The sequence below is a fragment of the Triticum urartu genome, chromosome 5A, assembly GCF_056163025.1.
Source record: "Triticum urartu cultivar PI428250 chromosome 5A, HENAU_Tu73, whole genome shotgun sequence".
Taxonomy (NCBI): domain Eukaryota; kingdom Viridiplantae; phylum Streptophyta; class Magnoliopsida; order Poales; family Poaceae; genus Triticum; species Triticum urartu.
The window spans coordinates 111,841,691-111,913,779 of NC_141877.1; positions in this window are offsets into that span (position 1 = coordinate 111,841,691).

Consider the following 72,089-nt stretch of genomic DNA (forward strand, 5'->3'; position numbering starts at 1 on the left):
CTGGTCGGGGGATAACGTGGTGGGTACCCCCTAGTCCAGGACATTGTCAGTTGCCCCCTGAACCGGTCTTCAAGTTGGGGATGCTCCTCGATTCTTCTGAACTGTTCTTCATCATCAGTCGTCGGTCCTAAAAACTGGTTCAACAAATCTTCTCATCTTTAATCTTGAGGACCGCCGAAGTGAATCCGAAGAGTTTAGACGTTGGGTACCCGAGGGGCCCCTTTAAGTCTTCGGCCTTTAACAATGCCTTATTATTTTTACGCCACACCTCGGGTTTGAAGTTGTTCCCATGCGGCGGCGTCCTCTTGCGTCCGATCTCCAACGCCGGACTGCATTCGAGGTATCCTTTGTTGGAGATATGCCCTAGAGACAATCATGTATGATGATATTTCCTATGTGTTTATGAATAAAGATAGTCCTTGGGCATTATCAATGATGTGTATCAGGAAGTACGTGACTTTTTTGTGGGACTATGTATTGTATGATGAATGTCCTAAAAGGTCCCTAGTCGAAAGGGTTGTGTGGACGCGCCGCCAACTAGACTAGCATATGACATGGTCGATGGCTTGGTCTCACTAGCCATGGAGCATTGGATGCTAACTGGATAATATGGGCTTGGAAGGATCTGGTCGGATTCGGCGTAGTCGGATCCGAGTCGAGATAAGGTCCGAGTCGGACAGACCCAACTATGAGACGCAGTGATATGTCATCTGTGAGTCTCGAGTACAACATATGTTCTATGTCCTAAGACCTGAGTTGACGCATGTACTCGGGATGGTGATAGACTTGCTTTGGGCCGACCAAATGCTACTCCATAACTGGGTAGTTATAAAGGTAGGTTTTGGGTTTGTCCAGAACCATGCTGCAAGACATGGTCGAGCAAGATGGGATTTGCCCCTCCGATCAGGAGAGATATAATCCAGGCCCCTCGTGTGATCTGACCAGGATAAGCATGGCCATGCGACAAGGATTATGAGATAATCTGGCTTGTGGTCGGCATCACTGGAACGGGAAAGAGGTCGGGCTAGCACAAGGATGACAGACTCGCCTTGAGCCCGACAACATATATCGTGTGGCAAAAGCAACGGAAGTATGATGTACAGGTTCACCTAACCAGCTTCATAGTCTATTTGGTGTTCGGCATGCGTTGCTAGAGGCCGCTACCAACTATGTAGTTCGGAGGTGATCCGAACTGCGACCAAGCCGGCTTGAACCTAAGGGGTCGCGCGCTTAAGGGAAGGAACCTACGAGGTCGGATCCGAGGACACTGGTCGGATGTGATCCGAGCTGTATTTGGATTTTGGCTGAGTAGACTTATGGGCTTTAGGGTCCGTGCGAGGCCCAAGTGTTGAGCCCGCGACGGAAGCCTATATAAAGTGGAGGTGCTGCACACTCACGCGATTGATTGCTTCAGTGCTGACACTAGGGCTTGCATGTGTTGCAAATAGACACCTCCACTCGCCGCCGGTTGTGCGACCGGACCTAGCAGTCCGTTGCACGACGTTCCTCCTGCACGCGCGGATACCATTACAGGCAGTGCAGTTGCGTCGCTCCGGCGAACCTGTACGTGGGAACCGGCTACCGGCTGTACGAGGGAGATCGGACGAGGAGGAGACGATCCACGCGGACGCGCTGCCCCAACTCTTCTTTCGCTGCACGGCACTGCGCGTCTAGTGGTAATGAACTGTGATCCATCTCCCGCAGCATGTTCTAGGTTGTTCTGCGGGTAGGAAAATTTTAATTTGCAGTCGACGCACCCTACCATAGAACCCAACATCCATTGTAGACGAGCACCAACGTCGGACCGCTTCCAAGCTCCAACGCCGGAATGTATCCGAGATCCAACGTCGGACTGTACCCGAAGAGTATTGCTACAGCCGAGCTCCAACGCCGAACTATATCCGAGCTCCAACACCGGACTATATCCGAGCTCCAACGCCGGACTGTATCCAAGGTCCAATGCCGGACTATATCCGAGGTGTCATAAATCACCTTGGTTCAAAAAAGTTGAAGGAGTTTAGCCAAGCTTAATGCCGGAAATGCCCTCTATGGAGCCAGCCACTAGCATCCGAGCTTTATGTCGGACTGCTTCCAAGGTGGTGCACCACGCCGACTGCGGGCCGATTTTTTGTCAATATTTTTGATTGGTGCATTTTATTCTCTGCCGAGATATATAGCCAGTAGCCCTCAAGGTGTGTATCGGTCTAAAACCCGAGATGCACCTGAAGGATGACATAAGACCGCTGATCCCAGTAGCCCCTGAGACTCAGGTTGATTTTCAAAATTGGCCTGAGGATCAACTCCTAACTCGGCAGAATACTTTGGGACACAAAAAGAGGTGTGCACAGTCCTCGAGACTCAGGTTGGGTGCGGCGACCAACCTGAGGATCATAATCTCCTCGGAAACTATATTGCACTTAAATTTTCTGCATTGGATTGCCAATGCAGTAGCCCCCCGAGAATTGGGTTGGGCAACATGGCCGACCCTAGGATCGTACCTCCTCGGGAACTAGTTCATCTATCATGTATGTTTTGATAATACCGAGGTGGGGTTCGGCAGAAAAGATGCCAAACTGTAGTTTTAGAAAAGAGTTTCTCGCCGAACACCTCAACCAAGAGAATGTCCTGCTTCCTGATAGGAAAACATAAAATAGGTGAAAAGATGTTATGATCTCAAAGGCCAAAAACATGCATAAAAAACTTTACGTCTAGATTGAATCAAGTTGTCTTGGTGCCAATAAGAAATTGGTCTTAAAATTGCACTTTCGTCATGCTTTGACATGACAAATCCGATCCCTAGACTTCAAGTGGGTCAGCCTTCATCTTCAACCTCCCTATCCCGAAACCGGAGTGTTTCTGGAGCTAGTTTAGCGAACTAAATGCGAGCTGCTTTAGAGAGAAACCAGGCTACCCGGCTATTGATCATACACCTGAGTCGATAAAGGAGTGGTAGAAAAAGATTTTGCAACGACTAAGAAGAAAACATCTATTATAAAACTGCTCATATTAATTTAAGAGCCCCCAAGTGACTTGGGTAAAAGAATTTTATGTATAATGATTGCATGTACTGAAGTACTTATATAATATATGTGTTCACCCGAACTTTAAACGTGTATTAACCGACCGTCGGCTTCTCCCTCTTCGGTCAAGGCCAAAAAGTGTTATGTACTCCACCTGTCGAGAGTATCGATGATGTTTCCGATAACCAGGCAATCAGGCCATGCTACCTCCTGAGCACTGCGTTGGATTTCCCCGAAGAGGAGAGGATGATGCAACAAAGTAGCTTAAGGTTTTCCCTCAGTTTTTGAGAACCAAGGTATCAATCCAGTAGGAGGCAACGCGCGAGTCCCTCGTACCTACACAAAAACAATAACTCAACGCAACCAACGCGCTTAGGGGTTGTCAATCCCTTCACGGTCACTTACGAAAGTGAGATCTGATAGAGATGATAAATAATAATTTTGGTATAGAGATGCAAAGTGAAAAGTAAAAGGCAAAGTAAAAAAGCAAAGCAATAATAAAGTGATGGAGATTGATATGATGAGAAAGAGACCCGGGGGGCATAGGTTTCACTAGTGGCTTCTCTCAAGAGCATAAGTATTCTATGGTGGGTGAACAAATTATTGTTGAGCAATTGACAGAATTGAGCATAGTTATGAGCATATCTAGGTGTGATCATGTATATAGGCATCATGCCTGAGACAAGTAGACCGACTCCTGCCTGCATCTACTACTATTACTCCACTCATCGACTGATATCCAGCATGCATCTAGAGTATTAAGTTAAAAATAGAGTAACGCCTTAAGCAAGATGACGTGATGTAGAGGGATAGTTTCATGCAATATGATAAAAAAAACCATCTTGTTATCCTCGATGGCAACAATACAATACGTGCCTTGCTTCCCCTTCTGTCACTGGGAAAGGACACCGCAAGATCGAACCCAAAGCTAAGCACTTCTCGCATGGCAAGAAAAACCAATCTAGTAGGCCAAACCAAACTGATAATTCGAAGAGACTTGCAAAGATAACCAATCATACATAAAAGAATTCATAGAAGATTCAAATATTATTCATAGATAGACTGGATCATAAACCCACAATTCATCGGTCTCAACAAAGACACCGCAAAAAGAAGATTACATTGAATAGATCTCCACGAGAGAGGGGGAGAACATTGTATTGAGATCCAAAAAGAGAGAAGAAGCCATTTAGATACTAACTATGGACCCGTAGGTCTGAAGTAAACTACTCACACTTCATTAGAGGGGCTTGGATGATGATGTAGAAGCCCTCCGTGATCGATGCCCCCTTCGGTGGAGCTCTGGAACAGGCCCTAAGATGGGATCTCGTGGATACAAAAAGTTGCGACGGTGGAATTAGGTTTTTGGCTCCGTATTTGTTGTTTGGGGGTATGTGGATATATATAGGAGGAAGAAGTACGTCGATGGAGCAACAGGGGGCCCACGAGGGTGGAGGGCGCGCCTGGGGGGCAGGCGCGCCCCCTACCTCGTGGCCTCCTGTTAATTGGCTTGACGTAGGGTCCAAGTCTCATGAATTGTATTCGGTGAGAAAATCACGTTCCCGAAGGTTTCATTCCGTTTGGATTCCGTTTGATATTCCTTTTCTTCGAAACCCTAAAACAGGCAAAAAACAGCAATTCTGGGCTGGACCTCCGGTTAATAGGTAGGTCCCAAAAATAATATAAAAGTGGATAATAAAGCCCAATAATGTCCAAAACAGTAGATAATATAGCATGGAGCAATCAAAAATTATACATACGTTGGAGACATATCAGGCCATAAGGCTATAACAGACAAAGCTCGCTCAGGGAACTTATGCTATATTACTGACGTAGTGTAAGAAGCATCTTCGAACAAAATAGTACCTCCACCGATACCTTTTTGTACTCATGAGTTCCGTTGTGTGTCGACCATGATTGAAAACAATAAGAGCACTAGCTTTCGGCTTCACCCAGTCTGAGGTTCGAGCTCGGATGACCCGATCGTGACAATCGCAGAGGTGCTTCCTTTACTCCCTATCCAGACAATCCAGAATGTAGGGGTAAACACAGGAGCAAGGCAACCCAGCTTGTGGAACACTTGAGTCATCATGGTGCATATTGTGGCATAATACAAAAATAAGGAAGGAATCCATACAAGTATAATCACATGCAAGAGGAAAGGCTTCATAAAGGAAGCCCCCAAGTAATCGGGGTATTTGAATTTATTTGTAACAAACAAGGTTTTGACAAAGAAAGTTTTTTGCAAACAACTTTTTGTAAAAAAAGTATAATGCTTGGTTGAACCGAACAAAATTTAAAACTGGAAGTTTTTGAGCATGAAAGTGACTCAGCTAGTTAATGTGCTCGGTGGTGATGACGCGATCCGGGCTTGTGGCGGACGAAGACGCCCATTGATCTCTGACAGATCAGACATAGTTCATAGTCCTTGGTATGGCCGAGGTCCCAGCCCCAAGCCCGAGGTGTTCGAGCAAGGAGCTCGGTACTCCGAAGTAGTGACACGGCTCAGCCGATGTGGTAAGGCGAAGCCCCCAATCGAGCCGAGCTAGTGGAGTAGGTCAGCAAGGTGATTGCGTGACACAGTCGAAGTTGATTACCTGCACACATAAAATTGTGCAACCCCAAAAGTAATAACAAAGAAATATAATGATTAAAAAAATCTTCCACAATTCAAGTGAAGTAAATAATTATAGAAATATGGCTTGAGTGTCAAGGTCGTTCCGGCGGAGTGGCGGCACCGATATGCCGGCATAGGGACGCGCGCCGAAGTGATCTCACAACTTGGTCGACAACGACGTCGGTTCGCCGGAGAGGCGGCACGACGTCTGTGAGGTCGGTTATCTACACACATGAAGTAGCACGAACCGAATAATAATGATAGTAATAAATTAGAAAGTTTCCTTTCATAAATAATTTTGGCAAAGAGAAAATAAAAGAAATATGGCCGGGGCACCGATGATGCGACGGGGCAGGTCGATCTGGTGATACTGAAGCTCAAGAGTTGACTGATGCGACGAGAAGGTTGACATGGCAGTCGGACCAATTAGGTCATGATGCATCCGAATTGGCGCCGGTTGGGGCGATGGCGTCGGATTGCCGAGGTAGCGGCATAGCGCAACCGCCGTAAATTTCCGCGTCGCGCATGAGGTGTCCGTCGGTCGGCGCACAGAAAACCAGACTGATGGGAAGACAGTCAAGTCGAGCAGCGCAAAGGAGATTCCTTAATCATGAGTGGCACCTCAAATCAAGCTGTGTTCAAACCTCACAAGATCGTAAACAATTAGTACCATGCATGCCTTTAAGTACGTACTACCTGGAAAACAAAATACTTATTTAAAGTAGTCTATGCCTTTAAATAAGGAAGAAAGAGAGAAAGAAGACAATGAATCTTCCTTATTATCTTCCAGTGCACATAGCAATTTTGGAGAGAGGGAAGTCATTAAATAATCTGTCCATGTGAAGCAGATTTGATGCCCTTGTTGGCTGCCGAACATAGCAATGTTTCTCTGGAACTCCACGCACGACACCTTTTCTTGAATCAAAGCGGAGCAGCCGGCTGTAACGCGTATGTATGGATTGCGCACTAGAGATCGGGCTGTGCGGCGATGCGAGAAACAAGAATACCCTTGATCCGGACTGATTTGGCGTTTGGGAGTAACGTAGAGAGGACAACGCCTCTGTTTCCTTAAATCATCCTGTAATACGCGTTGGCAAATACTAGGCGTTAGTAGTACGTAGTGCATGATCTATATATTCGATAGAAGCAATGGCCGACCAGCCGCAGATTTAATACTTGTTTTATAGAAAAAGCAGAAGGAAGTAATCGAGGCTTCCCTGATGCGTGATTGGTCGGAGCCGAATTGAGTACGGCTGTAGCCTGCAGGACTTGTGGGCAGCGATAGTCAACACCGCTAGGACATGGCGTCGCAGTGGAGCAGGCCCTGCCTGCTACTCCGATTGAATAGCCAGGGACAATAGCCAGTCGCCGCTTTTGCGAGACAATAGCCAGGGATCGGCCTGCGCCCACACGCAATCTGATAACTTGGCAGCAGCAGGTAGATTGACTTCAACCTACTCGCTCCTGCAAACAGAACAACACGAAAGAGAAGAGGGAACAAACCGAAAAAAATTAATTACGCCGAACAGGTTAAAAACTAAGAGGACAACACCTAGTTCAACGTTGGTTCAAGATCCCATCGCACCGCGAAGACACCCAGCGGGCTCTCAATGAAAGTAACAATATCGGTTCAATATCCGGCACATCTCGTAGTAGGGGTCCTAAGTTAGGCGTCTTGGAGCGATGGTAACATGAACACGGATTTTACCCAGGTTCGGGCCCTCTTGATGGAGGTAAAACCCTACGTCCTGCTTTTGATTGTATTCATATGGGGATAGTACAGAGTACATGTGTCTACCACGAGATGGTAATAATGAATATTAGATGTCCTATTGACTAGCCTGGCCTCGGTTTATATAACACACCGGAGGCCTAGGGTTTAGGAGAGTCCCCGTCTTGTGCACCAAGTCTTGTGGAGTCTTGTATGCGGCAGGGGCTATCCGAACTGGCCCATGAATGAGCCGCCATGGGGGTCCTCGGCCTGATCCAGCTGGTTGGGGGACGACGTGGTGGGTACCCCCTAATCCAAGACACCATCAAAGGGTCTTGCTGAGGGCCCGGCTAGGGTCTCGCTACGGCCCCGCGGTCATCCCCGGCAAGGGTCTTGCCGGGGGTCTGGTGGATATCCCTGGCAAAGATCTCGCTAAGGGTCATCATCTTCTGGTTTCCATCTAAACTCGTGTGTCTATGATCTCTACAAAGATCTGCATGCCACCATGGAGGTGCCTCCCGAGCCTTGGTTCCAATATGGCGTGGGAAACCCTTGGGCTCAAGGGTGGCGCGCTCTGCTGGCTTCAGGTAAGTTGCCCCAGCAAGGATCTTGCCGATGTTGCGGAAGCCACCCCGGCAAGAGTCTTGCCGGGGGAATCCACCTCGCCCTCTTGCTCTCTTTGCATCTCTGGTATTGGTGTTGCTCTCGTCGTCTAGTGCTCCGGCATCCCTCCTCTTCCCTGCTTAGCATGGACGTGGGCGCGGCTCTGACTGCCCGTGCACAAGTAAAGGGGTGTAAAAGGAGAGCCCCTACTTTTGTACACCGACATAAGGAAATATAAATAACAACTTTATTATTGCCTCTAGGGCATGTTTACTTCACCCACGCCCACAACTCCTTTGTGTTCTACTCGTGTATATAACATCTACGCATAGAGCTGGCTCTGATACTACTGTTGGGGAATGCAGTATTTCAAAAAAAATCCTATGATCACGCAAGATCTATCTAGGAGATGCATAGCAACAAGAGAGGAGAGTGTGTCTAGGTACCCTCGTAGACCAAAAGCGGAAGCGTTAAGTAACGCGGTTGATGTAGTCGAACATTTTCGCAATCCAACTGATCAAGTACCGAACGCACGTCACCTCCGCGATCTGCACACGTTCAGCTCGATGACATCCCTCGAACTCTAGATCTAGCTGAGGCCGAGGGAGACTTTCGTCAGCACGATGGCGTCTTGACGGTGATGATGAAGTTACCGACGCAGGGCTTCGTCTAAGCACTACGACAATATGACCGAGGTGGAAATCTGTGGAGGGGGGCACCGCACACGGCTAAGAGATCAACTTGTGTGTTCTAGGGGTTCCCCCTCCCCCGTAAATAAAGGAGTGGAGGAGGTGGCTGGCCGGCCTCCTATGGTGCGCCCTAGGGGGGAATCCTACTCCTACTAGGAGTAGGATCCTCCCTTTCCTAGTCCAACTAGGAGGGGGAGGAAGGGAAGAGGGAGAGAAAGGAAAGGGGGGCCGGCCCCCGTCCCAATTAGGATTGGGCTTGGGGGGGCGTGCCCCACCTCTTGTCCGCTTCCTCCTCTCTTCCACTGAAGCCCATGTAGGCCCATTAAGCCTCCGTGGGTTCCGGTAACCCCCCGATACTCTGGAAAATGCCCGAACTAATCTGAAACATTTCCGGTGTCCAAACATAACCTTCCAATATATCAATCTTCATGTCTCGACCATTTCGAGACTCCTTGTCATGTCCGTGATCACATCCTGGACTCCGAAAAACCTCCGGTACATCAAATCACATAACTCACAATACATATCGTCATCGAACATTAAGCGTGCAGATCCTACGGGTTCGAGAACAATGTATACATGACCGAGACTCATCTCTGGTCAATAACCAATAGCAAAACCTAGATGCTCATATTGGTTCCTACATATTCTACGAAGATCTTTATCGGTCAAACTGCATAACAAAATACGTTGTTCCCTTTGTCATCGGTATGTTACATGCCCGAGATTCGATCATCGGTATCCTCATACCTAGTTCAATCTCGTTACCGGAAAGTCTCTTTACTCATTCTGTAATGCATCATCTTGTAACTAACTCTTTAGTCACATTGCTTGCAAGGCTTATAGTGATGAGCATCACCGAGAGGGCCCAGAGATACCTCTACGACAACCGGAGTGACAAATCCTAATCTCGATCTATGCCAACTCAACAAGCACCATCGGGGACACCTGTGATAACCCACAAGTATAGGGGATCAATTGTAGCCTCTTTCGATAAATAAGACTGTTGAACCCAATGAGGAGCTAAAGGTAGAACAAATATTCCCTCAAGTTCTATCGACCACCGATACAACTCTACGCACGCTTGATGTTCACTTTACCTAGAACAAGTATGAAACTAGAAGTACTTTGTAGGTGTTGTTGGATAGGTTTGCAAGATAATAAAGATTACATAAATAAAAAATAGGGGCTGTTTAGATAAAGACACAACTAAATTAGTTTTAGTAGAGAGCTTGTTGTTACGAGAAAGTTATTTGTCCCTAGGCAATCGATAACTAGACCGGTAATGATTATTGCAATTTTACTTGAGGGAGAGGCATAAGCTAACATACTTTCTCTACTTGGATCATATGCACTTATGATTGGAACTCTAGCAAGCATCCGCAACTACTAAAGATCATTAAGGTAAAACCCAACCATATCATTAAAGCATCAAGTCCTCTTTATCCCATACGCAACAACCCCCTTACTCGGGTTTGTGTTTCAGTCACTCACGCAACCCACTATAAGCGAATCAAGAACGTATTGCAACACGGAGAGCACCATAGGACAGCACCAATAATAAAACATGCAACTCAAACCAATCTTGATCATCAAATAACCCATAGGACAAAACGGATCTACTCAAACATCATACGATAGCCATACATCATTGGGAAATAATATATAGCGTTGAGCACCATGTTTAAGTAGAGATTACAGTGGGTAAGAGAGAGGTTACACCACTGCATAGAGGGGGGAAGAGTTGGTGATGATGGCGGTGAAGTTGTTGGTGAAGATTGCGGTGATGATGATGGCCCACGGTGGCACTCCGGTGCCACCGGAAGCGAGGGGGAGAGGGCCCCCATCTTCTTCTTCTTCCTTGACCTCCTCCCTAGATGTGAGAAGGGTTTCCCCTCTGGTCCTTGGTCTCCATGGCATGGGAGGGGCGAGAGCCCCTCCCAGATTGGATCTGTCTCTCTTTGTTTCTGCGTTCCGTTCTGCTGCCCTTTCACCATTTCGTGTGTGTATATATATATATATGGAGATCCGTAACTCTGATTGGACAGAAACCTTCGCCGTGATTTTTTTACCAAAAATTAGCTTTCTTGCGGCCGAAGAAGGGCATCAACCACCTTACGGGTGGACCACGAGGGTCAGGGGAGCGCCCAGGGGGGTGGGGCGCGCCCCCCTACCTCGTGCCCACCTCGGACACCGTTTCGCGTTGATCTTTCTCCAAGATTTTCCAAATAGTCCAAAAATAAGCTCCATCCGTTTTTATCCCGCTTGGATTCCGTTTGATATAGATATTCTGCGAAACATAAAACATGCAATAGACAGGAACTGGCACTAGGCACTGGATCAATATGTTAGTCCCAAAAATAATATAAAAAGTTGCCAAAAGTATATGAAAGTTGTAGAATATTGGCATGGAACAACAAAAAGTTATAGATATGACGGAGATGTATCAACCTGTAGAGCATCTTTATAATCCCCCCGTTACGTTGTGACGTTTGATAGCACACTAAGTGTTCCTCCGGTATTCGGGAGTTGCATAATCTCATAGTCATAGGAACATGTATAAGTCATGAAGAAAGCAATAGCAACAAACTAAACGATCATAGTGCTAAGCTAACAGATGGGTCTTGTCCATCACAGCATTCTCTAATGATGTGATCCCGTTCATCAAATGACAACACATGTCTATGGCTAGGAAACTTAACCATCTTTGATTAATGAGCTAGTCAAGTAGAGGCATACTAGAGAGACTCTGTTCGTCTATGTATTCACACATGTATCAAGTTTCCGGTTAATACAATTCTAGCATGATTAATAAACATTTATCATGATATAAGGAAATATAAATAACAACTTTATTATTGCCTCTAGGGCATATTTCCTTCAGTAGAGTCGTACAATCAAAAGGGCCTTTAGGGGTGATTTTGGTCTCGGTATAGTGATCCATCATCTCAGACTACCGAGATAGATTGGCATGGCGACACAGATATGGGTGTAGGGTCACTGATGGGACACTAACATAAATAATCTAGGCATGCTAGGATAAGGGATAATGTAACAACATCAGGTTACAAAAGCAGGCTATGCATCAGAATAGGGCCTATCGGAACAACAACAGTAGTAAAACCTAATGAAAGAATAAGAGAGAAAGAATGGGTGATATCTGGATGATCAAGGGGTTTTTGGTTGCCTGGTTGCTTTGCAGACGAAAACGGATCGTCAACGAAGTAGACGATCACCAGATAATCAACGGTCTTGGAGTCTACCGAAAAATAAGTAATGAAGGGAAAATAATAAATAACAGAGCAATCAAATGCATCACAGATGTATGCCATGGTAAATGTGTTGGTGATATGCTTTAATGCATTACTACAAAGTTTGAAAGAAGAGGGAAAATATCCGGTAGCAAATTGTCAATGTTCATTATGTTAGATAGTTTTGTCATGCGTGTGGATGGCATATTCAGATTCGTTATATTTTTCTGATTAACTTTCATATATAAATTATTTTCACACGAGTTATGGATTAATTTATTTGTTTCTTCAAAGTTTATTGCACTTTCTGAAATTCTGATTTAATACTAATTGGAAATATATATGGACTAAATGCTAAGTGTACCCACAAATGTAACTAGTAGTGGGCACAAAGAGGCTGACAGAGGGGCCTATTGACTACTGGGTCGGTAGTCAACAATCAACAATTGACTAGTCAAACTGATCCAGTGTGCCCCACCTGTCATGGACTGGGGATGCCCAGTCAGTAGTTGACTGAATCAACTGGGTCCAGCGGGACCCAGTAGTCAGTGAAAGAGCATATTTAACAGGAATTAATCTTGTCAATTAACTTAGTTAAGTGGTAGGTCAGACTCTCAGTGACTCTGCCAATTAACTAGCTATAGTAGCATGGGCCCACTATTAGTTGCTGTTAGCCAACCAATTAGTGGCTAATGGCAGTGACGCACCAGCGTTTAGCCACCGGCAACCAAAACAACAGTGGAGCACACGGGAGGGTGTCGGAAATTGCGCATAGGGCACAGATCGACGCGTGCATGGGTGCGTTCAAAAGCTGACGACGCCCCGTGTCCAATGGTGGCGATTGCATCGACCGTGGTGGTCCATAGAGGCGACTGAGGGAGTCCTGGATTAGGGGGTCCTCGGGTGTTCGATCTATTCGATATGGGCCGGACTGATGGGCCGTGAAGATAAAGCAGAAGACTTTCCCCCATGTCCGGATAGGACTCCTATATGCGTGGATGGCAAGTTTGGTGTCCCGGTGTATTATTTCCTTCCCTTGTAAATCGACTTGGTACTACCCTAGTCCCCTCCGGTGTATATATAAACCATGGGGTTTAGTCCATAGAGGCTATCAGAATAATCATAGGCTAGACAGCTAGGATTGAGCCATTACGATCTCGAGGTAGATCAACTCTTTTAACCCTTACACACATTGAATATAATCAAGCAGGACGTAGGGTTTTACCACCTTTAAGAGGGCCCGGACCTAGGTAAAATGTTGTGTCCCTTGTTACCATTGATCCTCAGATACACAGCTTGGGACCCCTACCCGAGATCTACCGGTTTTGACACCGATATTGGTGCTTTCATTGAGAGTTTTGTTCTGTTGTTGACAGAAGGATCGATGGCTCGCCTTGTCATCAACAACGATGCTGTCTCCGGGGAGACAATTCTTCCTGGCCAACTCTTTGTGTTTGGTGGCCTCGTGCTACGTGCCAACTCGATCGGAACCTTGAGGAGGTCGACAGGTACGCCCCTAGTCACCAGATCAGGTTTGGATGCTTGAACTACATCGCCGATATCCGAGGAGACCTGATCTTCGAGGGGTTCACGGCCTCGGATGCCGCTCCCCACCTGCACGTAGGAGGCCCTTCGAATCTACTATCAGATCCCGTCCAGGGGTCGACGCTCGTGTTCGCCTCGGCATTAGATCTGGGTCGGACCACTTCATCCAAAAACGGAAGTGTGAACCCTGCCGGACTCGTTCTCATCATGGAGCTTCTTGCCGGAGACCTAGATGCGACTACGCCGTCAACGGACCCAGAATCAAATGGTACTCTCCCCGTCACCAGGAAGCCGCATTCGCCATTGGGCACCAATTCCGAACTCTCGAGGTCTGCGTCCTTCGAGCGCAGTCTAGCGGTTATCGCCAAACCTAGTTTCGCAGATCCTCAGACACCCATCCAACTCTCGCTCTTAGACGAGGCACTGGACTTAATGCAATCCCTCGCCATCACGGAGGCGTCACCTCTGCACTACCCCCAGTTTAAACTGGGGGCTGAGACTAGGGAATTTTACGTCCCACCCACCACCCACTTAATAGCCACCATCGAGGATTTAAATGACATGCTAGACTGCGCTTCTGAAGATATTGATGGCATGGACGACGATGTCGAAGCCGAATCAGTTCAAAACCCACCCATCACCGGGCGTTGGATGGTCACTTCTACCTATGATGTATACATGGTGGACACCCCTGAGAAGAAGGATGACAAAGGCACTCAGGATCCAGATGCGGATAAGCCCGTCGATGAACCACCAAAACACCGGCGTCAGTGCCGCCGCTCACGATCGCATCGAGAAAGGGAGAGCAACATCGGCACCGGCGACAATGACACTCCGGACACTGCCGAAGACCCCGCAAACCCCATGGAGCGTGCGTTCGAGTAGGATGAAAGGGAAGAAGGTCAATTCAGCCTTGAAGAACTCGCCGATCATGAAGATTCGTAAGATAGTAACTACTTACATGTCTCCGAAGAGGATGTCAGCCATGGTGAAGAAGACTTCATCATCCCAGAGGAATCCCCTTGAACAAGAACTCTTCAAACTATAGCTCATCGCTACCACGCGAAGCCTAAAAAAGAAACAACAACGGATTAAAGCCGAACAGGACACGCTCAATGACAGATGGACTAAGGTCCTAGCCGCCAAAGAAAGATATGGCTTTGAGCGCCCAACAAAAAGTTACCCAAAACGCAGGCTGCTACCACAGTTCGACGACGAGGTCCTTGTGCCAATACCGTCAAAATATAATTAGGCTGATCAATAGGACTGACCACCATGTGGACGGGACAAAACAACTAATTATGCCGAACACCGGCCTGCGCCCCCTCACCATAGTGGCAAGGAGACAGCAGCTCCGGGCTACACATACGACCTACATCAGGACCTGACCAATAGAGCCGTCCAGACAAGATCAATCTATGGATCAAGACGATGTGCACCCACGCGAGATGACGGCTATCAAGCTTGGAATGACAGACATAATCAACCCCGGGGTCAGCACCAAAGACTAATGTCGTCTGAGCTTCGTCGCGATGTCGCCCAATACAGAGGCGCTGCACACCCCAGGTGCTTTATTGACGAGGTAATGCAGCACCAATTTCCTAAAGAGTTCAAACCCGTGAACATCGAGCGGTACGATGAACGATGGATCCGGCCCTATGGATTGAGGATTTTCTTCTCCACATTCACATGGCTCGCGGAGATGATCTCCACGCCATTAAATATCTCCCTCTAAAGTTGAAAGGACCAGGACGACACTGGTTGAACAACCTCCCAGAGAACTCCATTCACAACAAAAAAATACACTTCCGTGATGATACGTGTTTGTCACAGTAGGTCGCATTTTTTGTCATGCATGTACATCCATGACGATTTTATGACAAAATCAAGATAGTCATACCTGTGTTGTCGTAGAAGTGTTCCATGACATTACCAAAATTATCATCACAGAAGTGTCCACTTCCATGATGATAAATCGCGCGTCACAGAAGTGCTTTCGTCAAGGGTGACTGACACGTGGCATCCACCGTAATGGAACGCCGTTAAGCTATCGGGTCAGATTTTGGATTCGATAACCCGTTAACAGCCCTGACCAATGGGAAATTTCCATGTGTAAAATTCTGATTGGCCGAAGGAAACACATGTTGCCTCACTGTTGGGACAGATGTCATCCACTCATTTGACAGGAGGCGCCTATGATAGGTCGACACGTGGCACGGCCCAACAGTGGCCCATTCCGGTGAAAAAGGCCGGCCCAGTAAAAATTAGCAGGCCAGCCCATATAAGGCCTACTTGTGTCAGGTCCATTTAAGCCCACGGCCCACATGAGATGTGCCAATTCGGCCCGTCAACGGCCCGTTAAAGATTTGACACCATTGTAGCCCATCGTCAGTTGGAGCCCGTTAATAGCATGCTATATATTTGGGCTCAATATCGGCTCAATGAGATTTCGGCCTGTTAACGGCCCATTTAATGGATGGGCCAATTTTCAGGATGTACATCTTTCGGCCTTTTAGCGACCCATTTAAATGTTGGGCTAATTTCTGGCCCGGTGTGTCTTTCAGCCTGTTGACGGCCCATAAATCTGATGGGCCATTTGTAGTCGGACCTGAGTTTCGGCCTTTTAGCGGCCCATTTAAGTGTTGGGCCAATTTCTGGCCTGGTGTCACTTTCAGCCTGTTGACGGCCCATAAATCAGTTGGGCCATTTGTAGTCGGACCTGAGTTTTGGCCTTTTAGCGACCCATTTAAGTGTTGGGCCACTTCCCGGCCCTGTGTGCCTTTCGGCCTGTTAACGGACCATAAATGAGTTGGGCCATTTGTAGTCGGACCTTAGGTTTGGCCTTTTAACGGCCCATGCCCTTCATGGTCCAATACCAGGCCGGTTTCTCTTTCAGCCTGCTAAAGGCCCACAACACAGTTGGGCCGTTTACAATATGACCTGACTTTCGGCCTCTTAGCGGCCCATGCTCTTCATGGTCCAATACAAGCCCGCTGTCTCTTTCGGCCTGCTAAAGGCCTACAGTATAGTTGGGCCATATGTAGCCCAAACTTAGTAACGGCCTGTTAACGACCCGGGAGGTAAGAGGGCCGACCATTAACTTTCGGCCTAGTAATGGCCCATTTACTTAATTGGCCCACTAAAGTTCGTTCATGTCTTTAGGCCAAATTAGATAATTGGAGCCCATTATGACGAGCAATTATGCACAGGACCAGAACCGATCAAGCAAAGGTACGACATACAGGGAATAACGTTGCACATCCAGCATATATTACAGGAAATTACATCCACTGGGCAATCAAAGATTGTTGGCAGTGCAAATAAATGAGCAGAACCTAACCATCTACAACGTCACAATCTGCAACCTCAGCACAGATGACGCCCATAAGCATGTGGGCAAGTTCTTGCTGCTTTGCTACACTGTCTCTGAAAACATTGATTAGTTCTTATGTCGCACGACTCTGCACCTCTGATTCATCCACCATTTCCATCATTGCTTCAGCCATTAATTGGTTCACAAACATACATTTATTCCGTTGCATTCGAGACAGAGGATATTGAACAGATTTAGATGGCGATTTTGGCAGGCTTGTATTATTGATAGTGGAGAGTGTCTCGACCACTGCATCATAACATAAATTAGTACGGGAACCAAACAGATTAATCATGAGTTATTGCCATATTACCTAGCCTAGATTTACTGGAAAGAAACAATGGGGTTGCCTTGCTATTTTCAGAGTTTGCCTTCTTATCTTCAGCAGCCTGCACAAAATTAACACACTAGCATTGCTATCATTGGCCAAGTCAAACAATAGGAAAGCAATATTGACACAACGAACGTTTGGGCAACTAGCCTACGCGAAATTAACACAATATGGCACATCTATCACCAGCCAGGTAAGGTAATACGAAAGCAACATTGACACAATGAATGAATGGGCAACCAGAGAAGTACTACAATTCAGTAATGTGCGTGATATGAGAGAGTACATTCATGCAGCTCAGTATGCAAAACTACCAGGTAGTTTTCCTTACAAAAACAACATTGGCGCCTTTAACATTTTGCTACAACTAATTTTAGATCGGATAAAGGTTAGATTCACGCCGATTAACAAAATACATGCTGATGTAAAAATATAGTGATATACAATAGGTACTTACATCAGCATTGGAGCACAGAGAATTCCTGTAAGATATTTTCCTCGAATACGATCCCAATGGAGGAAGTCTTGTATCGTTTAACCTTATTTTCTAAAACAGAGATGGGTAAGAAACATGTAGAAAATATGATCAGAATGCTATAAAATTTCATGATGCGAGGATACGCACATGCTTCTTAGAATGGAGTTGACATTCTTTTGCTGGACTGGAGCGGACTAGTTCTTTGGCCACTGGAATCTGCTTATTATCAGTGGGAGTTGGGTTTCTTTGTGCTAGAGCAGTATCTATGAAAAATGGAGGTCATTTATTATCTCCTGGCATTTGGATCTTTTGCAAAGACCTGGTTTGTAACCCTTCAGTTTCTAACATAGCCGTCTTCCCCTTGCATGCCTTATATAGAAGAATGGTGATTCAGTTATAAAACATGCTACATCAGAGATGGAATAGGTACCGAAGAATAGAAAGGCATGAAATATTGACATGTATTCCCTCCATCCGGAAATAAATGGATGGGTCTAGGTGTATTTCGGTGCTAGATACATCCAGTTTTATCCATTTCTGCGACATTTAATCTGGACGGAGGGAGTATGATGTAAGAGCAAGGGATACGACAGGACAACACAGTAACAAAAACACTGAAAACCCCACTACAGAACCAAAGTATTCAAACCCACTGATATGAGATTGTACACTCATGCAACTCAGGATGCAAAACTACCAGGAAGTTTTCCTTGCAAAAATCAACATTGTGGCCTTTAATCATACATTTTGCTACAACTAAATTTAGATCAGATAAAGGTTGGATTCACGCCGATTAACAAAATACATGATGATGTAAAAATATAGTGATATACAATAGGTACTTACATCTACATTGGAGCACAGAGAATTCCTGCAAGAATCTTTCCTCATAAATGATACCATTGCAGAAATTCTTCTATCTGTTAAGCTTATTTTCTAAAAGAGAGATGGGTAAGAAACATGTAGAAACTATGATCAGCATGCTATAAAATTTCATGACGCAAGGATATGCACACGCTTCTTAGAATTGAGTTGACATATTTTTGCTGGATTGGAGCGGACTAGTTCTTTGGCCACTGGAATCTGCTTATTATCAGTAGGAGTTGGGTTTCTCTGTGCTGGAGCAGTATCTATAAAAACTGGAGTTGGTTTATTATCTCCTGGCGTTTGGATCTTTTGCAAAGGCGTTGTTTGTAACCCTTCAGATTCTAATATAGTCGTCTTCCCCTTGCATGCCTTGTATAGAAGAATGGTGCTTTAATTATAAAACATGCGACAGCAGATAGATGGAATAGGTACTGAAGAATAGAAAGGCATGACATATTGACATGTATTCCCTCCATCCGGAAAAAATGGATGGGTCTAGGCGTATTTCAGTTCTAGATACATCCTTTTTTATCCATTTCGGCAACATGTAATCCGGACGGAGGGAGTATGGTGTAAGAGCTAGGGATACGACAGGACAACACAGCAAAAAAACACTAGTTGAATGTAAAACTGTATGCTAGTGGAATACGTAGAGAAATAACTAAGGCAACATACACGTGTATGATTGGGAAAATAAGATGGCATTGCAACAGAGCACTAGAACGACACTTCAATGTAAAAAAACATGGTATGGTAGACAGATGAAGTACATACTGATGAATAACAACGCATAAGATATTCAGAAGCATGATGTCCAAATTAAGAAGATGGCATTGCGATAGAGTAGAATGACAGTACTTGAATTTGAAAACATGTTATCATGAATGGAATAGGTACTGAAAACAGGAAGGCATGACATATTTACATGCATGATCAGCATCTGAGCACATGGCATTGCAAGTACATTATATGCATGTTGTACCCATATCACAAGCCAAGTTGGAGCAAGGACCTTGTGGGGTTAAGAGGATTCATCATCTTTCTGCAAGTCTTCTAAAGAACTGCCTTTACATGTTCCATCACATTGGGTATCATTGACATCAAGTTTATTGGCCTTTACATTGCTCCGTGAGGTTCTTGTGGATATATCAGTGTGTGCAATTATATCTGACATGCATGGAAGACAACTAGTAGTTAGATTTATGTAATGAGTGCCTGTAGGAGATGACATAAATAGTAGGACTGGGGTTAACTAGCAGCAACAGGTCTCATAAACTAAAGGGAGGACACAGATGAAAGCTACAGAATTTGTATAATTTGTACTCAAGATTAACTAGATGGCACACAAAAGTATTAAATAACAACATAGGTAATACTATAAGTGGTATAATACTATAATCACCAGCCTGTGGGATAGCATTGGCTGATGGATAATAACTATGAAACAACGTTACCTAAAGAACAAGTATCTTAGCTGAACAATGGAACATCGTTAACTCCTGAAGAAGACCCGTAAGAGATCAGCATGAATATAAAGTGAAATGTGATGATCTATTTTCCATGCTTAGATGAATAACAAAGTCATAAATGTTGCACACAAGTAAGATGAGGGTACAACCTATCTGGCTACCATCCATAGGAGTGAGCATCATGTGCTGACTTGTCGAGGGCCGTGCAGTTGTTGTGGTTGTCCATGTCGGGCATGCACATTCGATGCAGGGAACTGTTGAGTGGGGACTATAGCTCCCTTCTGGTGTATGATTCCCTTGTTGGAGCAGCTGCGGTCAGTCGGAAGACGGTTTATCTGAAGATGCAGATAACGCATAATGTTAAGAACGACATATCTCTCTGATCTGAAGAAATACACTAAGAGATCAACAGCAAGGTACGAGAGTGGTCACACGTCTGTTGACTGAAGACTAAATTGCGGTCACACAATTTTATTTTATTTTGGTACTGTCCGATCTACGCCGGATGGCTGGCCGTCTTGTGCCTCCCGGCTGACACTATTCGGAATCTTCCCCGAAGAGCCAGCGACCAACGGCAGAGCAGCCTGCCTCCGTCGTCCGTGGCCCTGGCCAAAACCTTGCTCCCCGCCCCACCGCACTGCCATGGTTGCGCCGCCCCCGGGCCAATCCACAAAGACTCCCCGTCATCCAGATCCGGCGGCGGCAGTACCTTCAACCCACGCAACTCTAAAAGACAGCCATCTAAGCGCTGCTTCCACGGCAAACTTGCGGCCCCGCACCCTTACGTTAGACACCAGCCAACCGGCATCCTAGGAGCTCCGCCGCCTCGAGGGGTGCTTCTTCCCATTTGGAATCGATTGGCCCAGAATAAAAATTCAGACAACTGAGGCCTAAATAAAGTGATTTGAGATGAGGGTGCGACCTATCTGGCGTCATTGTGAAGTAGGCAGGTCCAGCTGCCGAGTCGGTGAGGCCGGCGCAGCTGCGGTGGCGACCGGCGGTAGGGAAAGAGCGATGTCGCGACGGTCGACGGCTACACGAAAGCAGCGCCATGACTCTAGACAGATCTAAAGTTGGAGCTGCTCCAGCGCCGTGAACAACGGCAGGGGTGAATCAGCTCCGGTACGGTTCACGCGACCGTCGTCGAGGCAGCACCAGCAGCACGGAGTAAGAGGCACACGGCCCAGTGCACGACGGCAAATGGACATCGTTTCCGGCATTAGGGAGGAGGGCGACTGTGAAATTGGTGCGGTGGGGGCGCCATGGAGGTGGGGCTGAGGTTTCGCGGCTCGGGAGAAGGGAGCTTCCCGGGGAGAAGGTGATTTGGCGCCCACGAGGTATGAATGGGGGCGGGCGGGCGGGAATTGGGAGGGGAGTGGAACCATGTCTTACGGACGCATTTGTCTGAAATGTGAGGGGGAGTTACAGTTCTACCCTTGCCTATAGGCTTCTCGGCTTGGGTCTGTGTACTGAGGGCCGGGGATAGTAGAGTAACTTTGCTTCTCCACAAGTAGTGGGCGGGAGCGATTTTGGGCGAGGAGGGCATGTTTTGAACTATAGTTGGCGCGAGCGATTTCGGGCGAGGAGAGCGTGTTTTGAAATAGTGGGTGCGAGCTATTTCGGGCGAGGAGAGCATGTTTTGCCGACCATGGTTTATGAATTATTCTGCACATGTCATTTCGGCCGAGGAGAAGGCGCGCTTGGATGAAGTTATGAACCTACCCTCGATGTACAAAGGGCCAATTGATACGTGTCCCACATAGGACGGTAATTTCGCGTCTCCCATTTATTTGCTCGGGCGAATTCCACCGAGCAGAGAGGATGTTTAACGGTTCGTTCAAATTTTGGGAGAACGAGCATCCATGTCTACCTTACCAAGTCGATTCGGATCAAATTTTGAAATATTAGCTTGCCACTTCTTTTTTAGATGGAGAGATGATGCTCGGGAGTAATGTGTTTTTACATGCTCGTTGCTAGCGATTTACTATATTACAAATAGTTGACCCACTCAAAAACGCGAATCAAACCCAAAATGAAATATCTCGATTCAATGAAATAGCTCGTTCAGTAGGTCAAAATAGTGAACTAAATCCAAAATTGAACACCTCAATCGAGTAGCATGTTGTACCGTATTATAGTACTCCATGAACATGTTGAAAGTCAAATTAATGAACTTGTTTGATATATGCATATATCCGTTCATGTGTGGATTGCAGACAACATGTTCTCCAATTTAAATATTTGAATGCAAGTTTATATCGAAACATGGTTTATATCAGTCTTTGATGCATAAAACGCGACCTCCCCCTCTCCCGGATTCCTGTTCTCTGTCTCTCTCTCTCTCTGGCCGACAATCTTCAATTCTGTCGCACGCATCCGACACAAAAACCTTGTTGGTCCCTCTCCCTTTCTCTCCATTTCTCCCTCTCTTTGTGTGTGTGTGTGGGGGGGGGGGTCTTTCTAGTTCGCATGCATATATACACCATCTATAGGTCTCTCTCGCACACTATGAATGATACTCTAGCTAGTCCAAGCTAGATATCTTGGGTGCACTCATCGTACGCACACAAATTCCTTGGCTCTTTGCCCGTAACTCTCTCACGCACCACTATGTCGTCTCGGAGCTCTCCCCCCTCTCTCAAACTCTCCATCCACCTGGGTCACACATACAAATGCATATCTCACTCGCACTCGATAGGCCCATCTAAAACTCTATCTCTCCCCCTCGTTCTCTCTGCATATCACACGCGCACACACACAATCTCATGCCCATCTAGCCAAGTATGATGGTCTCTCACTCAATTGTAGGCACACGCAGTCCCCCTATATGTATATGACTAGCTAATCTTAGTCTCCATCACAAACATGTGCATGGTCTATCTCGATTTCTCTCGGGGCATCTTTCTATCGCACACACACTCCCTCGATCTTCCACCCATATAGTCCCCTCACGATCTCGACGGGGTCTCTCTATCACAAACACACCCTCTCTCCCTCCCCATGCGTCCATGCCATCCATGTGTCCCTCTCGACCTTTGTTCCTTGTTGGTTGGAGCTCTATTGGACATGTGCTACAGGGGTGTCTCTCTCCGTTGCAAACAATCACACACTAGCTATCTTCATGTATCTCCTCGCCTCGTTTTTCCATCTCGGAGATGCATGCGTGATATGTTCGCATAAGAAACGAAAAAACACACACTCTCTCTAATTTATCGTTTGTTGTCACTTTCTGTTTCACACACATACTCTTTTTGCACACTTACTCATTCTCCTTCACACGCACTTGATCTGTCTCGACTGAGGCACTCTCCTCGGTCCATAGCATATAGATTTAGTAATAAGTCAAACATCACAAAGTTTTACCATGTACGTGGAGAAACAGAATTACATCTAGTACAGCAAACATATACCATTAGATTCACCATGAGATGTAGTTTTGTATGATGTATCTTTGGTATTGTAGATATAAATAACATTCGCGTAAACCTGATCAAAGTTTCCAAAGTTTGACTTCTAAAAAAATTACATGCACTGCATTATCGAGCGGATGGAATATCTCTTTCCCCCTCTCAGCTATCTGACGCACCACTCAGCCTTATCGGGGCTCCTCAATCTCTCTCAAACTTTACTGGTCAGTTTGGTTCATGACCTGACCCTCATGCCTTGATGGCCGGTACTGCCTGGTGTGGACGTGAGATGTAAAATATTTCTGCCTGGCCAGGCTTGTGTGGTGCTGAAGCGTTTGGTTCATGCCTGGGCCAGGCAAAGCATCAACGTCCCATCAATCAATCCATGCATCAATTATTTGATGCTAATATCCATCCACGTTGTTGTTAGCCTCGTGTCCACATGACCAGGCATGGCCAGGTGTTCGAAATCGGTCGCCTGGGCCAGGCTACTTGCAGTGTCTCGAGTTCAGCCAGGCTAATTAAAGTGCAAGGGAACCCAGGCCAGGCGGGCTTTCTTTTTCACAGGGTAGCAACCAAACAAGCGTGCATGAAATCCAGCCACAACCCCAGGCTAGGCAAAATATGCTCAGGACGCAAGCCAAACTGGCCATATATCTCCCTGGTTCACACATACACATGTCTCTCTCGCGCTATACATATACACCCATCCAACACTCTCCGCCCTTGTTCTCTCTCCATGTGACACGCACCCCCTAAGTACCATAATCCCTCACTCCATCATAGGCGCAAGCACTCCCCCCCTCCTAAGTATGATTATCTCTTACTAGCCATCAGGAACACATGTATTGTCTCCTTCAATCCATATGTCTATCTCGATATCTCTCGGGGTATCTTCTATCGCGCACACACCTTGTCACTCGATCTCCCACCCATGTAGTCCCATCATGATCTCCAGGGGATCTCTCTATGACAAACATACACTCTCTCCTCCCCATGTCTGCATTTTCTCTGTATGTCTCTCTCGACCTCTCTCCCTTGTTTGTCAGACCCCTCTTGGCCACATGCTAGGGATCTTGCTCTCTCGGTTCCAAACAACCACACACTATCTCCTCACCTTCCCTCCGTTGTTGAAGATGCATGTGTGATATGTTTGCATAAGACACGCACGCTTTTTCTCTACTTTTATCGTGTGTTGTCCATGTCTCTTCCACACACGCACGCACACTTTTTTCACTCTCTCTCTCTCTAGTTAGGGACTCTGTCACGTCCATAAGCATATGGATGTTTTGAAAAGTCAAACCTCAGAAAAGTTTGACCAGGTATATGTGGAGAAAAACATTTACATATGGAACGATCATTAGATTCATCAACATGTACTTACTTCATACTATCATTTATCTTTGGTATTGTAGATATAAGTAATTTCTTTATAAACTTGGTCAAAGTTGCAAAAGTTTGACTTAATAAAAATGTTGGAACTACATTATCGAACGGAGGGAGTAGCTCTTTCTCTCTATCTCTCTGCTATCTCTCACGGGCCTCCCCTCTCACTCGAACTCTCTATACTGACGGATTATACGCTCACTGTGTCAGCGTATAGCTTCGTATATTGTTTAGTTGACCGGTCAACCAATCCACATGCTGCCTTGTCAGCTTGTGCTCTGTATCTTCATGTGCTGGCCCATGTGGCAGTGGGTGAAAATAAGTAAACTAGAGGCCCATCTGACACGCGGTGAAGTAAACAAAGTTGAAACCACTCGGGGTAGCACCCCGCATGCTAGTAAATTGAGGGCACATTGAGGACAAACTTCTTACGCGCGAAGGACGCACTCACGCACAATTCACCACTGTGCAGCGGCATGCACAGAAGGACGCACTCGCGCACACCCAGCACACAACACACACCAGCACACATGTTCACCGGCGTCGCTGCCGGTTGAGATGGACGGCGAGGCAGCCAACAAGCGGAGGCGGCTCGAGCAAAAACCGCATCCGGCGAGCCTGGACTTCATCAGCAGCCTCCCCGACGACATGATGCTCGTCATCATCGGCCTCCTCCCCACAAAATCTGCCGTGCGGACCACCCTGCTCTCCCGATGGTGGCGCCACCTCTGGCACAACGTCCCCCTCAACCTCACCGTCGATAGCTTCCTCTGCGACGGGGATTGCAAACGCATGGCCGCAGTCTCCAAGATCCTTTCATCGCACCCTGGGCCAGCCAAATGCCTTGACATCCGCATGTTCAGTACCAACTGCAAGGTCCAACCCAAGTTCGACGAGTGGTTCTTATCCCCCGCCCTAGATCATCTCGAGGAGCTCAGCTTTGAAGCTGGACGGTGTCGCTCTCTGTCGCCTTCCGCGCTCCGCCTCACGCCTACGCTGCGCCGCGCCAGCTTCAGCTCCGGCTATCTTCCCCAGATTAATGCCGCGCCCGCCCTTCTTCTCCCTCAACTCAAGCAGCTCAACCTATTCAATGTTGTCATCTCGAAGAAGGCTATGGAGCACCTGCTCCGCAGCTATACTGCGCTCGAGTACCTTCGTCTTGAGCAGATCCACGGGTTCATTAGCCTCCACATCGCCTCGATGAATCTCCGATGGATTTATGTGTCTTGCTGGCCCCGCAACAAGACATCAATTGGGAAGAGATCACTCTAGCTGTTCCATGTTATGGTCATTGAGAATGCGCCTTTACTTGAGAGATTGCTTGTATCGGATCTAGAAGGTCCAACAAAAATCAGGGTCATTGACGCGCCGAAATTGACAGCGTTGGTGTATTCATCTGCCAAATTCTCCGACCTCTTTATTGGATCCGTAATTGTTCAGGTACACCACTCATCTTCTTCTCCGTCTTCTTGAAATTCACATTTTTTTAATTTTTCTTGATGTATTTACGACCGTCTTCCAAAAAATGATTCCCACAAGCTTGACCCAGTCCATGTGCACAGTGAAGATCTTAGCACTAAAATCTATCGGCCCCAATCTGGATCAAGTTGTTGGATTCCTTACATGCTTTCTGTGCACGGAGAAGCTACTCATCGAGGTGAAACTTCTTTCCTATAAGTAAATGGTAATCACAACGTAGCTCAATTTTTTCATAATTTTCCAAAATTACGACGACAAGTGTAGTGTTCAAAACTGCATCGACGCACTACACCGAAAGAAATGTTTTTTAGTATTTTTTCTCACGTGATCACCTGCATCGTTTTTATGCTGTACTACTATAGTAGCCTAGGCCAGTCATAGGGGAAATTAACTTAGACTACTCCAGTAACTCTATGGTTACCCTAAGAGCAAGTACTACCTCCGTCCTGGTTTACTCTTCCAATTTTGTAGTGAAAAATATCACTAGCCAGCCAACCCTATCATATGAGCGAATAATATTGGTACCTCTTGATGACACGACAATCTTATGCAGCCAGCTGCTCTAATATGTTCTCTTCTTTTGCAGATAAAAAAGACCCGAAAGTGAAAATGTGCTGCACTATAAAAATCTCATCGAATGCCTTCATCTCCATCTTACAAAAATCAATTTGATCGACTACCGAGGCAGCACATCTGAGATTAAATTGGCCAAGTTCTTTGTTCTGGAGGCAAGTGTGCTCAAGGTAATGAGGTTTGGCGTTCTCTGGCGCAACAATGAATGGCGTGCTGATCACCGCAAGCATCTAAGCCTAAATGACAAAGTCTCCGCAGAAGCTGAATTTTTTTTGAAACATCAAGTGGCCAGAGACTCAAAAACTTCTTTGCCCATTAGTGACTTGTCAGGGCGGTGGATTTTAGTTTGTACGATAATACTGCATCCACCTAAAGTAACGAAAGTTCTTACATAAACTTCCTAGTAATTCCCTCTTTGTAGGTGCAGCATTACTCCTAACATTTGTAATATCAGTTTGAAACTTGTAATATTGCCGTGTCCTATTCCTGCATTTTCAAAATCCTGCGAATCAAACAGGTCCTGAGTTTGTGATGATGTTGTGCCTCCCATCTTTCACCAATAGCCATCGGATCTAGATCTGACGCATACAAACCAAGCTTCTCCATTTTTGCAAAAAGATGCCCGCACTTGTTCCCTATTTACAAACAACTCCTTGTGTCTCACAATCAACCTTATCTCCTCCCGACCACATCTAGAAGGCCGTGGAAAAATCTGGCGCGATGGCCGTTGCCGGAGCCGTCCACCCCCAATCTTGGTGTTCCGTGCAATGCACGGGCATCTACGCACGGGAAATTATGTCAAACAGGGCTAGTTGTAAGCAGGCTAGCTCTACAGCCATGATGATAGTGACTGCAGACGGTAAGGCTGACTATGGTATGACAAACACGGCGCCTATACTCAGGTGTCATCTCCAGCGCAGGGTCTTGTCACTTCATTGTGAGGAGTAGCATGTCATAATTTGACCAACGGGTAGTACAGTGCTAGTACTCCTACTACTACATTGGTAGTACTACTACTAGTACTAGTAGCACCACCGTCTAGATTTAGGAGTACTACCACGTCCATCTGGATTTTAGTATTTGACTAGCAATATCTAGTAATGCATGTCACAAAAAATGTACTACTCCCTCTGTAAATAAATACATGGTGTTTTATTCCTATCGGCGAGAGAACTTAATGTTTTTTTGCTAACTAGAGTACTAATAGGATTACATGCAATGAACTAAACACTGCATGTCATGTTCGGTAGTCTCAAGTCATTAAAAGCATGCACGGCCCACATCTCTCATTGGTTGATATGTCACGAAATAAGAAACAAGGAGGGAGTTAATGCACCGTGCCTAAGTATTTTGGGATTATTTGGTTTTCGTAAGGTGACTTACACAGCACTTTTGTTTACATGCATTAACATTTTATTAGTTAAATAAAAGGTCAAAACTTGGCGCAAAATGCAAAGGGGACCAACAAACCAGTAAACATCAAACTTCTCTCATTTGGCCCCAACTAGAGGTCTGGTGAGATGACTATACTGCACCGGCACGGAGGGGGACGCAGCTTCATTGACTTACAACAACTGCCTTTGGGTGAATGACACGTGGGCCCAGGGGGTGGCTGGCCCACCTATCATACAACCAAAGGCAGGTGCAGTAGAGGGCCGAGGAGTAGTACGAAATCCTACACACCTACGCACGCTAACCAAGGGCAAGAGTGATCACTCGAATCGCAAGATCAGTTGACTAGAAGCTAAGCTAGACCCATGGAGGCGATGAGCGCGAGCATCAGCCGGCTGTGCCAGATGGTCCACGACGCCGGCCTGCGGCCCGACACCGAGGAACGTCTCCAGGTAGTATTGCTTGAGGCCGCCAGGGCGTGGGGCCGCTTGGACGACATCTTCGTCTCCTTGTTTGATGAGGTCCTCGTCGGTTACCTCGACAAGTTCACCATCGTCAAGAAGCTTGCGGACGACTTTGACGTAAGCCTCTAGCCGACGCACCCAGGCTCTGTGATGCCCGCCACCCTCAATGTCCACTATGGTGACAACCTCTTCGACGCACTGGTGGCCCTGCGACTGCCCGCTGCCGCACCGGAGAATGTCCACCTCGAGGTCGCGCTCGCCGCGCAGCGCCTGGCGCAACAAGACACCATCGACATAATCACCCACGTCTATGCACAAATCGTCCACAAGGACTACTACATGCAAGAGGAGGATGATAGGATGCTGGCCTTCTTGGACCGCAGGGCAACCTTGGACGACACTGTTCAGAAGCACGTTGAGCTCGCCGCCAATGCCGCTGCTCCTCACACGTCAGTTGGTGACCCGGTGCACTAGGGCGTGAGGATGTCGTTGATGGATCCGTATGTATTTTTATCTTTTCGTCAAATCCATGTAGTAGTATATGATACTACAGTAATTATCTTACCTTTCGCATCAACTTCATAATTTTCGTATGTACTTCATGCATGAACGGCGCCAGAACCAAACTTCTCATTAGTCAAGGCAAAATCGTTATTTTCTATCTATCGGTCGCGCCATAGAGCAGAACCAAATTTTATAAGTTACGAGTTCAAAAGGAAAAGCCTGCCGTGTTCGCGTCGCACCCCCACACGGTTGGTCCGGCACGCCGCTCAAGCGGGAATGCGTGTGGTGTTGCATCATGCACAAACCAACTATCGGCAAACCCCCACCCCGCCCACCGCGCGATGGCTGAGAAAACAGGAGGGAGAAGAGATGGCTGTAGCACGGACTCCAAGAAAATTGGTGTCAGATGGGACTGATGTGGGTGGCATGTGCCGTACTGCTAGACGTGAATGCTGCCCATGCCACCCCACTATATCGAGCCTATATCGAGGTACGTAGAACAAATTTCCTGCAGTCCGTGCTCAGCCCTCCTTTATCTCTCTTCTCAGCCAGCCAGCGGACGCGCGGAGCCCATCGTCTGTTTCCTCACATGCGGCCCCACATGTCAGTGAAAACGCAAGAGGACCCACTGAACCTGCACATCTTTCACCTCGACGTGTTGGTGATGAAAAACAAATCCAATAAAGATCTTCGGTGGCCGCTTTTGGAGTTACTCAAGAGTAGTAAGATTCTATTTACAGTTTAACCCAAGATGCACATCTCGTGGCTTCAACTACCACTCTATTTTCTTTCATGACACGACCTGGATGCTGGATGTCCCACGTGTCGGCAAAAGAAGGAAGAACCCGACCAAATCTTCGGTTGTGCTCTCGGATTAGACTAGTTGTGCTAAGTTAAAAAATTTATTGTGTACTCCCTTCGTTCCAAAGTACTTGACTTCCATTTGTCCAAAAATGGATGTACCTATATACTAAAACATGTCTAGATACATATATATTTTGACAAATAGAAGGCATGTATTGTGCAATGAAGGGAGTAGAATGGATGCAAGTTTTTGTATTGGGAAGAAGAGTACATCCATATATTGATAGAGCGCAATTTAGTAGATGTGCTATCACTTTTAGCTAGCACAGAGGCTAGAGATGAGATTAGTGCACTTGTTGATACTCCTACTAGAATAGAGGCTAGACATGAGACTAGATGCGAGGAAGCAACGTCTACTTCTTTACACTCGAAGAAGAAAGAAGCACGCAAGATCGAGCCTCCGTAGATCAATAATGAATGCATCGAGAAGGCACTAATCCAACTTACAGGAGTAGTAAAATGTATTCTTGTGGTTCTTGTTTTCTTTGGTCTTGCTTTTCTAGTCAAAATTATCGTTGGAGTTTGTGCAAAACGGAGGTTCGTTTGGGGTCGTGCGTTGGAGTTGGCCTTACAAGTGGGACTGCAGTTAAGGAAACCGACTATCGGCAAACCCCCACCTCGCCCGCCGCGCGATGGCTGAAGTTAGAGAAACGACAAGGTTGAAGAGATTGCTCTAGCACGGACTCCAAGAAATAATATGGTGTTAGATGGATGTCGTGGTGGTGGCGTGTGCCGTACTCCTAGACGTGAATGCTTGTTCTGGCCTATGCCACCCTACTACTCCTACTACTTACTCCTACTATATGATACTAGTATCGACGATTCGAGGTGCTGGTTGCTACCTCTTGAGCATTGCGTTGGATTCCCCCGAAGAGGAAGGGATGATGCAGCAAAGTAGCGTAAGTATTTCCCTCAGTTTTTGAGAACCAAGGTATCAATCTAGTAGGAGGCTACGTTCGAGTCTGTCGTACCTACACAAAAGCAATAGCTCAACACAACCAACGCGTTTAGGGGTTGTCAATCCCTTCACGGTCACTTACGAAAATGAGATCTGATAGAGATGATAAATAATTTTTTTTGGTATTTTTGGTAAAGAGACGCAAAGTAAATAAAGTAAAAGCAAAGTAAAAGAAAAGCAATATTAAAGTGATGGAGATTGATATGATGAGAAAGAGACCCGGGGGACATATGTTTCACTAGTGGCTTCTCTCAAGAGCGTAAGTATTTTACGGCAGGTGAACAAATTACTATTGAGCAATTGACAGAATTGAGCATAGTTATGAGAATATCTAGGTATGATCATGTATATAGGCATCACGTCCGATACAAGTAGACCGAAACGATTCTGCATCTACTACTATTACTCCTCTCATCGACCGCTATCCAGCATGCATGTAGAGTATTAAGTTAAAAACAGAGTAACGCCTTAAGCAAGATGACATGATGTAGAGGGATAGTTTCATGCAATATGATAAAAACCCCATCTTGTTATCCTCAATGGCAACAATACAATTCGTGCCTTGCTGCCCCTTCTGTCACTAGGAGAGGACACCGCAAGATTGAACCCAAAGCTAAGCACTTCTCCCATGGCAAGAACAACCAATCTAGTAGGCCAAACCAAACTGATAATTCGAAGAGACTTGCAAAGATAACCAATCATACATAAAAGAATTCAGAGAAGATTCAAATATTATTCATAGATAGACTTGATCATAAACCCACAATTCATCGATCTCAATAAACACACCGCAAAAAGAAGATTACATCGAATAGATATCCACGAGAGAGGGGGAGAACATTGTATTGAGATCCAAAAAGAGAGAAGAAGCCATCTATGGACCCGTAGGTCTGAAGTAAACTACTCACACTTAATCGGAGGGGCTTGGATGATGATGTAGAAGCCCTCCGTGATCAATGCCTCCTCCGGAGGAGATCCGGAACAGGCCCTAAGATGGGATCTCATGGATACAGAAAGTTGCGGCAGTGGAATTAGGTTTTTGGCTCCGTCCCCGATCGTTTGGGGGTACGTGGATATATATAGGAGGAAGAAGTACATCGGTGGAGCTTCGAGGGGCCCATGAGGCAGGGGGCGCGCCCTAGGGGAGGCGCGCCCCCTACCCTCGTGATCACCTCGTGGCTTTCTTGACGGAGGGTCCAAGTCTCCTGGATCTTATCTGATGAGAAAATCACGTTTCCGAAGGTTTCATTCCGTTTGGACTCCGTTTGATATTCCTTTTCTTCGAAACCCTAAAACATGCAAAAAACATCAATTCTGGGCTGGGCCTCCGGTTGATAGGTTAGTCTCAAAAATAATATAAAAGTGGAAGATAAAGCCCAAAAATGTCTAAAACAGTTGATAATATAGCATGGAGTAATCAAAAATTATAGATACGTTGGAGACGTATCAAGCATCCCCAAGCTTAATTCCTGCTCGTCCTCGAGTAGGTAAATGATAAAAACAGAATTTTTGATGCGGAGTGCTACTTGGCATGATTTCAATGTAAATCTTCTTAATTGTGGTATGAATATTCAGATTCAAAAGATTCAAGACAAAAGTTCATATTGACATAAAAATAATAATACTTCAAGCATACTAACAAAGCAATTATGTCTTCTCAAAATATCATGGCCAAAGAAAGCTATCCCTACAAAATCATATAGTCTGGTTATGCTCTATCTTCACCACAGAAAATATTTAAATCATGCACAACCCCGATGACAAGCCAAGCAATTGTTTCATACTTTTGACATTTTCAAAACTTTTTCGATCTTCACGCAATACATGAGCGTGAGCCATGGATATAACACTATAGGTGGAATAGAATGGTGGTTGTGAAGAAGACAAAAAGGGAGAAGATAGTCTCACATCAACTAGGCGTATCAACGGGCTATGGAGATGCCCATCAATAGATATCAATGTGAGTGAGTAGGGATTGCCATGCAACAGATGCACTAGAGCTATAAGTATATGAATGCTCAAAAGAAACTAAGTGGGTGTGCATCCAACTTGCTTGCTCACGAAGACCTAGGGCATTTTGAGGAAGCCCATCATTGGAATATACAAGCCAAGTTCTATAATGAAAAATTCCCACTAGTATATGAAAGTGACATAATGAGAGACTCTCTATCATGAATATCATGGTGCTACTTTGATGCACAAGTGTGGTAAAAAGGATAGTAACATTGTCCCTTCTCTCTTTTTCTCTTATTTTTTATGTGGGGCTTTCTCCTTTTTTATGGCCTCTTTTTTTCGTCCGGAGTCTCATCCCGACTTGTGGGGGAATCATAGTCTCCATCATCCTTCCCTCACTGGGACAATGCTCTAATAATGATGATCATCACACTTTTATTTACTTACAACTCATGAATTACAACTCGATTCTAAGAACAAATTATGACTATATGAATGCCTCCGGCGGTGTACCAGGATGTGCAATCAATCAAGAGTGACATGTATGAAAGAATTATGAATGGTGGCTTTGCCACAAATATGATGTCAACTACATGATCATGCTAGCAATATGACAATGATGGAGCGTGTCATAATGAACGGAATGGTGGAAAGTTATGGTGGCTATTTTGAGGAAGGTATTTGGTGGGTGTATGATACCGGCGAAAAGTGTGCGGTATTAGAGAGGCTAGCAATGGTGGAAGGAAGGAAAGTGCGTATAATCCATGGACTCAACATTAGTCATAAAGAACTCATATACTTATTTCAAAAATCTAGAAGTTATCAAAGCAAAGTATTACATGCATGCTCCTAGGGGGATAGATTGGTAGGAAAAGACCATCGCTCGTCCCCGACCGCCACTCATAAGGAAGACAATCAATAAATAAATCATGCTCCGACTTCATCACATAACGGTTCACCATATGTGCATGCTACGAGAATCACAAACTTTAACACAAGCATTTCTCAAATTCACAACTACTCAACTAGCATGACTCTAATATCACCATCCTCATATCTCAAAACAATTATCAAGCATCAATTTCTTCTTAGTATTCAACACACTCATACGAAAGTTTTATTACTAATCTAGCATACCAAGCATATTAGGATTTTAAGAAAATTACCATGCTATTAAGACTCTCAAAATAATCTAAGTGATGCAGGAGAGATCAATAGTTTCTATAAAACAAATCCACCACCGCGCTCTAAAAGATATAAGTGAAGCACTAGAGCAAAAACTATAAAGCTCAAAAGATATAAGTGAAGTACATAGAGTATTCTATCAAATTCCAAATCATGTATGGCTCTCTCAAAATGTGTGAACAGAAAGGATGATTGTGGTAAACTAATAAGCAAATACTCAAATCATAAAAGATGCTCCAAGCAAAACACATATCATGTGGTGAATAAAAATATAGCTCCAAGTAAAGTTACCGATAGAAGTAGACGAAAGAGCGGATGCCTTCCGGGGCATCCCCAAGCTTTGGATTTTAGGTGTCCTTAGATTATCTTGGGTGTGCCATGGTCATCCCCAAGCTTAGGCCCTTGCCACTCCTTGTTCCATAATCCATCAAATCTTTACCCAAAACTTGAAAACTTCACAACACAAAACTTAAGGTAGAAAACTCGTGAGCTCCGTTAGCGAAAGAAAACAAAAGACCAATTCATGGTACTGTAATGAACTCATTCTTTATTTATATGGGTGTTAAACCTATTGTATTCCAACTTCTCTATGGATTATAAACTATTTTACTAGCCATAGATTCATCAAAATAAGCAAACAACACACGAAAAACAGAATCTGTCAAAAACAGAACAGTCTGTAGTAATCTGTAGCTAGCGAAATATCTGGAACCCCAAAACTTCTAAAATAAATATCTGTACGTGAGGAATTTATCTATTAATCATCTGCAAAAAGAATTAACTAAATATCACTTTCCAAATAAAAATGACAGCAGTTCTCGTGAGCGCTAAAGTTTCTGTTTTTTTACAGCAAGTTCAACAAGACTTTCCCCAAGTCTTCCCAACGGTTCTACTTGGCACAAACACTAATTAAACACAAAAAACACAACAAAAACATAGGCTAGATAATTTATGTATTAATAAACATGAGAAAAAAATCAAGGAATAAAAATAAAATTGGGTTGCCTCCCAACAAGCGCTATCGTTTAAAGCCCCTAGCTAGGCATAACAACCAAGAATAGATCTAGGTATTGCCATCTTTGGTAGGCAATCTATAAGTGGCTCTCATGATAGATTCATATGGTAATTTTATTTTATTTCTAGGTAAGTGTTCCTTGCCCTTTTTTAATGGAAATTGAAATCTAATATCCCCTTCCTTCATATCAATAATTGCACCAACCGTTCTAAGGAAAGGTCTACCAAGAATAATAGGGCAAGAAGGATTGCAATCTATATCAAGAACGATAAAATCTATGGGCAAATAATTCCTATTAGAAACAATAAGAACATCATTAATTCTGCCCATAGGTTTCTTAATGGTGGAATCCGCAATATGCAAGTTTAGAGAGCAATCATCAAAATCACGGAAATCTAGTAAATCACACAAAGTTTTGGGAATAGTAGAGACACTAGCACCCAAATCACACAAAGCATAAAACTCATAATTTTTAATTTTAATTTTAATAGTTGGTTCCCACTCATCATAAAGTTTTATAGGGATAGAAACTTCCAATTCAAGTTTGTCTTCATAAGATTGCATCAAGGCATCAACGATATGTTTAGTAAACGCTTTATTTTGACTATAAGCATGAGGGGATTTTAGCACGGATTGCAACAAGGAAATACAATCAATCAAAGAGCAATTTTCATAGTTAAATTCCTTGAAATCCATAATAGTGGGTTTAGCAACAAGGAAATACAATCAATCAAAGAGCAATTTTCATAGTTAAATTCCTTGATATCCATAATAGTTAAATTCCTTGAAATCCATAATAGTAGTTTTAATTTCTTCAATCCCACTTTTATCAAATTTAGCATCAACATCAACAAATTCCGAATTCATACAACGCTGTCTAGGTAAAGGTGGATCATATTAAGTCCCATCATTATCAAGATTCATATTTCAAAACAAAGATTTAATAGGGGACACATCAATAACTTTTAGATCTTCATCATTATTTTCATATGAACTAGAAGAACACGCTTTTATAAAGGTATCTTTCTTAGCACGCATCCTAGCGGTTCTTTCTTTGCACTCGTCAATGGAAATTCTCATGGCTTTGAGAGACTCATTGATATCATGCTTAGGTGGAATAGATCTAAGTTTCAAAGAATCAACATCAAGAGCAATTCTATCAACGTTCCTAGCCAAATCATCAATCTTAAGTAATTTTTCTTCAATCATAGCATTAACATTCTTTTGCGAAGAAATAAATTCTTTAATATTAGATTCAAAATCAGAGGGCGTCTTATTATAATTTCCATAAGAATTGTTGTAGGAATTACCATAATTATTAGAGGGATTATTAGGGTAAGGCCTAGGATTGAAATTTCCTCTATACGCGTTGTTACCAAAATTGTTCCTACCATCAAAATTCACATCCATAGATTCATTATTATTCTCAATCAAAGTATACAAGGGCACATCATTAGGATGAGAAGAAACACTCTTATTAGCAAATAATTTCATAAGTTCATCCATCCTTCCACTCAAAACATTAATTTCCTCTATCGCATGCACCTTTTTAGTAGATCATTTAGTATGCCATTGAGAATAATTAAACATAATATTATCTAGGAGTTTAGTAGCTTCCCCTAAAGTGATTTCCATAAAAGTGCCTCCTGCGGCCGAATCTAAAAGATTTCTAGAAGAAAAATTCAATCAGGCATAAAAAAATTGTATAATCATCCACAAATTCAAACCATGAGTAGGGCAATTACGTATCATTAATTTCATTCTCTCCCAAGCTTGTGCAACATGTTCATGATCAAGTTGTTTAAAATTCATACTATCGTTTCTAAGAGAGATGATCTTAGCGGGAGGAAAATACTTAGAGATAAAAGCATCTTTGCACTTGTTCCAAGAATCAATACTAGGTTTAGGCAAAGATGAAAACCAAGCTTTAACACGATCTCTAAGCGAAAAAGGAAATAGCTTCAGTTTAAGAATATCATTATCGACATCTTTTTTCTTTTGCATGTCACACAAATCAACGAAGCTATTAAGATGTGTAGCGGCATCTTCACTAGGAAGGCCGGAGAACGGATCTTTCATGACAAGATTCATCAAAGCAGTATTAATTTCACAAGATTCAGCATCGGTAAGAGGAGCAATCAGAGTGCTAAGGAAATCATTATTATTGGTATTGGTGAAGTCACACAATTTAGTATTATCTTGAGCCATCGCGACAAACAAGCAATCCAACACATGAGCAAAAAAGAGCAAACGGGCAAAAGAGGCAAATAGAGAGGGGGGATAGAGAGAGAGGGCGAATAAAATGGCAAGGGTGAAGTGGGGGAGAGGAAAACGAGAGGCAAATGGCAAATAATGTAATGCAGGAGATAGGGATTGTGATGGGTACTTGGTATGTTGACTTTTGCGCGGACTCCCCGGCAACGGCGCCAGAAATCCTTCTTGCTACCTCTTGAGCGCTGCGTTGGATTTCCCCGAAGAGGAAGGGATGATGCAGCAAAGTAGCGTAAGTATTTCCCTCAGTTTTTGAGAACCAAGGTATCAATCCAGTAGGAGGCTACGCTCGAGTCCCTCGTACCTACACAAAAACAATAGCTCAACGCAACCAACGCGCTTAGGGGTTGTCAATCCCTTCACGGTCACTTACGAAAGTGAGATCTGATAGAGATGATAAATAATGTTTTTTTGGTATTTTTGGTATAGAGATGCAAAGTAAATAAAGTAAAAGCAAAGTAAAAGCAAAGCAATATTAAAGTGATGGAGATTGATATGATGAGAAAGAGACCCGGGGGCCATAGGTTTCACTAGTGGCTTCTCTCAAGAGCGTAAGTATTCTACGGTGGGTGAACAAATTACTGTTGAGCAATTGACAGAATTGAGCATAGTTATGAGAATATCTAGGTATGATCATGTATATAGGCATCACATCAGAGACAAGTAGACCAAAACGATTCTGCATCTACTACTATTACTCCACTCATCGACCGCTATCCAGCATGCATCTAGAGTATTAAGTTAAAAACAGAGTAATGCCTTAAGCAAGATGACATGATGTAGAGGGATAGTTTCATGCAATATGATAAAAACCCCATCTTGTTATCCTCGATGGCAACAATACAATACATGCCTTGCTGCCCCTTCTGTCACTGGGAAAGGACACTGCAAGATTGAATCCAAAGCTAAGCACTTCTCCCATGGCAAGAACAACCAATCTAGTAGGCCAAATCAAACTGATAATTCGAAGAGACTTGCAAAGATAACCAATCTTACATAAAAGAATTCAGAGAAGATTCAAATATTATTCATAGATAGACTTGATCATAAACCCACAATTCATCGGTCTCAACAAACACACCGCAAAAAGAAGATTACATCGAATAGATCTCCACGAGAGAGGGGGAGAACATTGTATTGAGATCCAAAAAGAGATAAGAAGCCATCTAGCTACTAGCTATGGACCCGTAGGTCTGAAGTAAACTACTCACACTTCATCGGAGGGGCTTGGATGATGTAGAAGCCCTCCGTGATCGATGCCTCCTCCGGCGGAGCTCCGGAACAGGCCCAAAGATGGGATCTCATGGATACAGAAAGTTGCGGCGGTGGAATTAGGTTTTTGGCTCCGTCCCCGATCGTTTGGGGGTACATGGATATATATAGGAGGGAGAAGTACGTCGGTGGAGCTTCGAGGGGCCCACGAGGCAGGGGGGCACGCCCTAGGGGGGGGCGCCCCTACCCTCGTGAGCACCTCGTGGCTTTCTTGACAGAGGGTCCAAGTCTCGTGGATCTTATCTGATGAGAAAATCACGTTTGCAAAGGTTTCATTCCATTTGGACTCCGTTTGATATTCCTTTTCTTCGAAACCCTAAAACAGGCAAAAAACCGAAATTCTGGGCTGGGCCTCTGGTTGATAGGTTAGTCCCAAAAATAATATAAAAGTGGAAAATAAAGCCCAATAATTTCTAAAACAGTAGATAATATAGCATGGAGCAATCAAAAATTATAGATACGTTGGAGACGTATCACTGGTTACGTACAGCGAACAAATTAACATATGGCTACAGTAAAAACACCCGCCCGACGCGCAAAGCATGTGAAAGCTAGTAGAAATAGTGTACTACTATTGTTGATTGGCCTCATCCGATAACCTGTTGCAATGCACGTACAATTATGTATTCGGAAAATATTTTTTTGCCTCATCGCACCACTCACTCAGAGAAGCGACTCGAAAGCCATTCATAAATTTAGTAAGTTTATCACAGGCATATCATTTTATTACATACAACAGGTCATCAACCCACATCGACAATGAGGGGACATTATAAATACTAAAGTTTTCACCACACAACAAATAACAAGCAATGAAATGAACTTCAACTCAACCATTCCTCGGCGTTGGAAACGCTTGCTTTGAACCACAAGTAATTCTCTGGGACGGGCCATCGGTTGTCGATCTGGAAACCAACGCGGGACTGATCATCCAGGCTGAAGCGGCCTTCTATATCAGTACCAGGGTAGGGAACCACCCAAATGTCCAAGGTATAGACACAGTTGCTTCTCATAAATGGTACTGTTAACGTTGTGTCAACAGAAGTTTGATCGCCTTTCACCATCATCTAATAGTTTTGTCCAAGGAAGAGCGAGTTTTCTCCTAGACTATCAATTCTGTACCAGGGATAAGGAGTTGGCGCTAGCACACTAGTATCCATCACAAATACCATGCAACGGGTGTTGGAATAGGTCCAGAGAGTGCGACCATGGGAGACTACACCTGCTTCCTTAGTAGTAACATCATCAGTGGGCTGTATACACACAAGAAGAGGTGATCCATCGGAATTAGTTGCCAGGCGCCACAGAGTATATGGGCGATGCTCGTCCTCATGCTCGTGATCATCACCATCGTCATCTCCCCATTGGTTATAAAAATTTTCAAGTATAGGTGGTGGGATGTTCATAGGACCTTGGAAACACAAGAAGAAGGTTAATTAGTAAAGGGAAACTTGCTAACCCGCATGCATGTGGATGAAACAATTATAATTACGGTGGAAGACAAACGTATCGAAACTACGAGGATCCCATGCAAAAACAGTGCCACGAGTGGTGGCAGCAAACACAAGGCCCTCGTATCGAATTGCATCACGGTACTCATCCGTGTACAGAAACTGATTTTTGAGCAATATCCATCGAGTCGAACCACGAAGGACGGCAACAAGCTTGTCGAAGATAGCAACAACTTGATAGTTGTTGTAATTCCAAGAGTGGTTGGGAACTCGACAAATTGCTATCTTCCGTAGAAGACAGTCACCATGATCATATTTGAACGTGCATACAATACCGGTGTGCTCAACCTCTGGGCAGTCTGCTGAGACTTTTGGAAGAGGAACCCGGTCACGAGTGTACACATTCACAAGTTCCCACTCACAGTTGGACCCAATGTAAACAACCCAATCTCCATTTGCGCCCGCCCAAGCCTTGCCCTCAAGCGATGGCATCTTAACATCATACGTATCATTATCAAACGGCATCAACTGGCACAGGGCGAGGCCTCCGTCGTGCCGGCACCAGTCACCAGGGTCACGGCGAAGAAGATAGGGGAGATCAAACCACTCCTTGACTCTTGGTGAGGGAGTCCTGGATTAGGGGGTGTCCGGATGGCAGGACTATACCTTCGGCCGGACTCCTGGACTATGAAGATACAAGAGTGAAGACTTCGTCCCGTGTCCGGAAGGGACTTTCCTTGGCGTGGAAGGCAAGCTTGGCGATACGGATATGTAGATCTCCTACCATTGTAACAGACTCTGTGTAACCCTATCCCTCTCCGGTGTCTATATAAACCGGAGAGTTTTAGTCCGTAGGACGAACAACAATCATACATAGGCTAGCTTCTAGGGTTTAGCCTCTCTGATCTCGTGGTAGATCTACTCTTGTATTACCCATATCATCAATATTAATCAAGCAGGAGGTAGGGTTTTACATCCATCAAGAGGGCCTGAACCTGGGTAAAACATCGTGTCCCCTGCCTCCTGTTACCATCTGGCCTAGACGCACAGTTCGGGACCCCCTACCCGAGATCCGCCGGTTTTGACACCGACACTTGGTTCTTTGTAATGATGTTATTAGTTGAGTCAAGAATGGGCTTGAACGAACCTGCCATGCTAGCCAAGGTGATGACGTCGCATCGATCAATGAGTTCCTCCACCACGTCATCTTTCAGATCGGGGCAAGAATAACGGGGTCGTTTCCGGCTTGTTCCCTCCATGGAGAAGACGATCGAACAATGGCAGAAGAAAGGGTGAAGGGCTGAAGGAAAATGGAGGAGGGAGAGGAAGAGCGTGCGACAACAGTTCCAAATCGAGAGGGAAAGGCGAAGAGTCGGTGGACGGTTGCGAGTTTGCCACGGTTCTTGAAGAGGCGCCCCGGCCTACATGCCCGTTCGGAAATACTCCTACTACGCGCCGTCGTCTCACTGATATGTTGGAAAGGGACCACATGTCAATGAAACATGGTGTGTAATTTCTCGTGCAAAATGCGATCTGGCCGCGTTGGCCCGAGGTGCCGCCTTAGTTATCGACCTTTATTTTTCTTAATGGCGTGCCGATCAGTTTTGAAGCACGACTAACTGGTACTGTACGCAGAGAAAATATAAACTACTCTACCACTACTCCACCTCTAGTACTAGTAGTATAAAAAAGATATATAGGCTGGAGTTTGAGCGCTTTCTTGCTAAGGGCTGCCCACTTGCTTCTCACACTACCACCCTCTCTCCAGATCTAAAAAGACGGCCCCTCTCTCCCTCCTCACCGGTGGTCACAGATCCGTCGGGGAAGAAAAGGACGTGCAGCATTGACACACTCGTCATCGGCTAGCGAGGTCACGCACTGACGACAAGGCCGTCCTCTCAGAGCTAGCACCCGCGCGGGATGGCCTTCGTCCCCAAGCTCGCTGCCATAGTGTGTGCAGAGGATGACGACCACGAGAGAAGCCACTTCCCGCCGACCCTCGGGTATGCTACCTCTTTTCGAACCATAACCTTGTTCTATTTCCCCATCTGCCACGTCGTTGCATGTGGATCTTTTTCCACTCCACCATCTTCCCAATTTGCTATCCTCTGCTCTGCTGTCCACGCAGACAAAAACCATAATTTGCACTATTAAAGGAAACCCTACTTCATGCAGACTAATCCATGTCTGGGTTGAATAAGGAATGGAAGGGAGACTGTACTGTCCAAGAGAGTAGGCATCGAACCCGCATCTAGGTTGAAAAGGGGAAAATCAGTAGCTAAGGAATGAGTCTCGTGTCTCTTGGTTGAAGAAGGGTAGAAAGGCATGACAACGCAATAGAGAATGACTAGGTCGATCAGTTTGTTGTCCTCGCATAGGAAAAAGGTGGCTAAAGAGAACAAAAATGGGATGTAATCCACATATGCTGCCTATATATTTTTTGCTCTAGGCAACCATACCTCCCTCACCACTCTGTGTCCGTGGAGGTACATCGTACTGGTGCGCCCACTGTCCGAATGGGCCTCCCATGCTCTTATTGCCACTTTTTTTTTTCTATTAGTATAACGCCAGCAGTCAAGTCAAGCAATGCTACTGCTAAAGTGATGCCACATTTAACTAATGCCGCTCTCAGTCTAATGCCACCGATAAATTTAAACAATGCCATTTAATTTCACTGGATTATTTCAGGGTTAGCTGTTGATTGTGGACGTATGAAATATTTTTCAGCTAAGGCATTCTAATGCTGTTGCACAACTAGTATACCAATGATGAAACTTGTTACTACCTTGAGATTTTTGCACTGTTAATGCTTATAGATTACATACCTCACTTTCATGAGATAAGTTAATTTTTTGTACAGTGTCACCAAAATGCCAAGGCGTTGATGTCATTTTATTTTGGTTAAACTGCACAGACAATTATGAAGACAAGAGGAAAGGTCAAGAGTGAGCACCTCCTCCTCCGATTGTTCTCTTGATTCGTTCGTTCAAGTTTTTATGTTTGATCGATTATCAAGATTGGTATAGAAATTTTTAATGTCCCCCCGAGTTCGAAATGATATTTACCATGGAGGTACATGGTTTGCAAATTTTTTATACTTTCATTAGTTAATAATGCTAGTTACCTTCAGACTTTTGTATTTGGTTTAATGCTCATGCACAGCTAGTATACCAATGTTGAAACTTGTTACCTTTACATTTTTTATTGTTAATTCTTATAGAAACCTTCCAGTGCTAGAGTTTATTGAAATCTTTTCAGTAAAACCATTGTACTGTACCCTGTAATAAACTAACTACTCTATTGTTGCACTAGCCACTGGATTAGTTTGTATTTGTAGTATTCGAATGGTGTTGCATTAGCGTATGGACATAAATAAAGTGTGGCAAGCTTTCCCAGATATGTGCTCAAGAAAACTACTACCTATTTTTCTAAATACTAGATGTTTTGGTACTTTAAATTGAACCGCGAAAACGTCTTATATTAAGGAACAAAGGGTGTAGAGTTCACTCAAATTATCCTGGTAAAGCTAGTCACACCTTTGTTAAAATTAATGTTCATTATGTTATCGGAGGAGGTCCGTATGTTTGTCTCTAATGCCTGTCGACTACATACCTGACATCATGATGTAATGTTAAGTCATTTCCTTTTGTACAGTGTCGCTGAATTGTCAAGGCGGTGAAGGCATTTTATTTTAGTAGAACTGCACAAAATTTGCTTAAAAGAAGAGGAAAGGTCAGGAATGGCTTAGTTTTTCAGAAAAAACTATGTATGCCTTCCTGACATCAGCCACTGTTGCTTTATTTATTCCTTCAAATAGGTGGTTAGAAACAGTCTTGCTACCTTTTCCCATTAAGAAATTGGAATTCTTATATTTGTGAGTCTATGCTTCAACTAGTGCCACTTTTAGAGTAATCACACTTTCAATATCTATGCATACAGGGATGCTCGATTTTAGTGGAACTGCACAAAAAGTCCAACTAGTTCAACATCAGGAGCATGTTTTTTTCCAAACCTTTATATCCAATTGGTGGCACTATGAGCTGTTCATTACAAAGGTACATGGTTTTCTACTATCTTGCTACTCTTTTTGAACTGTCATTAGATAGTAATACTAGTGATTTGCATGTGAATTTATTGGCAGGGTGGACCTACATTGGAGGTGCAGGACATGATTCAATAATTGGATGCTCAATTTCGGTTGTATCGATTTCACCTCTTCCATCACTGCGAACATGGATATCCTTGGTCTGATGAAGAATAGGCACTATATTTCTGCTCTGAACCAGCAAATCAATTCAGTATGAAATTGTCCAGGGCAAAACATAACTGTATCAGATTGTCTAGTGCAGAACATGACAGATGCTAAGCGAAAGAGACATGTTTAAACTGAAAATAAAAGGTTTGGTATATGTTTACTAGCTGCTTGATATTTGTGCAGATAGAGATGTCTGCCCATTGCTATTTGGCAAACAAACGAAGTGTCCGCAATTTTGGTTGAACTGCACAAGAGAATAGTATAGTCACTGCATGCAGTGCCATTTGAAAATAGACACAGAAAGATTGGATAGTCACTTCATGGACTGCAGAAAAGTAGTACTATACTATTTATTGGCCAACACTAGGTGCTTCATTGCTTTGGTCTGATTATACAATGGGCATCATTTTGCCTAAGTTAAAGTTTGTATTCCGAAAATAGTCTCGCGGTGTGATCGAGAGAAGACGAAATGATATTGCAGTGTATGTTCCTCCATCATGTGTGGTTCATTCTCATGGTTCTAGTTGTTGGTGAAACCACTTACGTTTGCAAGAGGAATTGTAGACTTCACAAACAAATTTTTCTTTCAGTCTGTACTGAATGTTGGCCAAGAGAAGCATCCATGTTAGTAGGAAGAACAGATGTTTTTTCTAGATCTTTGCTTTTGGAGCTACATATTTGTATATGATCTGTGAATCATTGAGATGCATTAACATGTTGATCTTATGTATGGGAATCGTACTAGTTAGTTTTAGTTGCGACGCAAGATCCGAAGTGGCTGATCTTTGCTTTTGGAGCTACATATTTGTATATGGTCTGTGAATCATTGGGATGCATTAGTAGTTACTTATTTCTATTCGCTCAGTGTTTACAAGTTACTGATCGATCACTAGCTAGCCTACAAATGCGCTCCTGGCAGTTTTATTTGCGACGCAAGATGCGAACTGGCAGTTTTTTGAATAAAAATGCCTACCTCTGAAGAAACTGACAAGCTACACTATCGATCCTACACGGATAAAAATGCCTACCTCTGAAGAAGTTTAAGCCTAATTAATTCCGTGAGCAAAGCAACAAGACCAAGGCATGACAATAATTAACAGCATGCAGAAGTTTAAGCCTAATTAATTCCAGTGATTTAAGTGGCTGCATGCGTGCCCTCGGCTGCGACTCGTTGCATGCTGCTTCACGTACTGCCTGCGAGCGATTCTGAGTGCCTGCCTGCAGCCGGTCGTAATTAAGGCAGCTAACTGATGCGAAAAAAGATACGCTTTAATTGTTGTGGGCTTTTTAAATCCATGGAATAATTATTGACAAGGAGGGAGATGATTCAAGTGCACTCGTTTGACCGCCATGCCGGCGTGCGACCCAGACGGGACGGGACGGCACAGTCGAAATTTCAGTTTCTCTAGTTTTCCATGGCAAGCTGGCGCGCTAAGCTATTATGCATTAAATTCCGATGACCGTCGCGCTACCTTCCGCCTATAAGTACTACTTCCCGGCCTTCTCCGGTGCCACCGTGACCCAACTCGTCATATCCTCATAAGCCCCCACCAGCCCGACGTCGCTCGCCACGTCCGCCATGCCCCCGCCCGTCCGCGGTAGGCGACACCGGAGGCGGTCACCGCCGGAACTAGTGTTCGGGTTTTCACTGGAAGGCAGACGGAGGAAGGAGGCATTCTATCTGTCTTTAGATGGCAATACGGAGATCGAGGAGTTGTTGGAGCGCGACCACCTAGCAGAGGAGCAGCGTATCACCGATTTGCGCCGCCAGTGGGACATGGAGCAGAAGGCGCACCGATGCTCTGAGTCGCGAGATGAGCGCCCGCAACTGGGCCGACTACATGGAGGCCGGCGCCCGTGAAAGTGCTAGTGATCGACTAGAGGGGGGTGAATAGGCGATTTTTATGAAAGTCTTCAAAACATGGAAGTTTCAAAGACAAACGATAGAAATAAACCTATTACCACGCAGCGGAAGGTAGACTACACTAGGCAAACCATAGTCAAGTATTCAATGAAGTGAAAGCATAATGACTAATAGCAGCTAGGTAGTAAGATCAGGCAGGAAGATATTGTGAAGCCAATCAGAACAAGTAGTCACTCAGTGAAGACAAAAGATAATGCATCATACAATGACTTCACAAGGACCAACAGTAAGCAAAGGGAAGGGAAGGATGAAACCAATGACTCGTTGAAGACAATGATTTGTTGGACCAGTTCCAGTTGCTGTGACAACTGTACGTCTGGTTGGGGAGGCTGAGATTCAACTCAGAAGACCTCGTCTTCACCTTATTCCCCTTGAGCTAAGGACACCCAGTCCTCGCCCAATCACTCTGGTAAGTCTTCAAGGTAGACTTCCAAACCTTCACAGACTTCGTTCAACGGTGATCCACAATGACTCTTGGATGCTCAGAACGCGACGCCTAACCGGCTGGAGGATTCACAGTCCTCAAGTGTAATAAGTCTTCAGATCACACAGACATGAAGACTCAAGTGATGCCTAACACTCATTGGCTCTGGGTGTTTAGGGCTTTATCCTCGCAAGGAATTCTCTCTCAAAGGCTTCGAGGTGGGTTGCTCTCAAACGACAAAAGTTGTACTCTAACTCTGAGAAGCCAACCGTTTATGGTTGTAGGGGGTGGGCTATTTATAGCCACTAGGCAACCCGACCAGATTTGTCCGAAATGACCCTGGGTCACTAAGGAACTGACACATGTTCCAACGGTCAGATTTCAAACACACACGACAACTTTACTTGGGCTACAAGCAAAGCTGACTTATCCAACTCTGGACAATATTTGCTCTCATAGTCTTCACTCGAAGACATAGGATTTTCTTTAGGCATCACTTCAGTCATTCTGACTGGTTCTCTTGGACCCCACTTAACAGTACGGTGGTTCCTATGACTCAACAAAGAAGAAAAAGAACGACGAAAGAACTAAGTCTTCGCACTTCATAGTCTTCACGCGATGTCTTCTCATGTCATAGTCTTCAATGTGAATATCTTCACATACCACCTTTGACTTCAATGTCTTCATACATTTTTAGGGTCATCTCTGGTAGGAAAACCGAATCAATGAGGGACTTCTACCTGTGTTATCCTGCAACTCTCACAAACACATTAGTCCCTCAACTAGGTTTGTCGTCAATACTCCAAAACTAACTAGGGGTGGCACTAGATGCACTTACAATCTCCCCCTTTTTGGTGATTGATGACAAACTAGTTGAAGTTTTCAACGGGGAATAAAATATGTGAAATTGTAAAGGATAGGTTATAGTCTTCATAAGTGGAGAAGGCTCCCCCTAAAGATGTGCATATAAGTAATTTGCTTTAGGTAAGCAAATGCACATGGCAGGTTGTACTTGTGGAGATCCTCTTCAACTTATGATGACAATTCATCATGCATGAAAAGTATGTGAAGATAATGACATGCATAATGAAAAATGGACGTCTACAAAATGATCTAAGTGCGGAATTTATCGTCGCACATGCGGAATTTATCATCGCATCACAGTAAAGCAAATAAATTGCAGACGACCATCAAGTTTGAGTGTTACAACTCAAAGAACCAAATGTATCAAAACGCAAGAGTTGTAAACACTAGGCAAAATATAAAACCACCGCCCATATGGACCCGCTTGAAGACTATCAAACTCATATGCTTCTCCCCCTTTTGTCAGTAAGGACCAAAAAGGTTTGAAGACATAGAGCATCTACTCGTTCCCATGAGGAGTAGGTGAAGCAGTAGGGTCATCAGTGTTGATAGGCGGTGCAGACGAACTTGGGGCAGTGTCGATGTGTGCAGAAGTAGGGGCGGTGAAGTAGTATCGTATTCATCATCGATCACTCTGGCATTCACAGTTGCCGCGGAGGAAGAGAACTCCGAGTCTTCAATAGACGGAGTTCGTCGCAGCACAGTCCTTCTTGGAGGTGTGGAGTCAAACTTGAAGCGTTCAGATAAGCCATCCTCTTGAAGATCATCCTCAGAGCACATAAGCGTCAGCCCTTTCCATGTATGCCGATAGGTTTCATGGGCAACAAAGGCATTCTTGGTGGCAAGATTGCGAATCCTGTTTACGTCCACCAAGAGGCTTTGCATTTGGCACTTCAGCCAGTCATGATGCTTATCATGTTTCTGATGAAGGGCAACCAGAAGCTCTTGGTCATTGAGAACACGAGATCGCTTCTTGGGCCATTGGGCAATGGTGCTTTCAGTGGCTTAAGTGAGGGCACGATGAGGTGCACGTGTAGTACCAGCCAGAGGATAAACACAAGTGACTGCTTGAACTCCTTCAAGTTTTTGAGAGAAGCTTTGATTCTCAGCATTTTGAGGACTAAGGGGCTCCTTGGCAGGCTCTGGATAGATGGCTTCAACTGACATATCGACGTCAGGCAGAAAGATCCGATGATTACAAGCAGAGGGCTGATAGGTGAAAGCTGAGTGTAGTTTGATCAGCCGCATTATCCATGGAGCGTAAAACTTCAAGCCAAAAATGTCAGATCCTGATGCAACAAGCTGGCGAATAAAGAAGTCTTGTGCATTGAAGCTTTTGCCATGAAGAATATGAAAGACCAACGTCTTCATTGCGCCTTCTAGCTTGGCATGTGGAGAATGTCCTTTGATGGGCCAGAGAGTTCGCCTTATGATGTGATAGATAGTACATGGTAGATATTCAAGGTCTTCAACAAAGAACTCCTTAGGATATTTAGCATCTGGAGGCAAAGGCTTCATCATGCTGAGCATCTGACTCATATTGGGCTCAGGCTTGTGGAAGATGCTTTCCATAGCAGCACTGTGAAGCTGACAACCAGGTTCATACAGATCTCCTGGAGTGGGAAGGCCAGTAAGCTCAATGATATCAAAGGCTTTGGCTTCATGATGAACATTGCCTGTCATCCACTCAAGGACCCAAGTCTTCGGATCCCTGTTGTAGCCACGGATATGAAGAGTGGCATAGAATTGGAGCAGCAGTTCTTCATTCGAGTGCTCCTTATCAGTGACGAACTACAGCAAGCCAGACTCTCTGAAGCAATCCAGAGCTTCTTCCAAATAGGGCAGACCAGTTATGGCTTCAGTGTCAAGACGCATATGTGGGAAAATGCGACCTTGATTGTACAGAATGCATGAGTAATAACTTCACTGCTGATAGCTCCAGAACCGATCAGAAGATATTCTGGCCTTTGAGTAGGGGTTCTTGGCGCTATTGAAGAAGGTGTTGTGTGCCTTGAAGCCATTGATATTGAACGATCCGGGTGCAGATGCAGTGCCTGGAAACCTGGGCAACCTTGGTATTGGCTTCTGAACCTGAGGCCTGTGCTCAACGTGATAGTCAAACTGAGGACCAACAGCAGGCGGAGGAGTCAGAAAAGGCCATTTGACAGTGAAAAGTTGGTCATAGTTGAATGCTTGCTCGATAGTGTGTGGCCGAGGTGGCGGAAAAGGAGCAGTGGCATTAACACAGGCGTTAGGCTGCACAACAGAGGCTTCAGGAGCAGTTCCATCATTGGATTCATTGACTTCTGGCACATTGGTTGGTGCAGGCTCCACATTTGCTTCAGCCATGACTACGTCATTAGCTTCATTTGTGTTGGTGGTGGCAGCCTCAAGATTCTCAACCTCCACTTGATGAGCTGTAGGGTCGGGCATAGACACATTCTCCTCGAGAACATCTTCTTCACTAATGGGGGAGTAGGGACACGTTCTTCTTCTTGTTTGTCGTCGGCTGATGCAGCCGGAATGTCTTCAGCAGCTTTAGCCTCAAACTCGGAGACATTCACAGTAGGAGTGGCATCTGGAAACACTTGACGTGCAACAGATTGGTGGGGCACTTCTCCTTCTGGAACGCTCGAAAGAGGGACTTGACGCCTTGGTCCTTTGCGAAGCCTGCGTAGCGCTGGCGACGCCTGTGGAGATGGAGTTGGCTGGGCCTCAAAGTCATCTTCTTCTTGCACTGATGGGGTTGCTTGCGGTTGGGGAGAGCTTGGAGTGTCTTGTCTCTATGGGTGATCAGCCCACGATGCATCTTGAGCAGTTGGCGTCAGAGGACGACCAATGCTGATGAGTTCGCTGTGCGTAAGCACAGGTGATGATACCAGTTGGTTCTTGATCTGAGGAAGGACTTCATCATCTTCAACATTGTCATGGTGACCAATGTCTTCAACAGCGGTGGGGTCAACTGCTGGAATGTCTTCAGCATCAGGAGCCTCTATGGAAGCAGGCTCATGAACAATCAGTTGGCGCTCGTGGTGTTCAGATGCAGGGCGAACCATTGAGATAGGTTCAACAACTAAGGGCTCTGTGGGAGCAGCCCGATCCTTCTTGGTTTTGAGCTTCTTCTTAGAGGGGGCGACGTCAGAAGCTTCAGGATTTTTCCTTTTTCTAGCTTCAGGCTCGGTAGTCCTCGTCTTCTTCAGTTCTGAAGCGGTTGACCTGACCTTTGGCTTCGAGCCAGTCATGCTGCTTGGGAAGACTATGCAAGGGTCTTCCTGCCTCGAAGGTGCAGATTGGTCAGTTGAGGGCTTCATCTTCTTTGCAGCCATTCTTGGGTCGATGCCAGGACGACCAAGAGCCTTGCGCTTCTCAGCCTCATTGTAGGCTTGCACACACTTGTCAACCAGGCTCTTCATGCGCTCACGAGAACCTTGAGCTTCTTCATGCTTCTTGAGAAAGGCTTCTTTGAGCTCGTGCAGCATGATCTTGAAGTTTTTGACATCTTGCACGCTGAGCTTGGCCATGTGCTTCTTGAACTGAGCTTTCTCATAGTCGATCTTTTGCTTCAGTTCAACGATGCGCTTAGCTAGAGCTAGCTCAGAAGCAATGGCGCCAGTGAAGGCGACACTGAGGCCAATTGGAAGTTGCAAGTCTCCAAAGCTGAGGTTGGGCGTGTCAAACCACTCATTGATGAAGTTATGGATGATTTCCACATCAAAGAGAGGCAAATCATTGAAGATCTCTGCTTCTTCCTTGCTCTTGATCAGTTGCTCAAGAGCGTCATCTGCAAGATCTTCATCGCTAGACAGATCAATGGCGTCATTGCGCAGAATAGTAGCAGCAGTCAGTGCCTGATCAGTATTCTTTCTCATCTCAGTCTTCTTGGAGATACGTGATAGATCTTCAGACTGCACACTGTCTTCAAGAGGTGCAGTAGCCAGTGGCTTCGCATGTAAGACCTTTGGTGCAGGAGCAGGCTTTGAAGCTTTAGGCTTCTTCAGTTTCTTTGGCTTCGGCGGTGCAGGCGCTTCATCAGATTCAACGTCATCTGCAGGCTCATCCACGGCTGTCCCTTGAACCATGATATGAGTGATGAGACCTTCCAGGTTGTAGAAGGGCCCAACAAGATTGGGTTCAGCTTCGCGGGTGCCATCGGCACGGGGAGCAGAAGGACCAGGGTTGAAGTCTAGTCCCAATGTCTTCTTGTTATGCTTAGCCGAGTTCTTGGAAAACTGGAAGTTGCGCTTGAACAGATTGTCTTCACGACACCATAGCAATGACGATGGGTCAGCATCTGCAGGTTGTGGTCCATGGACCATGCAGGGATAGAAGCCTTGTTCAATGGCTTCATCTCTGGACCTGGGTTGAAGATTTTTGTATAGGATGTCTCCCCATGGTCGCTTGATGGCATTCTTCTCTGCATATTCCTGGGTCACAAACCTGTACTTGAACCATTGCTCAGCCCAGTACCTTTGAATCCATTGGATTCGTGTCTTATGCTGATTCTAATCCTCTTCTGGGTCTGTCTTGTACAACTCTGAAAGGTCATCAGGCAGATCTCTTGATGTTCCCCCTCGACGCTGTCGGCCACCCTTCCTTGCTGATTTCTCTGTAGCCATGAGCTTCAAACTGAATGGTTTCAACACGTTCAAAGGTTTCAAAGGCTTCTGCTTGCTGGTCAAACAGGAACTGGCTTCGGAAGAATTTATATGACGTTGTAAGAATTCTGCAAATGAATGCAGACTATGAGAACCAAGGGATTCTACCACGGACATGTACCTGTGACAGCATTAAGGTGCGAAGGAAGGGGAAGAGGTCATATGCATTCTCAGAAGATTTTGAAGATAAATCAGTTTAGAAGACATTGACCTCATAGTGCGAAGACATTCACTCATGGATAGAGAGTTGGTTCCAGATTTGTACGAATCCACGAATAAGTACAAGTGAAGAATCTAACTACTTTGTGAAGCATAAGTGAACATACTAGGCATATTATGAGATGCAGTATGAAATTGATCCAACTTCTGTGAACAGAAACAGCTTGTGGTAGAAAGTGATGGATCTATAGAATCAAAGGGGCCGTAAAAAGGAAGTTTTATTTACCACACGAAGAACTGCTAGACGGAGTGGGAGAGGAGGCCGAGAAGATCGATCGTCCGTGCCCTAACTTGGCGACAGAGGACACCTACGGCGACGGCGGAGAAGACGATGTCCGCGGCCGGCGTGAAGACGGCGTCGGTGAGGTCGCGGCCACTAAGCGCTTCGTCGCTGGTGTCGTCGAGGGAGAGCGGTGGTGCTAGGGTTTGTGCGAGAGTGTAAGAAAGGATAATGATTGTGGTGAGGCGTGTATTTATAGACAGGGACGGCACAGTGTTATTACACAGGTGCCCCTAGCGATTCACATCTGAAGGACACGTGGCCATCATCCAACATATCGGAGGTTGTTCCATGTTCCCACGCACGCCTGGATTGTTGGGTGGTCGTTCCCACTTCTCCGGGTTTCAGGTGAAGGAATTAGCATTGAAAACAGACTTAATGTTTGTCTCTGGATCTTCTGCTGACAAGGACGCAGAGAAAATATTCGACAGTTTCAATAGAATGCATATGATTTGGAGAGATAGAGTTTGAGATAGAAAGCATAGAGAGGTTAGGGTCCGATCACATTCACTTAGTTCAAAAGATTCAACAAGAAGACATAGCTATAAGTGAATTCTGTAGAGGACAAAACACCGGTATATATTTATATATATAGATGAGAAAGACAATCAAATCAACATAGTGAAGATAATCATGAAGGCAAGTTGAGATTGAAGCCAAACCAAATGTGAAGACATACAAAATGTAACGCCATGTGTGAAACACTTCAAATAGAAAAATTTGGTGGTGGCGTTACCCACCATATAGGAAGTATTAGACTCAGACACGACGCACAATTATCGTGGCGCTCCGAAGTCAAATTCCACATTAATGTATTCACACTTAGAATGTAAGTCTTCATTGATTGAAGATATACTTTACTTCGTGTGTTGCACATCCAAGTCATCAATATGCATAAGTGTTAGGATGTGTTCCTGATCACAGGACATTTGAGGATTCCAAGATATTTAGCTCACGCCGTAGCTTGCAAAACCTCTTCTCATCCAAGGGCTTGGTGAAGATATCTGCCAATTGCTCTTCAGTGTTGACGTGTATGATATCAATATCTTCCTTCACAACATGATCTGTGAGAAAGTGATGACGAATTTCAATGTGCTTTGTCTTCGAGTGCTGAACTGGGTTGTTGGCAATCTTGATGGCGCTTTCGTTGTCGTAGTAGAGTGGCACTTGCTTCAGATGAATGCCATAATCTTTGAGTGCTTGCTTCATCCACAGAAGCTGAGCGCAGCAAGATCCAGCAGCAATGTATTCAGATTCAGTAGTGGAGAGAGATACACAGTTCTGCTTCTTTGAAGACCAACATACAAGTGATCGTCCTAGAAAATGACATGTGCCTGATGTAGACTTGCGATCCACCTTGTCACCAGCATAATCAGCATCCGAGAGTCCAACCAGATCAAATTCTGAGCCCTTTGGATACCATAATCCTAGTGTTGGGGTGTGAGCCAAATATCTGAGAATTCGCTTCACAGCTAAGTGATGCGATTCCTTTGGTGCCGCTTGGAATCAAGCACACATGCAAACACTAAGCATGATATCTGGCCTAGATGCACATAAATAAAGCAAGGAACCAATCATGGAGCGATATACCTTTTGATCGAACTCTTTACCATTGTTGTCGGGACCCAGATGATGTTTGGCTGGCATTGGCATCGTGAAGCCTTTGCAGTCTGGCATCCCAAATTTCTTCAGGCAATCTTTGAGGTACTTCTCTTGAGATATGAAGATGCCGTTGCGTTGCTGACTTATTTGAAGACCAAGGAAGAACTTCAGCTCACCCATCATGGACATTTGATATTGCTCTTGCATCATATATCCAAACTCGTCTGTGTATTTCTGATTGGTGCAGCCGAAGATAATGTCATCCACATATATTTGGCACACAAACAGTTCACCATCATATGTCTTCGTGAAGAGAGTGGGGTCGAGGGAACCAGGTTTGAAGCCTTTGCTCTTCAGGAAGTATTTGAGTGTGTCATACCAAGCCCGAGGGGCTTGTTTGAGACCATACAGTGCCTTGTTGAGCTTGTACACCATGTCAGGATGTTTTGGATCTTCAAAGCCAGGCGGTTGTGCAACATACACTTCTTCGTCAATCTTGCCATTGAGAAAAGCGCTCTTCACATCCATTTGATACAGAAGAATGTTATGACTATTTGCATAGGCCAGCAGTATGCGTATGGCTTCAAGTCTAGCCACAGGAGCAAATGTTTCATCGAAGTCAACCCCTTCAACTTGAGTGTACCCTTGAGCAATGAGATGAGCTTTGCTTCTGACAACTTGACCATGCTCATCTTGCTTGTTGCGATATATCCATTTGGTGCCTATTATATTGTGGTTGCGAGGATCAGGACGCTTAACCAGTTCCCATACATTATTCAGCTCAAACTGTTGAAGCTCTTCTTGCATAGCATGAATCCATTCAGGTTCCATGAAGGCTTCTTCATCTTTCTTGGGTTCAGATATTGAGACGAATGCGAAGTGCCCACAGAAATTTGCTAGCTGTGTTGCCCTTGAACAAGTGAGTGGACCTGGTGCATTGATGCTATCAATTATTTTCTCAATCTGTACTTCATTTGCAACACGAGGATGTACAAGACGTAGATTTTGCTCTTGTTGATCATTGTCATCGTTAGAAGGATTGTCTTCAGGCTGAGCATTGTCTTCAGTGTGATCATTGTCTTCAGGTCGATCAGGTGCGGAGATGGTAAGTTCCTCTTCAGGTTGAGCTTCAGAAGGTATGATTTCTCCAGTTCCCATAAGTTTGATTGATTCACTGGATGGAACTTCATCTAGCACATTTGGCAGGTGCTCTCTTTGTGAGCCGTTAGTCTCATCGAACCGCACATCCACTGTTTCAACCACTTTATAATGAAAGAGGTTGAAGACTCTGTAGGAGTGCGAACCATATCCAAGCATAAAACCTTCATGTGCTTTTGGTGCAAATTTTGAAGTGTGATGTGGATCCTCGATCCAGCACCTAGCACCAAATACTCTGAAGTAACTGACATTTGGCTTCTTGCCAGTAAGGAGCTCATAGGATGTCTTGTTGAGAAGCTTGTGAAGATAAACATGGTTGATGATATGGCATGCAGTATCAATGGCCTCACGCCAGAACTTTCTTGGAGTCTTGTATTCATCAAGCATCATCCGGGCCATCTCAATAAGTGTTCTGTTCTTGCGTTCCACGACGCCATTCTCCTGTGGTGTGTACGGAGCTGAGAATTCATGTGTAATGCCCAAAGTATCAAGATAAGTGTCTAGACCAGTGTTCTTGAATTCAATGCCATTGTCACTTCTGATGTGCTTGATCTTGACGCCAGAGTTGTTCATGGCTCGATTGGCGAAGCGTATGAAGACATCCTACACTTCAGTCTTGTAGAGGATTATATGCACCCAAGTATATCTTGAATAATCATCAACAATGACAAAGCCATAGAGACAAGCAGTAGTAGTAAGAGTTGAGTAATGAGTGGGACCGAAAAGATCCATCTGGAGCAGTTTGAAGGGTTGAGTCGTTGTCATGATTGTCTTCGAGGGATGCTTGGCCCTCGTCATCTTTCCTGCTTCACAGGCACCGCATAAGTGATCCTTCTTGAACTTGACGACCTCGATGCCTATGACATGCTTCTTCCTTGCAAGGGTGTGGAGGTTCCTCATGCCAGCATGCCCTAGCCTCCGATGCCAGAGCCAACATTCAGAAGCTTTTGCTAGAAGACATACGGCAAGTTGTGGTCCTGCTGAGAAATCTACCATGTACAAATCATCTTTCCGATACCCTTCAAACACTAGAGACTTGTCGGACTTGTCGGAAACGTGATTTTCTCATCAGATAAGATCCAGGAGACTTGGACCCTCCGTCAAGAAAGCCACGAGGTGCTCACGAGGGTAGGGGGCGCCCCCCTAGGGCGCGCCCCCTGCCTCGTGGGCCCCTTGAAGCTCCATCGACGTACTTCTTCCTCCTATATATATCCACGTACCCCGAAACGATCGGGGACGGAGACAAAAACCTAATTCCACCGCCGCAACTTTCTGTATCCACGAGATCCCATCTTGGGGCCTGTTCCGGAGCTCCGCCAAAGGAGGCATCGATCACGGAGGGCTTCTACATCATCATCCAAGCACCTCTGATGAAGTGTGAGTAGTTTACTTCAGACCTACGGGTCCATAGCTAGTAGCTAGATGGCTTCTTATCTCTTTTTGGATCTCAATACAATGTTCTCCCCCTCTCTCGTGGAGATCTATTCGATGTAATCTTCTTTTTGCAGTGTGTTTGTTGAGACCGATGAATTGTGGGTTTATGATCAAGTCTATCTATGAATAATATCTGAATCTTCTCTGAATTCTTTTATGTATGATTGGTTATCTTTGCAAGTCTCTTCAAATTATCAGTTTGGTTTGGCCTACTAGATTGGTTGTTCTTGCCATGGGAGAAGTGCTTAGCTTTGGGTTCAATCTTGCGGTGTCCTTTCCCAGTGACAGAAGGGTCAGCAAGGCAAGTATTGTATTATTGCCATCGAGGATAACAAGATGGGTTTTTTATCATATTGCATGAAACTATCCATCTACATCATGTCATCTTGCTTAAGGTGTTACTCTGTTTTTAACTTAATACTCTAGATGCATGCTGGATAACGGTCGATGAGTGGAGTAATAGTAGTAGATGCAGAATCGTTTCTGTCTACTTGTCTCGGACGTGATGCCTACATACATGATCATACCTAGATATTCTCATAACTATGCTCAATTCTGTCAATTGCTCAATAGTAATTTGTTCACCCACCATAGAATACTTATGCTCTTGAGAGAAGTCACTAGTGAAACCTATGGCCCCCGGGTCTCTTTTTCATCATATCAATCTCCATCACTTTACTATTGCTTTGATATTACTTTTCTTTTACTTTATTTACTTTGCATCTCTATACCAAAAATACCAAAAAATATTATTTATCATCTCTATCAGATCTCACTTTCGTAAGTGACCGTGAAGGGATTGACAACCCCTAAGCGTGTTGGTTGCGTTGAGCTATTGTTTTTGTGTAGGTACGAGGGACTCGAGCGTAGCCTCCTACTGGATTGATACCTTGGTTCTCAAAAACTGAAGGAAATACTTACGCTACTTTGCTGCATCATCCCTTCCTCTTCGGGGAAATCCAACGCAATGCTTAAGAGGTAGCAGACGGCAGCGCAGCCGAACCAGTGAACCCTCGTACTCCTCTCCGCGTGGGCATCCACTGCCAAGTCTTCCCCGGCTCCGCGTCGTCCCCTTCCTAGGCCTCACCGTCATCCACCGCCGTGGTGCTCTCGGTGCGGCGTGGTCAATGTGGTCAACGACCGAATTCCATCGGAAGAATACTGTACGTGGAGAGGCTGACAGCTGGGTCCATGGCAGCCTCAAGGAAGTGCCTCCTTATTACGCGAAAAATAATTATTCCTCCACCTGACAGCAGGGACCCACCGGACTCCCACCAGTATTTCGCAAAAAAAAACGTTTGCCCCTGACTGCTGGGACCCACCCGAGGGCCACCGTATTTCGCGAAAAAAACATTCCCCCTGCTGTCAGCTCGGACCCACTGGAAGTGCCTCCTTATTACGCATAAAAAAATGAATATCCCATGCTAGCTGGGACCCACCTTGGTGGGAGGCTGACTTGTGGGCCTACTAAGTTGACGGGGATGGAGGGCTTTGTCAACTTAGTCAATATAAACTATTCTAGCTCTAGTGACCATACGATGTCCATCCAACGGCCGTAGTGCTTCTTCAACCTCTGGTCTTCTTGCTCCAGCCGCCCAAAGCAGCGCCGGTCGAGCCGCATGCTCCTGCCTCCCATGGCCGGCTGTGCTGCCGTGGAGGCCTCACCCCCCTACTATTCCCACCGTTGGCCAGGCCCTGCGGCGGGGCAGCCTCACACCGCAGCCGAACCAGTGAACCCTCGTACTCCTCTCCGCACGAGCTTCCACTGTCGTGCCTTCCCCGGCTCCCCGTCGTCCCCTTCCTAGGCATCGTCGTCATCCACTGCCCTGGTGCTCTCGGCATGGCATGGTCAACATGGTCAAGGAACGACTTCCATCGGGCGTGGACTGTACGCGGAGAGGCTGACAGCTGGGTCCATGGCCGCAGCAAGGAAGTGACTCCTTATTACGTGGAAAATAATGATTCCTCCACCTGACAGCTGGGACCCAATGGACGGGCAACTGTATTTCACGAAAAAAACGTTTCCCCCTGACTGCTGGGACCCACTAGCTACATCTTCGCACTCAAGGAAGTGCGTCCGGGCAAAAAAAATGATTCGCCCCCCTGACTGCTGGGACCCACCAGCTACATCTTCGCAGGCAAGGAAGTGCCTGACAGTCGGGACCCACCTTGTCGAAGCGTACGTAGCATTGCCATTCTGGTCGCGAACATGTACGTACATATATACTGGTGGATGTAGAGGCGCGCACGTGTCATAGTAGAGGCGCGTACGTGTCGTAGTAGAGGCGCGCACGTAGCATGCACACGTACGTACAGCGCCATGGTGCAAGAAAGAAAATACGGCCACGTATGTGTACATATGGGCGGGGTCTCGAATGCCTACTCGCGCATACGTATGGCCAGGGCTCGTGTACATGGCTGGGTTGGAATGGAGAAACAGCGTCGTCGACGTGTTCATGGGGAGGCAATGGAATGTGTCGTGTTCATGGGGAGGCAACGGAATGCGTCATGTTCATCGGGAGGCAACAGAACGCGTGGGAGCCAACCGGCTGGGTCGAAACGGAATGTGTGGTCGTGTTCGTCAGGAGGGCTTGGACGGAACAGGCGATGGAAACGAGGCCTGGCGTACCGCACAACGGAGGAAACGGACGTCCTACGTTCGGAACGGGGTCCTGTTGATCGGGAGGGGTCTGGCGTACCGCAAAATGGAGGAAACGGACCTTCTATGGTCGAAACGGGAGTCTTGTTGATCAGGAGGGGTGTGGCGTACCGCAAAATGGATGAAACGGACCTCCTACGGTCGAAATGGGGGTCATGTTCATCAGGAGTGGTGTGGCGTACCGCAAAACGGGACTCCACGGGATACTGTTCATCTCCACCGTTGACCTCCTCCAGCCTCCACGGATTACCGTCGACCTCCTCTAGCCTCCACGGGCTCCTGTTCATCCAGCCCCCACCGCGCGCTACTCCACCGGCTACTGTTCAACCACCCCTCCACCGTCTACTGTTCATCCAGCCCTCCACACCAAGGGGTCCTGTTCAACCACCCCTCCACCGTCTACTGTTCATCCAGCCCTCCACACCAAGGGGTCCTGTTCAACCACCCCTCCACCGTCTACTGTTCATCCAGCCCTCCACCACAACACGGGGTCCTGTTCATCCAGAGGCAACACCACCGCTCACTGTTCATCCAACCCCCCCCCCCCCCCCGCAACGCTCACTGTTCATCCCAGAGGCAGCATCGATCGGCTTCAGTTAGTAGCAGTAGAGAAGGAATCGCTCAATCGGGTTTAGTTAACATCCATCGATCGATCGCTTGAGTTCAATAACGCGTAGCCTATAGTGCAATCGCTCAGGTTTAGTTAGAGCCGAACGCCTCGCTCGGGTTCAGTTAGAGCCAACGCCTCGCACACACGCGCGTACGTGTACGAGAGAAACGCGCATCGCTCGGCCCCCGACATCCCACCGTAACCGGGAACTCCCCGAAATTTTCCTCCCCCTCGCTTCTACCACGGTTTTTTCCGTCATGAACGGCCCAAAGAATGTCATGCAGCTGCGTCTCCGGCCCGCCCAGGACGAAAAGCCCATTTTCTGTCATGATTTTTTGTCATAGAAGTAGGAGCCCACCACATCTATGATGATACCGGGTTTTGTCACAATTATCGTCATAGAAGTGTCATATTATGACAGAAAAAAAATTCGTTTGGCCCAAAATGTCACGGATGTGTCTTTTTTGTAGTGATTGGAAGTTGGGAAGACTTAGAGGATTATTTTCGGGCCAACTTTCAGGGCACTTATGTCCGACCACCGGAAGTTGACGACCTGAGTCACATAATTCAGCAACCCGGAGAATCAGCTCGAAAACTGTGGAATTGATTCTTAATTAGAAAGAACCAAATCATGAACTATCCGGACGTCGAAGCCCTAGCGGCATTTAAGCATGGCGTCCGTGACGAATGGCTCGTCCAACACCTCGGTCAGGAAAAGCCGAAGACTATGGCGGCTCTTACCGCACTTATGACCCGCTTCTGTGCGGGCGAAGATAGCTGGTTGGCTCATAGAAGCAACAGTACCAGCGACCCTGGCACTTGTGAGGCCAGGGACAACAACGGCAGGCCACGACTCAACAAAAACAAGCATCAGAACAATAACAAAGAAACAGAGGACACGGCAGTAAACGCCGGATTCAGTGGCTCCAAACCTGGTCAGCGGAAGAAGTCGTTCAAAGGCAATAGGGACGGTCCATCCAACTTCGACAAAATACTCGAGAGACCTTGCCAGATTCATGGCACACCTGACAAGCCTGCCAACCACACCAACAAAAATTGTTGGGTCTTCAAGCAGGCAGGTAAGTTAAATGCCGAGCATAAGGGGAAAGGACCTCAAAGCGAGGACGATGACGAACCTTGCCCACCTAACACCGGGAGACAGAAACAACCCCCCCCCCGAAGTGAAAACAGTGAACATGATTTATGCCACTCACATCCCCAAGAGGGAGCACAAACACGCATTACGGGACGTCTACCCCATAGTGCCCGTCGCCCAAAATTTAATCCATGGCCAGCTTGTCCGATCACCTTTGATCGCATGGTCCACCCAACCAGTATTCGTCATGGAGGTTCGGCGGCCCTGGTACTCGATCCTATCATTGATGGGTACCATCTTACTAGAGTCCTTATGGATGGCAACGACAACCTCAACTTGATCTACCAGGACACTGTCTGTAAGATGGGTATTGACCCATCAAGAATCAATCCTAGAAACACTACCTTTAAAGGAGTGCCACCCGGCGTGGAGGCCCGTCGCACGGGCTCCTTAACACTAGAAGTAGTATTCGGCTCTCCAAACAACTGCCAAAGCGAAGAATTGATCTTTGACATCGTCCCTTTTCGCAATGGTTATCATGCACTGCTCGGACAAACTGCTTTCACCCGCTTTAATGGAGCCCCGCACTATGCTTATCTGAAGCTTAAAATGCCTAGACCTTGCGGCGTCATCACAGTCAACGGGAATATGGACCGCTCCCTCCGTACTGAGGAGCGTACCATGGGCCTAGCAGCTGAACTACAGGGCGGCCTCATTAAGCCACACAGCTCATCCTTCATCAAGACCCATGACACTACTAAGCGACTCCGATCCACATTACAATGCGGGAGCCCGGTGGAGCCGGAGCTTGAATAGCAGTTTTGCCTCCGCCGATCGCCCCATAAGGTTGCTGCATATGTACTATGCGCCCATAACTACGCACTTAAAATACCTTGGGCAGCGCCGGAGGCACACTGCAGAAAAGGTCCATAGTACGTCTTGACCCTATTTGGACCTCAAACACCTTTTTTCGCTATGTCTTTTTCCACTATAGGTTCGCTAAGAAACCTACCTGATCTATGGTCGAACAGGGGCTCTTTTCCCGGTCCCTCTTTCTAGCGAACGACCATCATACTCCTCCTTTACAAGGATGCATCACTAAGGAGAAACAACACTGACATGTAGCAGGGCGTCGTTGGGATCTTCAAACCGCTGCTTTTAGGCCCTGTGTAAACCTTTCCCTTGTGTAAATTTTTGGCATGTAAAATGGCCTCGATGTTCATGGCATTATCTGTAATAACACGGATCAACGTATTAATCAGGGAATAGAGGAATTAGTTGATCACCACTTGTGTTTGGCATTCATTTTACTTTCATCTGTATCCCCTTCCTACTTTAGATTCCCGCACGTGCTTTAGTCTGGCCTTTACACCGGGGGCTGTATTCGGCCATGCACATTTTAAAGTCCGAACACCTATAGGGAACTCTTCGGCGTCCCAAATATTGCACTATATGCATCGGCTCCGAATCATGTCTTTGGTCTATAGTTGGGTTGCCCGGCTCCGGTCCTTACCACCTTACGTTTCGCTCGTTCGGCTAAGGTAGTAAAGGGAGAACTACTGCGATTGTATTTCTGGCTCGTCCGGTCAAGTACCTCAGTAGAGAATGCCGAAAACTGACTGTCATGATAAGAGACAGCTGGTCGGAGATTCGGCGACTGAGTATTATACTACAAACCATTAGCGATTCACCCCATGTTATACGAGGGGCTGGTCTTCGTCCGGCCGCGTGGGAAAGGCACAATAGTCCTGATAGCCGCACACACACAAGGGGCTAGTACTTAGCTCGACAGTCAAACTCCTATGGTAAGTGAAAGTAATAAAGCCGCATAGTCCGATTGCCTGGTTCACCCCGTGGACACCTCCTTTACGGACCAAGATGTTGGATAAAGTGTGGTCACGCGTTATGTCGAAAACCCCTGTAGCATCTACATGGGGGCTGAAGCCGTCGACTAGCAACTTTCAGAAATAGAAGAATAAACGGTATGTAAAAATCACTTGAAACAAAAGGCGCAAACATAGATATATAACAGCATGGGTGCATCACATAGTTTGTACAACCCGAACACACTTAATCAAATATTACATCCTTAGAACATTGACCCTCTACAATTCAAGCTCCTTCAAGGACGTCATCGAAGTACCTCTCCGGCTTCTGATCATCTTTGCCTTCGGGCGGGCCTGCGGTTGCCACTTCGGTGGCCTTCATCTTTGCCTACTACATATTGACGCAGGCGAAGGCCATCCAGGCACCCTCTATGCAGGTCAAGCGCTTCACAGCATCAATCTGAGGCCACGCGTCAACAAGCCGCTTCACCAATCCGAAGTAGCTGCTAGGAATCGGCTTGAACGGCCATAGGTGGACTATCGGGTCCTTCATGGCCATGCCCGCCACCCTATGCAACTGCTTCAACTGGTCGTTCAGAGGTGTCGGGTGCTTCGGCGTGAGAAATTGCGACCAAAACAACTTCTCGGCCAAGTTCCCCTCCTGGGCTCGGAATAATTATGCGGCATCGGCGGAACTCTTCGGAAGATCCGAAAATGCTACTGGAGAACTCCACACTCGGGTGAGCAAAGCATACCTCTGACCTCCAAAGATACTCTGCAAAAGAAAGGCCGTACCAGCCGCTATCTACCTCGCCTGATGGATCTCTTCACGAGCACTACGGGACTCGACCCACGCTTCTTTGGCATCTTGAAGGGCCTTTGCAAGCTCGGACACTTGGGCCGAAGTCTTTTCCTCCAAAGTTTCACATTTGTTGATGGCATCCTTCAGCTCCTGCTCGACTTCGGCCACCCGAGCTTCATGTTGGCGGCGGGCAGCTTGCTCGGTCTTCAGTTCTGTAGCCGCTTTGTTAGCGGCAACCTTGTTCACCTCGGCCTCTTTCTTGGCCTAGGCAAGGGCACCTTTGAGGGTCTCGACCTTAGCTGCACCAACTATGCTCATAATCAAACATTCTATGAGTTAACCGCTTAATACACATATAACTTCTAATATAAAACTAAGTTATTAATATCATACACATACCTGGCGTCTCATCGAACCTCTTATTAATGTGGTTGATTTCCTCGTCAGCCACTTGAAGCTTCTGATTGAGTTCGGAAACTTCTGCGGCCTGGGCGGTTGCCACCAACATAGAAGCCTGTTACAATATCAGCACAATATGTTACTTTCCTGAATACTAGGTGGATCCTCTATCTAGTTTCTTCTATACCGGATAGAGTCTCAGGGGCTACTGTGTGTATACATGATTAATCCTCTATATGAAAGGTTTTTAGAACATTACGTTGCATACCTCAAAGCCTGTGAGTAGGCTGCAGAAGGCTTCATTCAGTCTGTTTTTGGCAGACTGAACCTTCTCCATAACCGCACCCATCAGGGTGCGGTGCTCCTCCACCACAGAAGCACTTTGGAGTGCTTCCTCCAGAGTGTTGGGCGCCTCCGTATTAGTGGAGGCTGTCGATGGAGCTGATGCTCCTCCCCCCTCTTTCGAAGGGGGCTGCTTGTCCAATCCCGAAGCCATGTTGATCTCCCGAAAGGTGTTCGGCTAGGGCCCGAAATTGTTGGGGGTCCCCATCATCGGTCGTCATAGGGGTCGCCTCCCCTAGGTCTTCGGCGACCGAGGTATTAACCTTGGGCGCTCTCTCAATGGCCTCGTTCGCCCCATCTCAGCTAGGAGAGGTCCTTCAGTTCGACACTTCGGTGTCCTCCATGGCCATAGGCGAGGGGGCTCGAGGCGGCGTGTCAATCTCCGCCATCTCGGGTGATAGATAATTCCCCTCCGATAATGGAGTTTGCAAGAGCTTGCTGGGAGGACTGAAAGCAAATAACAAAATAACTTATATGATGGAACCAAGAAGACCGGAGATAAACAATAGGTTTCTGAATACTTACGACTCGGCCAGGGGCTTCACCTTGGGAGGTCTCTTGGGGACTAGTTCGGACTCTGAGTCTGAGTTGTCCGAGAGGAACACCTTCCCTCTCTTGGGTGCCTCCTCCTTCGGGTCCTTGGAGGCCGCCCTCTTCTTCTTCCTCCCCTTACGAGGGGAGTCGCTTTCCATCTCCTCCTCCTCCTCTTCTTCCTCATCTCCCTCACGGGAAGAGAGGGATTCGGTCTCTCCGGACACCGAGTCTGAAGGACCATTGTGGCGGGGGCCACCCTTGGCCTCCTTGCCTTCTTCTCCGGCACCTAATAGGGCACCGGGACTAACATCTCCGTTAGACGGGGTGTGGCTGGGTCCTCAGGTAGTGGTTCCGGGCACTTGATCTGCTTCGCCTTTCCCGTCCAGCCATGTATGGGAGGCAGGCAATATTGTAGCGACCAGACCTCAAACGGCCGAGTCTCTATGCTTAAGTGTCATCCCTGGATCGGTAATGCTGAGACACACAGTAAATTGAAGAATTTATAACAGAGTAGCAATCACACACTTATTACATCGAATGTCTCAAAAGAGAACTTATTACAATAACTATGGCTTAAGGCCATCTGATATGATAACAGCCAAAGGCTTGTTAGATAAAGTGAGTCCATCAACTCCAACGACATCACTGAGTGAAAGACCACGACCTAAGGCTCCTTACTCGTCGTCTGAAAAGTCTGCAACATGATACGTTGCAGCCCGAAAATGGGTCAGCACATGGAATATGCTGGCAGTGTAACACAAGAGAGTAATGAACAATGTAAAGCTATCACTACATGAATATATGGCTGGTGGAGGCTGTATGGTTAATGTTTTGCGAAAAGCCAATTTTTCCCTACTGCAAAGGAGTATATTTTATTTAACTACAAAGTTGGTTGAAAAACATTGAGAAGGTAAACCCCCTCTCAATCCCAATTAGAAGTAATCATTAACAACCCATTCAAATTTTATAATTAAGAGTGATGAGATCCACATGATAATCCAAGAACTAGATACTCATGATGTCCATAACCGGGGACACGGCTAACCATGATTAGTTTGTACACTCTGCAGAGATTTGTGCACTTTTCCCCACAAGACTAGATCTCCTCCGTTGGATTTCTCGCACTACGTAATGTTTGAGAAACGGATGACCGAGACACAGTCTTTCCGAAGAGGTCTCCTTAACCGATAGATAGGCCAGTACACCTACAATCCCCTACATCAGCTAGCCCATCATGGAAAGGTTTCACACAACTTACTCAACTATGCCAGAGCCCATAATGGCATGTGGCTGCACACGGAAGTTTCCAGCATGAATAATCTTATGATCCCTTTGAGCCTGTGTGGCGGTCCATAGGAGAATCACACGGTACCCCGGGATTTCCAAAAATATAGGAAATCACTGGAATTCCCCAGGTGCCTCAATCCACCCAGATGTGTATTGAAGTTGCCACCTTAAGTTGAACCATTAAGTAACAATCTCACATCTGTCATGGATTCAATCACCCAATCCACATCTACGAGCATAGGATAGCAGTATATGCAACGTAGAAGTAACTCCCAAAGGTTTGATGATAAAACAGGTGAATAGGTTCTACCTCATCTACTTCCCAACCCACAATTTATTCAGATCCTAACCATGCAAGTATTTGAGGATTGATCTAATGCAATAAAACTAGGTAGTAATGAGGTATGATCAAACTGTTACTTGCGTTGCTGATGATCCGTGAAACCTAGAGACTCGATGCAGTACGCTTCACACTCCGGGTACTCCATCGCAATCAAACAAGCACACAATAAGCAATCAAGCAAGGGCACGGGTAAAACTCAAATAAGAGATCTAACCAGAAGGTTCAACTTAAGAACTCCGGTTTGCAAAAAGAATCAAATGAAACGAAGCAACAAAACTGAAACGGCGAAAGAAACAAGCTTCGTTTACTAATCTGGACTAAAGTCAAATTTTATAGTAGCAAAAACTTGTTTAAGTTGGTTAAACAGAAAGAGGGCTTCGAGATGAAACTATAGGCGCTTGAATCACCTGATTTCGATAAACGAGCGAAAAGATAAACTAAAACGAAAATCGAATCAGAAATCACGATCGAGAATAATCACGAAAAATCCGAGAAAAAGAAAAACTAATGAACAGGCTAATGAACGAACGTTCGCTATCTGCGGCTAAACGGTGAAAACCGTTCGTTAAAACAAATGTTCACTAAATAACTAAACCGGAAAAATGGATCTAAAAAAATAAACCCAAGAAAAAAAACCGGGGTTATCCGTAGAAAACCGACCGGTCAACGGCGGTCAATGGCGAGATCCGGCGAGATCCGGCGCGGCGGCGGCGGCGGCTACAGGCGGCGGCGGGGCGGCTGGGCGGGCTACTGGGGTGCGGGGCGGCGGCTTATAAAGGGTCGGCCCGAAGGCGGTTTGAGTTTTTTTTTAATAATTCCGACGTGCAGAAAAAGAAAGAAAATAAATACTAAACGGACTCCAAAAATCCCAAAATAAATTTTCCCGGTCCTCTAAAATTAATCCGGACAAGGTGAACATTTACTTGGGCCTAAAATGCAATTTTGAAAAACGCATATTTTTCCTAATTCAAATAAAATAGTGATAAAAATCCGAATAAAAATCTTATTTGATTTAATATTAAATCTCCGATATTTCGTTATTTTCAGGAAGTCATTTTATCCTCTCTCTTTTATTTTTATAAAATAAATATTCGAAGAGAAAATAATTAAAATCGAACGATCCTCTCTTCAAAATTTGAGTAAACTCAAATATGAAAATAACAAAATCCCCAACTCTCTCCGTGGGTCATTGAGTTGCGTAGAATTTCTCGGATCAACCAAAATGCAATAAAATATGATATGCAATGATGGTCTAATGTATAACATTCAAATTGAAAATTTGGGATGTTACAAACATACCCCCTTAAGATGAATCTCGCCCTCGAGATTCGGGTTGGCTAGAAAATAGGTGTGGATGGTCTTTGCGTAGATCTTCCTCTCGCTCCCAAGTGGCTTCATCCTCGGTATGGTGGCTCCACTGAACTTTACAGAACTTGATAACTTTGTTGCGTGTAACTCGGCTGGCAAACTCGAGAATCTTGACTGGCTTCTCCTCGTAGGATAAATCGCTATCCAACTGTATCGCTTCCGGTGGCATTGTATCTCTCAGAGGGATTTCAGCCATCTCTGCGTGGCACTTCTTCAACTGAGAAATGTGGAACACATCGTGAACTCCTGACAATCCTTCGGGCAATTCCAACTTGTAAGCAACTTCTCCCATACGTTCCAAAACTTTGTATGCTCCCACAAAATGTGGTGCTAACTTTCTCTTAACTCCAAAGCGCTTAACTCCTCGGAGGGGTGATACATGAAGATACACTCTGTCTCCAACTTCGTAAACTGTCTCCTTGCGTTTTGAATCCGCATAACTCATCTGCCAGTACTGGGGTACCTTGAGTCTATCACGTATCAGCTTAACCTTCTCTTCAGACTCTTTAATCAAACCTGGTCCAAACAACTGTCGGTCTCCAACTTCGTCGCACAACAACGGTGTTCTGCACCTCCTTCCGTACAGTGCTTCGAAAGGGCCCATCTTCAAACTGGCTTGATACTTGTTGTTATAAGAGAACTCTGCATATGGCAAAATATCGTCCCAACTAGATCCATAATTGAGTGCATAAGCTCTCAACATGTCCTCCAAAATCTGATTTACTCTCTCGGTATGTCCATCCGTCTGCGGGTGAAAAGCCGTAATGAACTCTAGCCTGGTTCCCAAAGTTTCATGCAACTGATTCCAAAACTTTGAGGTAAACTAGGTTCCTCTATCTGATGCAATTTTCCTTGGAACTCCATGCAAACATACGATCCTGGTCATGTATATATTTGCCAACTTAGCACTGGTGTAAGTGGTCTTCACTGGGATGAAATGAGCTACTTTCATCAAACGATCGAGTACAACCCATATCGATTCATAGCCTGAACGAGTCCTGGGTAATCCTGTGATAAAATCCATGCCTAGCTTATCCCACTTCCATTCGTGTATCGACAATGGTTGTAGCAATCCTGCTAGCTTCTGATGCTCTGCCTTCACTCTCTGACATACATCACAAACTGCTATATACTCCGTAATATCCTTCTTCATTCCGTTCCACCAGAATCTATCCTTCATATCCAGGTACATCTTGGTATTTCCTAGGTGCATCGAATATGGTGAATCATGGGCCTCCTGCAAAATCAGCTTCCTGATCTCCTGATCATTTGGTACATATACGCGGTCCTCAAACCATAGGGTATCGTGCTCATCCTCACGAAATCCCTTGGCTTTTCCTTTGGTCATCCATTCTTTTATCTCGGCAATCTCCTTGTTCATCTTCTGCGCTTCTCTGATCTTATCCATCAAAGTAGACTGAATCTCCAAAGCTGCAACATAACCTCTCGGAACTATCTCCAAACATAGCTCATGAAGGTCTTCTGCTAACTCCTTGGGTAATTCTCCGGTCATGAGTGTATTGACATGACTTTTTCGGCTCAACGCATCGGCTACTACGTTAGCCTTTCCGGGATGATAATGCAACTTCATATCATAATCCTTAATGAGTTCCAACCATCTCCTCTGCCTAAGATTCAACTCCTTCCACGTGAAGATATACTTCAAACTCTTGTGATCCGTGTATACCTCACAATGGTTTTCGATGAGAAAATGTCTCCAAGTCTTCAACGCATGCACTACGGCTGCTAACTCCAAATCATGCATAGCATAATTAAACTCATGGGGTTTAAGCTGTCATGAGGCGTATGAAACAACTCTTCCTTCCTGCATAAGCACTGCTCCAAGTCCTCGACGAGAAGCGTCGCAATACACTTCATAATCTTTGCGTTGATCTTGTGGAATCAACACTGGTGATGTAACCAAACGTTTCTTCAATTCTTGAAAACTAGCCACACATTCCTTAGTCCATTTGAACTTGGTGTCCTTATTCAACAACTCTGTCATAGGCTTTGCAATCTTCGAGAAATTCTCAATGAACCTCCGGTAGTATCCCGCGAGTCCAAGAAAACTCCGGGTCTCTCCAACTATCGTGGGTGCCTCCCAATTTGTCATAGTGACAACCTTGGTGGGGACTACCGCTATTCCTTCTTCGGATATAACATGTCCAAGGAATCCAACTTCCTTTAACCAAAACTCACACTAGCTGAACTTGGCGTATAGCTGATGTTATCTGAGCTTCCCAAGTACTAAACGCAAATGTTCCTTATGCTCCTCTTCATTCTTCGAGTAGACTAGAATATCATCAATGAACACCACAATGAACTTATCCAAAAACTCCATAAACACCTTGTTCATCATGTTCATGAAATAGGTACGTGCGTTAGTCAGGCCAAATGACATAACGGTATACTGATATAGCCCGTACCTTGTGGTAAAAGCTGTCTTAGGTATATCCTGCTCTCGAATCTTCAACTGGTGGTACCCTGATAGCAGATCGATCTTGGAAAACACCTTAGCTCCTTGCAGCTGATCAAACAAATCATTGATCATCGGCAGTGGGTACTTGTTCTTGATCCTTACTTCATTCAATCCACGATAATCAACAACCATCCTTAACAATCCAACCTTCTTCTCTGCTAGAAGTACTGGTGATCCCCAAGGTGACGAACTTGGGCGAATATATCCTTTACCCAGTAACTCCTTAATCTGCTTCTTAGTTTCCTCTAAATCCTATGCGGGCATCCTGTACGGTCTCTTAGATATTGGTCCTGTGCCTGGCAAAAGCTCAATCAAAAACTCGATGTCTCTATCCGGTGGCATGCCTAGCAACTCTTCTGGAAATACATTCGGGAAATCCTTCACCACTGGTACTTCCTCCTGTACAATTCCTGTTAAGGAATTTCCTTGAGTCCTAATCGGCACATGCCGGGATACATACTTGATCCTTCTTCCTTCTAGGGTGGTGAGAAAAATCGACTTACTAGCGCAATCGATGTTTCCTCCATACATCGATAGCCAATCCATACCCAGAATAACATCCAAACCTTGCGACTCCAGAATTATCAGATCTGAGAGGAAAACGTGCCTACCTATGGCCAACGGTATCTGAAAACATCCTTGGCTTGCCATATACTCTGTTCCTGGCGAGCTCACTAACATAGGTGTATTAAGAACTTTGGTGGGCAGTTTATACTTATCCACAAATCCCCTTTATATGTATGAATGCGATGCACTAGTATCGAAAAGTACGATTGCAGTAAAAGACTTAACCAAAAACTTACCTATTACTGCATCTGGCTGGGCTTCAATCTCCTCCACGTTAACGTGGTTCACTTGTCCCCTATTGAAAGGGTTGGGCTTCTTCCCAGAGCTTCCATTGCCGTTTCCGTTCTTAGTTTCTGGACATTCATTGGCGTAATGTCTGGTCTTCTGGCACTTGTAGCAAGTAACATGGCTTAGATCTTTCTTGGCGGGCGTTGCTTGGTTGGAACGGTTCTGTCCGTTGCTTCCTCCATTACCATTCTTGGAGCCACTATGGTTGTGCGAACTTCCTCCATTGTGAGTGTGGCCTCCATGGTTATGCACAAGTCCTCCTGAGTTCGGCGTGAAACGGGGTCTCTGCTGAGCTCCAGAATTATACTTCCCTTGTCCATACTCCCTCTTGCGGCTGTCAATCTGCTGCTGCTTCCCTTCTAGCATAAGAGCTCTATCCACCAACTCCTGGTAGTTATTGAAATTTTCCACCATCCACTGCATGCTCAGCTCATCATTTAGTCCTTCCAGGAACTTCTCCTTCTTAGCTGCATCTGTAGCGACGTCATCTGGGGCATAACGTGCTAGCTTACTAAAGTCATCTACATATTGGCCTAAAGTGCGCCC